Genomic DNA, 72,089 nt, shown 5'->3' on the forward strand with positions numbered 1-72,089 from the left:
ACAACAGCACAATCAATAAAGATCAATGATAACCTGGAGTATTATCATTTCTCATTGATCGTCTCCTGTATTCACATGCTGACCAATTAACCAGTTCTTTCATCTATACAGATCTAATATAAATCAAGATTATTATAGAAATTCAGGCCCACATAAATCAATGGGTATAAACTGCCCATAGCAACCAAATACAGCTCCCATGGCAACCAATCACAACTCAGACCATAGTTGCCAACAGTTGGTGATGTCAAATCATAAACTGCGGATTCCTGCTGCTCCCGTCTGTTCCACCGCTGCCGCAGGTGTCGGCAGTTTATGTGATGTGACATCACCAACTTCACCACCATCACCAAAGAGACCTGAACAAGCCATGCTGTAGTAAGTGCAGAGAAAATGCAATATAGGTGAGTTTCCCTATAATAAGTGTCTATTAGTAGTTTTCCTAACTTTTGTTGGGCAATAACATATATTAAAATTATTTTGCTTGGACTTCCCCTTTAATAGCCACCCATGCTGCTTCACAGAAAGGGCGGGACCAAGAATCCTGTGGAGGAAAACAGGCACAGGCACTGTGAGCCTCATTATTCTGCTCCAGCCTTCTTACCCTTCTCATCCTTTTCCGTTCCTCCTTTTTATCCTCCTCCTCAGCTTCCATGCCCTCCTTCCTCCTCCTCAACTTCCAAATCTTCCTTTCTTATCCTTCTGTGCAGCCTCCATGTCCTCCTTTCAATCTCATCCTTATCCTCTATGTCCTCCTCCATTCTTCTTCTCAGCCTCTCATTTTCTCCCCCCTCATCCTTCTAAGCCTCCATGCCCCCATAACTGAATATCACTCGCAGCAAGCAGACTTCAGCCTTATTTTTGCCTCTCTCCATTCCATATGTCATTGCAAGCAGCTAATACAGGGATCTGTAATATGGTTGGGGCCTGATACTGGGGTCTGTAATATGCTGGGGGCCTGATACTGCGGTCTTTAATATGCTGGGGCCTGATACTGGGGTTGGTATCATGCTGGGGCCTGATACTGGGATATGTAATATGCTAGGGGCCTGATACTGAGGTGTGTAATATGCTAAGATCACAATACTTGGATCTGTAATATGCTGGGGGCTGATACTGGGGTCTATAATATGCTGAGACCTGATACTGGGGTCTGTAATATGCTGGGGGCCTGATACTGCGGTCTTTAATATGCTGGGGCCTGATACTGGGGTCGGTATCATGCTGGGGCCTCATACTGGGATATGTAATATGCTAGGGGCCTGATACTGAGGTGTCTAATATGCTAAGATCCCAGCACTTGGATCTGTAATATGCTGGGGGCTGATACAGGGGTCTATAATATGCTGAGACCTGATACTGAGGTCTGTAATATGCTGGGGGTCTGATACTGGGGTCTGTAATATGCTGGAGGTCTGATACTGAGGTGTGCAATATGCACCTGATATCCCACCTGATAATGGGGTGTAAAATATACTGGGGGCCTGATACTGGGGTCTATAATATGCTGGGGACCTGATACTGGGGTCTGTAATTTGCTAGGTGTCTGATACTGGTGTGTGTAATATGCTGGGGGCCTGATACTGGGGTGTATAATATGCTGGGACCTGATACTGGGGTGTGTAATATGCTAAGGGCCTGATACTGGAATCTATGATATACTAGGGTCCTGATACTGGATGTGTAATATGCTGGGGACTAACACTGGGGTCTGTAATTTGCTTGATGCCTGATACTGGGATGTGTAATATGCTGTGGGTCTGATACTGCGATGTGTAATATGCTGGAGGCCTGATACTCGTGTGCTTCATATGCTAGAGGCCGAATATTGGGCTCTCTAATATATTGGGGGTTGATACTGGGGTCTGTAATATGCTGGGGACCTGATACTGGGGTCTGTAATATGCTGAGGGCCTGATACTGGGGTCTAATATGCTGGGGTCCTGATACTGGGCTGTGTAATAAGCTGGATGCATGATATTGTGGTCTGTAATATACCGGGGGCCTTATACTGGGGTCCTGATACTGGGCTGTGTAATAAGCTGGATGCCTGATACTGGGGTCTGTGATATGCTGGGGCCTGATACTCGAGTGTGTAATGCTCCCTTGGTATTATCCTAACCATAAGCTCCATACAATGTGGACAATATAGGGAAAAATTCTGCAAAATCCCTAGTGCCAAACCACACCCACAATAGACCACACCCACAATAGACCACACCCCTCATGGTCAAAGCCAAAAAATTTACAAATGTTGGCAATTGTGCCAGAGCAATATGAGAAGTGAAAGCTAAGCTGTGATTGGTTGCTATAGGCAATGCAGATAATCTTACTATAAAACAGCACCATAAATCTGCCTCACAGGCTCCATGTTTGGCTTGTAAGTATATCAAGCATCCGGGAAGGTTTTCATAAAGGTCCTGACCTTGCCAAACATATATAGCACTTACCATTGTCCCCTTTTATCATTCAAAAACAGCACCACCCCTGTCCTCAGGTTGCATGTGGAATTACAACTTAGCTTCATTCACCTCAAAATGTGCACCGGTGTAGCGCTGTTTTTGAAATGTGGACTATATAGTGTCTATCGTGCTATTAATTCAGTTTCACAAAAGAGTTGAATGATCTAAAATATTGTAATGATGGTGATCTGTGATGCTATTAGTTTAAAGAGGATGTACCATCAGGCAAACTCTCTTTAAAATTACTCATGAATCAAACACAGAGAAGCCAGTGCCGCGGCCCCATTTTTGAACTGCGGCCCGGTTACCGGGTTGAAGCACTGATGGTGGGCCGTCTTACCCCCAGTGGGAGGAAGCCCCCGCCCCTCCATGATGCAGCTCCCTTAGAATCAATAAATAGAAGGGCACCGTAGGCAGGAACCGGGCCACGGTTCAGAAAAAAGGACCACGGCACTGGCTTCCCCGTACTGGCGCCGTTTGATTTGTGTGTAATTTTAAAGAGAGTGTGCCTTATGGTAGATACTCTTTAAAGAGGATGTACCACCAGGTAGATACTCTTTAACCTAAACCCACTGATTTAAGTGACTCCATCTCCTACCAGTCCTGTGACTCCATCTCCTACCAGTCCCGTGACTCCATCTCCTACCAGTCCTGTGACTCCATCTCCTACCAGCACTGTAAATCTATCTCCTACCAGTCCCGTGACTCCATCTCCTACCAGTCCTATGACTCCATCTCCTACCAGTCCTGTGACTCCATCTCCTACCAGTCCTGTGACTCCATCTCCTACCAGTTCTATGACTCCATCTCCTACCAGTCCTATGACTCTATCTCCTATCAGTCCAGTGTCTCCATCTCCTACCAGTCCTCTGACTCCATCTCCTACCAGTCCTCTGACACCATCTCCTACCAGTCCTACAACTCTATCTCCTACCAGTCCCGTGACTCCATCTCCTACCAGTCCTATGACTCCATCTCCTACCAGTCCTGTGACTCCATCTCCTACCAGTCCTGTGACTCCATCTCCTACCAGTTCTATGACTCCATCTCCTACCAGTCCTATGACTCTATCTCCTATCAGTCCAGTGTCTCCATCTCCTACCAGTCCTCTGACTCCATCTCCTACCAGTCCTCTGACACCATCTCCTACCAGTCCTACAACTCCATCTCCTACCAGTACCGTGACTCCATCTCCCACCAAAAAAAAAGAAGAAATTGTGCTGCCAATCTTTTCTTTTTTTCTGTTGAATGTGGGTGTGTGGCTACCTCCTGTTGGCTTTCACTCCACCCATGTACCAAAGGTGCTATAAAAAGAGATCATTTGGCTTCTATCTGCCCAATTGTAGGCTTATTCAGCCCAGGAGAGGCCATTGCTAGTGTGAAAATGCTAGAGTAGGGACCATGTCCCGAGGACGCCTTAACGCGGCGACATGGTACACTCTGTTTGATCAAATAGTTTGCTAAGAGCCTCACTTTTTAATATCTACAGAGCAGGTGTTTACCATGTGTACGCTGGGAGGAGTATATACGGTGAGCCCCTGCACCTGTCGGTTGCTGTTGCACCTTCTGTTTTTTTGTCCATCTCCTACCAGTCCCAGGACTTCATCTCCTACCAGTCTTATGACACCATCCCTTACCAGTCCTATGACTCTATCCCCTACCTATTCTTTGACTCCATCTCCTACCAGTTCTATGATTTAATCTCATACCAGTCCTATGACTCCATCTCCTACCAGTCCTATGACTTCTCCTACCAATCCTATGACTCCATCTCCTACCAGTCCTATGACTTTATCCCCTACCTGTCCTATGACTCCATCTCCTACCAGTCCTATGACTTCTTCTACCAGTCCTATGACTCCATTTTCTGCCAGTCCTATGACTCCATCTCCTACCAGTCCTATGACTTCTTCTACCAGTCCTATGACTCCATCTCTTACCAGTCCTATGACTTCTTCTACCAGTCCTATGACTTCATCCCCTACCTGTCCTATGACTTCTTCTACCAGTCCTATGACTTCATCCCCTACCTGTCCTATGACTCCATCTCCTACCAGTCCTATGACTTTTTCTACAAGTTCTATGACTCCATCTTCTACTAGTTCTGTGACTCCATCTCCTACTGGTCTAGCTGTTATATATTTATGAGGTTAAAATAAAACAGTGTGTAACCTCAGAACAAAAAGGGGACACACGATGAATGCACAAAAAGAGAACAATTATATATATATATATATATATATATATATATATATATATATATATATATATATATTACCGTTCAAAAGTTTGGGGTCACCCAACAATTTAGTGTTTTCCATGAAAAGTCACACTTATTCACCACCATACATTGTGAAATGAATAGAAAATAGAGTCAAGCCATTGACAAGGTTAGAAATAATGATTTGTATTTGAAATAACATTGTTTTTACATCACACTTTGCTTTCGTCAAAGAATCCTCCTTTTGCAGTAATTACAGCATTGCACACCTTTGGCATTCTAGCTATTAATCTGTTGAGGTAAGCTGGAGAAATTGCACCCCACGCTTCTAGAAGCAGCTCCCACAAGTTGGATTGGTTGGATGGGCACTTCTGGCGTACCATACGGTCAAGCTGCTCCCACAACAGCTCAATGGGGTGGTGATCTGGTGACTGCGCTGGCCACTCCATTACCGATAGAATACCAGCTGCTTGCTTCTGCTGTAAATAGTTCTTGCACAATTTGGAGGTGTGTTTAGGGTCATTGTCCTGCTGTAGGATGAAATTGGCTCCAATCAAGCGCTGTCCACTGGGTATGGCATGGCGTTGCAAAATTGAGTGATAGCCTTCCTTATTCAGAATCCCTTTTACCCTGTACAAATCTCCCACCTTACCAGCACCAAAGCAACCCCAGACCATCACATTACCTCCACCATGGTTAACAGATGGCGTCAGGCATTCTTCCAGCATCTTTTCATTTGTTCTGCGTCTCACAAACGTTCTTCTTTGTGATCCAAACACCTCAAACTTGGATTCATCCGTCCACAATACTTTTTTCCAGTCTTCCTCTGTCCAATGTCTGTGTTCTTTTGCCCATCTTAATCTTTTTTTTTTTTTTTATTGGCCAGTCTCAGATATGGCTTTTTCTTTGCCACTGTGCCCTGAAGCCCAAAATCCCGCAGCCGCCTCTTCACTGTAGTTCACTTCAATGTTGACACTGGTGTTTTGCGAGTACTATTTAATGAAGATGCCAGTTGGGGACCTGTGAGCAGGCCCGCTTCTGCCATGAGGCGGAATGAGAATTCTGCCTCAGGCGGCAGATTCTGCAGTCCTGAAGGGGGCGGCATAATCTTCCCCCTAGTTGTCATTTTAGTTAAGTTTACTCCTAACCATCCCCCGCTCTAGCAGCGATCTATAAAGCCTCCGCTGCCCATGCTTTATCCTCACTCACCAAAAGCAGCAGTAATCAGCAGGGAGGATTGGAGGTCCGGCTGGGGTGAATATCACTTGTGGCCCCACATGACCCCCTCGTCCTCGGACCCCTCAGCAGCACTCTCACCCGTATGTCCTACCCCCTGCTGCGCTCTGTGTATAGCTGTGCTGTGGCAGATGTCTGTATGTAACTGCTGCACTAACCTGCCGATCTCATGTGCAGTGGGGCTGAATTCCACTGCTGAACTGTAATGGTCGTGTGGATGAAGTTTGTCCTCGGGGAGACAGACACTGTGTCCCAGAAGCACAGATATGTTCCCATTAGCTGCCTGACAGGGGCGCCATACCTGCACATTGTCAACCAATTTGGACTTAGACAGCGCCCCTGTGCTTGTGGGACACAGCGTCTGTCTCCCCGAGGACAAACTTCATCCACATGACCATTACAGCTCAGCAATTCAGCCCCACTGCACATGAGATCGGCAGGTGAGTGCAGCAGTTACATACAGACATCTGCCACAGCACAGCTAGTGATACACAGAGCGCAGCAGGGGGTAGGACATATGAGCAGGGCCTGCGTTAAGGAAGGAAGGGGGACAAACAGGGCAATTACTCCGAGCCTCCATCCCCAAGGGCCCCCCTGCAGTTGCTTTAATGCCAGCAAGCAGCAGCAAAGTGTACTGTGAAAATGCTACTTCTGGCCGATGTGTCCCAGTGCCTGGTCCACCTTAAGTAACCTTCCTCCTTAAGAATTACCCCCTCCCCCTCTCTCCTCTCTCCCCTCTGACAGGCCTCCTGGCTCCTGCTTCCGGGTTAGCAGCACATGTCGGGACGGTAAGGGAGAACGGGCTGTCTGCAGATATAGTGCAGCTCCCTGTATAGAATACATCTCCCTCCCCTACAGACCTGACCCCTGACCCCTGCTCTGCATGAAAGGCAAGTGTAAATGTGTATGTGTGTGTCATGTCAACATTGTGCATGTGTGATATGTGTATATTGGGTGCACTGTATGTTATACAGGTGTGTGTGTGTGTTGTAGGTGTGGATAGGTGAGTGTGTTAGTTTTTATTTTTATCATCAAAATGTCACCAGCTGTGTGCCTGTATACTACTATGTATACTGATAACCTGCCATGTGCCCGTGTACTGCTATCATATGACCTGCTAAGTGCCGTATACTGCCTTCATATGAACAACTACAGAGAGGGGAGGTATACAGTACTGAAAACTTGGAAACTTTGAAACCTCTTCTATGTTGTCCTCACCCAGGATGATAGGTAGTGCCTAAAAATGGCAAATTATGGTGGAGCAGGATTGTGTGGGAATTTATTATAAGCGACAGGTTTTAAGTTAACATGCCTTACTTATGGTTTTCAATCAGCTTGGTGGGAGAAGGGGCGCCATTTCAGGTTTCGCCTCAGGCAGCAGAATGCCTAGAATCGGCCCTGCTGTGAGGCGTCTGTTTCTCAAACTAGAGACTCTAATGTGCTTATCTTCTTGCTTATTTGTGCAACACGGCCTCCCACTTCTTTTTCTACTCTGGTTAGAGCCTGTTTGTGCTGTCCTCTGAAGGGAGTAGTACACACCATTGTAGGAAATCTTCAATTTCTTAGCAATTTCTCGCATGGAATAGCCTTCATTTCTAAGAACAAGAATAGACTGTCGAGTTTCAGATGAAAGTTCTCTTTTTCTGGCCATTTTGAGCGTTTAATTGACCCCACAAATGTGATGCTCCAGAAACACAATCTGCTCAAAGGAAGGTCAGTTTTGTAGCTTCTGTAACGAGCTAGACTGTTTTCAGATGTGTGAACATGATTGCACAAGGGTTTTCTCATCATCAATTAGCCTTCTGAGCCAATGAGCAAACACATTGTACCATTAGAACACTGGAGTGATAGTTGCTGGAAATGGGCCTCTATACACCTATGTAGATATTGCACCAAAAACCAGACATTTGCAGCTAGAATAGTCATTTACCACATTAGCAATGTATAGAGTGTATTTGTTTAAAGTTAGGACTAGTTTAAAGTTATCTTCATTGAAAAGTACAGTGCTTTTCCTTCAAAAATAAGGACATTTCAATGTGACCCCAAACTTTTGAACGGTAGTGTATATATATACACTCACCGGCCACTTTATTAGGTACACCTGTCCAACTGCACGTTACCACTTAATCAGCCAATCACATGGCGGCAACTCAGTGCATTTCGGCATGTAGACATGGTCAAGACAATCTCCTGCAGTTCAAACCGAGCATCAGTATGGGGAAGAAAGGTGATTTGAGTGCCTTTGAACGTGGCATGGTTGTTGGTGCCAGAAGGGCTGGTCTGAGTATTTCAGAAACTGCTGATCTACTGGGATTTTCACGCACAACCATCTGTAGGGTTTACAGAGAATGGTCCGAAAAAGAAAAAACATCCAGTGAGCGGCAGTTCTGCGGGCGGGAATGCCTTGTTGATGCCAGAGGTCAGAGGAGAATGGGCAGACTGGTTCGAGCTGATAGAAAGGCAACAGTGACTCAAATAGCCAACCGTTACAACCAAGGTAGGCAGAAGAGCATCTCTGAATGCACAGTACGTCAAACTTTGAGGCAGATGGGCTACAGCAGCAGAAGACCACACCGGGTGCCACTCCTTTCAGCTAAGAACAGGAAACTGAGACTACAATTTGCACAAGCTCATTGAAATTGGACAGTAGAAGATTGGAAAAACGTTGCCTGGTCTGATGAGTCTTGATTTCTGCTGCGACATTCGGATGGTAGGGTCAGAATTTGCCATCAACAACATGAAAGCATGGATCCATCCTGCCTTGTATCAACGGTTCAGGCTGGTGGTGGTGGTGTCATGGTGTGGGGAATATTTTCTTGGCACTCTTTGGGCCCCTTGGTACCAATTGAGCATCGTTGCAACGCCACAGCCTACCTGAGTATTGTTGCTGACCATGTCCATCCCTTTATGACCACAATGTACCCAACATCTGATGACTACTTTCAGCAGGATAATGCGCCATGTCATAAAGCTAGAATCATCTCAGACTGGTTTCTTGAACATGACAATGAGTTCACTGTACTCAAATGGCCTCCACAGTCACCAGATCTCAATCCAATAGAGCATCTGTGGGATGTGGTGGAACGGGAGATTCGCATCATGGATGTGCAGCCGACAAATCTGCGGCAACTGTGTGATGCCATCATGTCAATATGGACCAAAATCTCTGAGGAAGCTTCCAGCACCTTGTTGTATCTATGCCACGAAGAATTGAGGCAGTTCTGAAGGCAAAAGGTTACTAGCATGGTGTACCTAATAAAGTGGCCGGTGAGTATATATATATATATATATATATATATATATATATTCATTTTTATAAAAGTTTAGCAACTGCCATGGGGTCTAGTTCAAGCCCATATCCGATAATTAGACATTATTCGTTCTCCCTTTGTATTAATCAGCATTGCTATATCAGAGATATCATTCTGTAACATGTCTGCTCTTGTTTTGTAGCCTTGGGACATTGTTACTTATTGTTACGGCATGTGGGTGCTCATCTGGGCGTGCAGGTCAGTGCATGTGAGAGGTAGGTTCTCCTGTAATAACACGCTGTATTGTTTTTGTATTGTCACTGACAACATTTTTGTGCAATGACAATGCTGTACAGGAAATAGTTTACCCTCCTGTGATGTAATAAATCCATCAGGTGTATTACCACTATGTTATTTGTATCCAAGTTCCTTTTTATAGCATTTGAAGCTCCATTCCCTGATGAAGAGCTCCAAAGCTACATAAAGTTACAATAAAAAGTATATGAAGAACCATTCTGTCACGATATGCTGGTGAGAACAAGACACTAGACAGTGGGCCCTGAAACTGACCCCTCCCACTGTCACCTGCCTACTTGCCTCGGTCGACCCTAGGCGGTCGCGGACAACCACGAAGACAATCCCTATGCTGAATACGTGCAAACATAAAACGCAGACAGACAGACAAACACAATGCAGAATAGTCAACTAGCCAAGTCAGAAACCGAACGAGCAACGCAGTGCAAAATCAGGAAGAAGCGGGTAGTCAGAGGCAGGCAAAAGATCAGAATCCAGGCAAGACAATATAGGAGATAAGAGCAGAATACAGTGAACTGGGGAGCTGGGATCAGAAACAACTAATAACCAGCAAGGAGAGCTGGTAGTGATTACACTTTATACTGGGTCAGGAGGCCGGACCAGCACACCATTGGTCCGACCCCCTGATCCCAGATACCTAGCAGCTGGCCTGCTACAGACCGAGTGGCGGAGCAATCCGCCCCTCAGCCCGAGCCTGATGCCGTTCAGCTGCACAGGCTGGGCGGCCGGCATGAGTGACATGGAGCCGCGGCGTCCCTGGTTACCAGGGACGCCGTCGGGTCTCCGCGACGTCACCCGGCTCGGCCGGCTGCCTTGGCGCTGGGTCCTATCGCCGCCAGAAGAAGCCGGGAGCGATGAGGACGCCGCAGGAGCCCTGGCAGGTAAGTTCCTAACATTACCCCCCCCCTTTATGAGGGGCCTCAGGACCCTTCTTTAAAGGACCCGGCTTGAGAGGATTGCATGAATGAAATTGTCGAACAAGACACGGCGCATGCATGTCCCTACTTGCGACCCAAGTGCGCTCTTCAGGACCAAATCCCCTCCAATGAACCAGGTATTGCAAAGAATTCTGGACCCAACGGGAATCCAGAATTCTCTCCACTTCGTACTTCAGCTCCCCTTGAATGACCAAGGGAGCAGGGAGGATAGACGGCAACACCGGATTAACATATTTCTTTAACAGTGATTTGTGGAAAACATCATAGATTTTCATACTCTTCGGCAATTGCAGCTTAAAAGAAACAGGATTAATGACCCTAAGAATTACATAGGGACCGATGAATTTTGGCGATAGTTTACCGGATGGCGTTCTCAATTTCAAATTTCTGGTCGAGAGCCATACCTTATCCCCCACCTTGTACTCTGGGCCAGATATACGTCTTTTATCAGATTGTCTCTTAGAGCATTCTTGGGCTTTAACCAGGTTCTGCAGAGCCTGGGCCCAGACTGTGCACAGTCTTTTGTAGGTCTTTTCAGCGGATGGGTTGATCGACTCGGCAGCATGAACCGAAGAGTACCTAGGATTAAACCCAAAATTGCAAAAGAACGGCGACATTTTGAGAGACTGATTTTCACGATTATTTAGTGCGAACTCGGCTAAGGGTAAATATTCCTTCCATTTGTCCTGAGAACCTGCAACAAAACATCTTAAAAACTGTTCTAATGACTGGTTTACTCTCTCAGTTTGCCCATTAGACTGATGATGGAACGCTGAGGAAAAAGACAAGGATATACCCAGACGGCCACAGAATTCTCTCCAGAACTTAGATACAAATTGTACCCCCCTCTCAGAAACAACATTTTCAGGAACCCCATGTAGGCGGAGAATATGATTAATAAATAGGGAAGCCAAACTACGAGCAGTAGGGAGTTTACAAAGAGAAATTAGATGACACATTTTCGAGAATCTATCGATGACCACCCAAATCACTGTTTTACCCTTGGAGACTGGTAGATCAGTTATGAAATCCATAGATATGTGGGTCCAGGGTTTGGTAGGTACAGGTAAAGGTTGAAGAAGTCCCTCCGGCAACCTACGAGACACCTTAGACCTAGCACAGACCTCACATGCATCCACAAACAATTTCGTATCTCTGGCCCAAGATGGCCACCAATAATGACGAGCTAAAAGATATCTAGTTCCAGCGATGCCTGGATGACCTGCTAGTACAGAGCAGTGAGTCTCTTCAAGAACTCTGAGACGAAGATTAGGGGGAACGAAGAGTTTGTTTTCTGGGGTGTTTCTAGGGGCCATGGCTTGTGAGTCTATCACTTGAGCAGCAAGATCGGGCTGTAAAATGGCTACCACTACCCCAGGAGATAAAATTGTTTCAGGGTTCTCTATGGGAGTATTACTGATCTCAAAACTACGTGATAAAGCGTCAGCTTTTACATTTTTGGAGCCAGGTCTGAAAGTTACCTCAAAATCAAATCGGGTGAAAAAAAGTGCCCATCTGGCCTGTCGAGGGGTAAGACGTTTAGCTTTATCTAGATAGACAATATTCTTGTGATCAGTCAATACCTTAATCTTATGCTTGGCCCCTTCTAAAAAATGCCTCCATTCGTCGAAGGCCCATTTTATGGCGAGAAGTTCTCTGTTGCCTATATCATAGTTAATTTCCGCTCTAGAGAACTTTCTAGAGATATAAGCTATGGGTTTGAGATTGGTGAGCGTGTGAGAACCTTGTGAGAGAACAGCTCCCACCCCCGCCTCTGAGGCATCTACTTCAACAATGAAGGGTTGCTCGAAGTCTGGTTGAATCAATACTGGAGCCACCGCGAAATACTCTTTAAGTTTGTCGAATACCAGTACAGCTTCAGGAGTCCAGTTTACCAAATCCGCTCCCTTTCTAGTCATATCAGTTAAAGGTTTGGCAATTACGGAGAAACCCTGAATAAATTTCCTATAATAATTAGCGAATCCCAAAAATCTCTGTAACGCCTTGAGACTGTTGGGACGCTCCCACCTTTTAATTGCAGCTACTTTAAGGGGATCCATTTCAAAAGAATTGGAGGTGATTTTGTATCCCAAAAATGAGATCTCCTGAACACCGAATTGGCACTTCGACAACTTAGCGAACAAATGGTTTAGTCTCAGTAGTTCCATAACTTTACGCACATGATATATGTGGGAAGACCAATCAGGAGAGTAAATCAGTATGTCGTCCAAATACACCACTAAGAACCGACCTAAGTACTCACGAAATACGTCATTCACAAAATGTTGGAACACGGCAGGGGCATTGCATAGCCCAAAGGGCATCACAAGGTATTCGAAGTGTCCCTCAGGGGTATTAAATGCGGTCTTCCACTCATCCCCTTCCTTTATCCTAATCAGATTATAGGCTCCACGCAGATCAATCTTGGAAAACCATTGAGCCCCCACAATCTGATTAAACAAATCCGGAATCAATGGAAGAGGATGTTGGTTTTTAATAGTGATTTTATTTAATTCCCTATAATCAATGCAGGGACGTAGACCGCCATCTTTTTTACCAACAAAGAAAAATCCTGCCCCTAGTGGAGAGCAGGAAGGACGAATGTGACCTTTGCGCAAACTATCCTTGATATATTCACGCATAGCCTCCCTTTCTGTCCTAGATAAATTAAACATCCGACCTTTAGGATATCTAGACTCAGGAATAAGATCAATGGCACAATCGTATGGACGGTGAAGAGGTAATTCGTCCACTGATCTTTCGTCAAACACATCAACAAAATCAGATAAGAATTCGGGGATCTCCCCTTCCAACAAAGAACATTCCGTTTGATGCAAAGAAATACAATGGGAAGCACATCCCGGTCCCCATTGAATGAGTTCCCTGTTTGACCAGTCAAACACCGGGTTATGCTGAGTCAACCAGGGTAACCCTAAAATAATATCCGAGGACAAATTATCCATAACCAAAAAATCAAGGAACTCAGAATGGATACAACCTACTTTTACTTCAAGATGGGGGGTGATATATCTCACCTTACCCTGCGCCAGTGGTGTAAAATCCGCCCCAGTAATACTCAGCGGGCACTTAAGCTGAAGTGGACATACCCCCAGACTGGACCAAAAACCAGAATTAATAAAATTAGTAGATGCCCTGGAATCGATATGGGCCGATCCTGAAATACTTCTTTCCCCTAAAGAAAGAGTAATAGGCACCATCAATTTATTCTTACTATCGAGCGGTACCTGTGCGCCTGAATGACCCCCTCGATAGTCATTCAGGCGCTGGAGTTTTCCGGCGGCGATCCAGGCCTGGAGGTACACTCCCGAACACGGTGTCCAGCTTTGCCACAGTATAGGCACAGATTGTGCTGCAAACGATAGGCTCGCCTTGTCCTTGCATCAGTGGCTCCAATCTGCATGGGTTCTTCTTGGGGCAAAGACAGAGAAGGAGTAGGTTTAGGAGGAGAAAAGACAGAGGATGAGGACTTACAAGGACCAGTGGTCAATTTCTCTCTACGTCTCTCTCGCATGTGCCTATCTACCCTTATAGCTAATGTCATGGTCTCTTCTAAGGACTCAGGAGGCGGATAAGCCACTAATAAATCTTTTAATTGATCAGAGAGACCTACACGGAATTGGTACCGTAGTGTAGAGTCATTCCAACCGGATGGGATACACCACTGGCGAAACTCTGCACAATAGTCTTCCACTGGTCTCTTTCCCTGTTGTAGTGAGGTTAATTGGCGCTCGGCTACTGCAGTCCTGTCTGGGTCGTCATATAGCAGGCCAAGAGCTGAAAAAATAATCAACAGAACTTAGCTCAATGACGTTGGGAGGTAGGGATAATGCCCATTCCTGTGGTGGTCCTTGCAGAAGGGACATGATAATTCCCACCTTTTGATTCTCGTCCCCAGAGGAGCGTGGACGTAACCGAAAAAATAATTTACATCCCTCCCTGAACGTCCGAAAATCCTTTCTATCCCCTTTAAACTTTTCCGGGAGCTGTACAGGTGGTTCGGGCGGGGAAGGGGTCGTCATAGTCACTTGACAGGGAGCAGCCTCCTGTTCCTGGACACGTTCCGCAAGTCCTTGGACTAACGTGTTCAGGTTCTGCATCTGCTCTACCAGTGTCTTAATGGGATCCATGATAACCCTCGGGAGATGTATAAATATATTTTTTGGGCTGGTTATTCTGTCACGATATGCTGGTGAGAACAAGACACTAGACAGTGGGCCCTGAAACTGACCCCTCCCACTGTCACCTGCCTACTTGCCTCGGTCGACCCTAGGCGGTCGCGGCCAACCACGAAGACAATCCCTATGTTGAATACGTGCAAACATAAAACGCAGACAGACAGACAAACACAATGCAGAATAGTCAACTAGCCAAGTCAGAAACCGAACGAGCAACGCAGTGCAAAATCAGGAAGAAGCGGGTAGTCAGAGGCAGGCAAAAGATCAGAATCCAGGCAAGACAATATAGGAGATAAGAGCAGAATACAGGGAACTGGGGAGCTGGGATCAGAAACAACTAATAACCAGCAAGGAGAGCTGGTAGTGATTACACTTTATACTGGGTCAGGAGGCCGGACCAGCACACCATTGGTCCGACCCCCTGATCCCAGATACCTAGCAGCTGGCCTGCTACAGACCGAGTGGCGGAGCAATCCGCCCCTCAGCCCGAGCCTGATGCCGTTCAGCTGCACAGGCTGGGCGGCCGGCATGAGTGACACGGAGCCGCGGCGTCCCTGGTTACCAGGGACGCCGTCGGGTCTCCGTGACGTCACCTGGCTCGGCCGGCTGCCTCGGCGCTGGGTCCTAGTGCCGCCAGAAGAAGCCGGGAGCGATGAGGACGCCGCAGGAGCCCTGGCAGGTAAGTTCCTAACACATTCTGAAAGAAAAACTATTCATGTGTCTGGAAAAAAAGGAACTTTAAAGGGAACCTATAATCAGTTTCATTCTGCATAAGCCAAGAGTAATTAGGGCGGTCCCTGGTGGCTTCTCCGCTCCTCGCTGGCCTTGATTTACAGACCTCTTCTTCTTTCACACAAACAGCGGGAGGTCTATCAATGAAGGCTGTTGTGATGGGTAGGAGACACTGGGAACTTCTTGATGGGTCATAGGTCAGGTAGCATGATAACAGGGATAACAGGTTCCCTCTACAGGACGGCGTGTTGATAGAAACACTCCTTCGTCTGATAATCGGTCAGTGTAAAAGTGGCAGCGGAAAAACGCAAATCCTCGGTTGATTGCATGTTTTGTACTGTGGCAATAAATATTGCTATTGGCAGCACATATTCCTGTGTGAAAAGGGGATGTGTGGCCAATAGCAATACATTTAAATGGCCACACGAACGATACAGTGATATGTTTGCGGCTGCTGGCGGCCAAAGATCTGTAAAAGGATCTTAAGTTTGCATCTTTCACCATCCAAAAAGTTGAAATCCAATGTAAGTGTTGAAAATTGCCCTTTAACCCCTTGAAGACTGACACGTTACTCTAGAGCGATAAGCTTGCACGCCTCAGTGCGCCCCCTATGTTTTCCCCTCTTTAATAGATGGCCCCCTGTGTAGTTCCCCTTTAGTAGATGGTCCCCTGTGTAGTTCATGGTCCCTTGTGTAGTCCCCCTTTAGTAGATGGTCCCCTGTGTAGTCCCCCTTTAGTAGATGGTCCCCTGTGTAGTTCATGGTCCCCTGTGTAGTCCCCCTTTAGTAGATGGTCCCCTGTGTAGTTCATGGTCCCCTGTGTAGTCCCCCTTTAGTTCATGGTTCCCTTTGCAACTCCTCTAAAGTAGAAAAAGTAAAAGGAAAAACAACTAAGCTCACCTCCCACACGCTCCCCTGTTGCTGCAGGTCTCCCGGCACTCTCATCCTGTTCCCTCTTCAGGCACAGGCAGCATGGGTAAAAAGATTGCTGGCAGGTGTACAGAACTTCCGGTGGAGGCAGCGTCTGTAACACACGAAGAGAGAACCTGCAGCCATAGGTAGTGTGTAGGAGGTGAGTTTTGTTTTTAGTGTGCTTACCGGCCCTGCTGCTGCACATCACTCAGGGCCCACCACAGGGAGATCAGATGTGGGTACTTTATGCCTCATGGGCCCCCCAGGAGCCTCATTATATTAATCTGCCACTGTTTAAAGGGGTAGTGCGGCACTAAACATTTACTCAGAAAATAACACACATTGCAAAGTTATACATTGCACAGTTGTGCTCAGCCAAACGCAGCTGAGCAGCTGATGACGCAGCATAGGGGGGCCCGCATGATTGACGGATGGAGTGGTTTGGCCGGCCTCACGAAGACGACGTCATTGTCACAAGATGGCGGACGGAGGTCGACACAAATGCGGTAAGTATAATGCACCAACACTTCCGGGTCTAGCGTGGGTGGATCGAAACACAAGGAAGGGGGCCATTCACATACATAACACACATTACAAAGTTGTATAACTTTTTAATGTGTGTTATTTTTTGAATAAATGATTAGTGCCGCACTACCCCTTTAACTTTAAACATTATGAAACCAAGCCACAAGCCACTTATCTTCCCTATGATTATAATTGTCTTGTACATTATAACAACACTGAAGCCATCTTTTTTTGTTCTAAATCCCTAGGATCATCTGCGTCCGCATCCTCCACCAGCCGAGCAATTGTTTTCTGTGATAACTTCTATTTTTACACGACCGATCACCCATCGATAGCAAACACTTAGGCATGTGTCATCTTCCCTCTATAGACTGCAGAATATCATTTACATTAAGTTCCATTAGCAAAGCAAGTGTGGAGGAACAGTCTGCGGCACCCAAGTCAGGTGAGATTAGCGCTAATTTTAGAAGACGTTACAGCATTACAGCATAGGACAATGGAGATCTCAGGCAGATGTAGCAGAGCTGAGTTTGCCAGTTCAAATATCTTACACTGCTATCTATGTTTTGCATAGGACTGCAGGTTTAGCTGCTACATCAATGTTCTCCATCATCTAAGATTGCAGGATGGGAGCAACTGTACTACAAATCCAGCTCAACTAAATAACAAATTTAGCTCTGCTGCATGTACTATATCATGTGAACAAAATAGTCCAATAAATTACAAATTTAGCTCTGCTACATTCACATTTTTTTATTCAGTTTGAAGGAACTGGTCTTCATGGCATGATTTATGTTCATTGTAATCAATACAGGGGCACATCTGGTCATTTTTGGGGTGATTCCTGGTTAGACAGGGCTTCCATTCTCAACAGAGAGCCCCCCAAGGGGTATTCCCCTAATAATAAGGGATGCTACATGACTGGATAGGTCCTGTTATATGGGTGCCAGGTTACGACTGGTGACAACTCCCATGGCAGTCACCCAGTTTGTCAGCCCCGGCACCATCCCAGCCTCTGGTGTCCCCATCTCACCAGGTCAGACCGGGCTCGGCTCTCTTTCCTGGAATTCTGTAATCCTATAATAGTTATGCTGTATTGTGCTATGTTACCTTCCTCACCTGCTTCAAATTTGTCTCATGTTACTAGACATGCGGGCACAGGAATGGAAATTTAAAGGGGCATTTCATTTAATGTATCCCCTTTTCCTAAAAGCATATTTAACGTAAATTAGCTTATCCCCTAACGACAGGGGACCCCAACAATCTCCAGAACAGGGCCTCACATCCTTTGTTCTGAACAGACTCAGCTACATCCATTGTCTATGAAACTGTGGTGATACAGGTACAATGTTCAGTTCATTTAAGTAACAATACCCCTTTAAGATAAGTTAGACTGTATGGGGGACATTTATTAAGTCCGGCATTTCTGCCCCCACAGCTCCGACAGTACTGAGATTTATGTAGAGGCGGACTGCCTCTACATAAATCCTGTGCGCACCAGTGCGCGTGGCAGGAAACCTACGCCAGCTCAGAGCTGTAGTAGGTTTCCTGCTTATTTCTACACCAAAGATTGATAAATGAAGCGGACCTTGAGTCCGCGATCCCCTCCCCGCCCATTCCACACCCCCTCCCCTCCCTCCTGGCGTACCGGTCGGAAATGGGCCCAATGCAAATAATTTATTCGCAAAACGGCCATTTGCGAATAAATATATTTGCATCAGGCCCATTTCAGACACAAAATACGCATTTTCCCGTTGATACATCTTCCCCTATGTGTTCAATCAGTGGGGGTCCCAATGGCCTGATCAGAGTATGACAATGCGCCGAGACCACATTAATGAATAGAACTTACGACCCCAATGACCCTGTATTAGACCATAACTCTGAATGCCCCAATGGAGGATTTGTAAAATGATTCTGCCAACCTGACCTATCCCTTTATTTCACCTGTTCCCACACAGTCACACTACTCAGTATTTTGCAACCAAAACCAGGGGTGGGTTCAAAACACAGAAAGGCTATGTTTACCCACTGCTGAAATTCAACCACTGGCAAATAATTACAGTTATTTTAAGACAACGGCCGTTGTTTTATAATAATGGTGGCCATCCTCTTAATTTCATGTGTGAACATAGCCTTTCTGGGTTTTCAATCCACTGTTGGTTTTGATGCAAAATACTAACCAACATACTAAGTGTGAACCTAGCCTAAAGCTGTAATTACATTGTTGCAGTTTTTTTAAACTGTATCTATCTAATAAAGGAGTGCTAGTGACACCTAGTGGGGATTTCATACACTGCCAAATTTCCCAACAAAGGGCTTACAGTACGTTGAATTATAGACATTGATAGATCTTGTAAACATTATAGGTAATGAAGAAGATCTTCTGTTACTGCTAATAACCATCAGGCGGAGGTGACAACATGACCAAAATGCTGAAACATTGGAGGACGGAGAATGTATCAGCTCCCAACCACTTCTTCCTATTGCCAGTCCCAGGAACTTAGTGTCCATAAATGCTGTATGCATTGCTGTCTAATCATAGAAAGTGCTGTAGGCCAGGAGCTCTACACAATACAGATTACAGAATTGTGATAAAACATGGGAGATGTATTATCAGGCCTGGAACTGAGACCATTGTATTGTGACTGTGTGTGCATTTAACCCTTTATTAACCCACGACAAACCGTTACAGCATGGGTCGAATGAGGAAGTAAGGTGTGAGCTCAGAAGCCAAGCCCAGCGGTTACCATGACTTATCTCCTGATAAAGCACTACCTATGCAACAATCACACTACTCAATGCTATTGCTTCATTTATGGAGGCAAACAAACCATTGCTTATTCAAGTCCTTTAAGGAAACTAAAAAAAATGTGTAAACAAAAAAAAAACAAAAACAAAATAAGGTTTTTAAATAGTGAAATTATAATTAAGAAATTATTTAATTTTGAAATCATACTAAACATTACAATTAACTTAGCATAGAGATAAAAAAAAATAACCAATTACGTGGCATGCAAAAAGGGGGTGTGGCTTTAATAATTATTCATGAATCATAATTGGGGTCACATGTTCAGTAATTGTGATTTTTATTTCATAAAAGTAATCTCCCGCTTTAGCCTGAGTCAATTTTCTCTGCAAACTGCAACTTTGCTTAGCCTTATGTGTACAGAGCTCTGGATTTCCTGCATCGACATACACATATAATAGCTGTGGGCCCTTTCCATTTGATGTGTATAGCCAACTTTACTGTCTATATACCGCTACCACTAGAGGGAGCTCAGTGCGTATAGATATACACAGCTTGCATTGCTGTTAATAATAAACCTGTCTTCAGTAAGTTCCAGATCCAGATCGCTAATAAATAAATCAGCGTAAACCTTCTGTTAATAAAATAATCTGTTTATTTGTTTTAGCTTAAATAGCATTATAATAAATAAGGTATACATATTAAGTGTTACACATTATAAATATGGCTTTATAGTATCATAGACATACAGTACATACACCACATATGGGGTTGTTCCAAAAATCATTTACAGGTGTGTCCACCTTTACCCTTCCATTGAGGATTCACATTCAATACATCATCACAAGGTTCTACATGCTGCAATTGTCTTGTGGAAAGGTAAGGAAGGACACATCTGTATATGTGATGACCCCCAATCAACCCTTGAATTTTTCCTAGTCAACCATGGAGAATTAACTGGACATGGAGGCGATTGGGAGCTATGACACCACCCCATGAGGAACAACAGACCAGTTCCCCAGTGTTCAGCAACCTGCCAAAAATTACAACTCCCATCATGCCCTGCTTTGCCATAAGCACGGGTTGCATAACACTGTCCAGGAACAATGACTGTATCCCCACCTCTTAATAGATACATGCAATTATTGCACATTTAATATAATCTATAAAAATATTTCTTACACTGTCATCATGTAAACCTATAAAAGAGACATTTGTTCATGTATAAGGCTCTTTGGCAACAGTTATGAGGATTTTTTATTTATCACTTTATTGATTAATAGGTAAACTTATTTGGCACCGATCGTGTGATTATTGGCTGATCACAGCCTGATACTCACAACTTAGCAGCGATCATGTGATTATTGGCTATTTATGGCCAGATAGTGACGTCTTGGCACCAATCATGTGATCACTGTCTGTACACAGTCCGATAGTCATGTCAAGCAATAAGGTGATTATTGGCTGAGCATGGTCTGATAGTCTGATCATATGATTACTGACTGATCATGTCTTAGCAGCGATCATGTGATTTTTGGTTAATCAGGGCGCGATAGACACATGTGGTGGCATTGATCATGTGATTGTTGGCTGTTCGCCGGCTCGACGGTCATATCTTGACATCAATCATGTAATCAGACAATAGTAGACCCTGTGTTCATTACCATAAGTGCAGCTCCCCCTTCCTGTGCTCTCCAGGGGGTGTTGGCTCACTTCCTGTCTGGGTGACTACTATTGGTTTACATACATATATAGAAGTAGTCACAGAAGTATGAAACATTTCTCAGATTTACACATAAATACAAGACAAGAAAATGGGGATGCAGTAGTCATAAGCTTACAGAAGACATTCTGTAGGAAACTCCGACAGGCCTTAAAGGGATGCTTAAAGTGACAAATAGAAAAATCTTCAGTGCAAAAAATACGTAAAAAGAAATCTCTCTATTAATTTTTTTTCCATCTATTGCTTGGTTTTCTGTTCATATATATAATAAAAATGATAGATATACCTTGTATATCATACATTATATAGAGATTTACACTGGTTCATATAAAAATATATCAAGGTTTTAACAGATTCAATATATTCAGTAAATTCCATTGATCCAGCATCTGTTAGTCCAGGAATTCTGATTTTTTTTTATTGTTTTGCTTATTAAATTCAGATAAATTCAGTTTTGTTTAGCCTATAGGTTCTTGTAGGCAGAGGCCATTACGTTCCCGCCGTAAGTAGAGAATGTCATGTATGTTCCAGTTCTGTTCTTGGTGTATACCCACACAGCGGACAAGATTACAACTATTAATAACAGGGCCCCCAGCAGGACAGCCACCACTATGGTCGATGTTCTCCAGCCGTTGTCTTGACTCGTTGATGAGCTTGTGGTCGAGTTTGTGGTTATTTCTGCAATGCAAAATAAGAATGTGTTAGTATTCTTATATAGATTATATATATATATATATATATATATATTTTTTTTTTTTTTTTTTTTTTGTTTGTTTGTTTTTATCAGTATTATTAATAAACACCAGATGGCGCTGTTGTCCAGGTTATTATTGCAATAATACTAATAATACCAAAGGCTGAAAAGGCTGAATTTTGATTAATCCAATTTTTTTTTTTTGTCTTTTATACTACCAAAGTCATACAGAATACATGCAGCCACCACTATGGTAAGCTCACTGCATACCAATATATAGTTATCACTAGAAAATGTACCCGGCGCTGCCCGGGTATAAAGTGTCAGTGTGTTAATTAGATTTGTTCTAAGTGCCCAGGAGGCCAAGCTAAAGGTATTGTTTCATCTGAGTTAATCAGTGTAATTAGTGTATACCTTAGTGCATAGTTGGAGGGGTTCTGTATACCCACAATGTATAGTTTTTAGGGGTCTCGCATATCTGTAGTGCATAGTTGGGGGGTCTGTATACCTATAGTGTATAGTTGGGGGGGTCCTGTATACCTGTAGTGTGTAGTTGGGGGGGCTGTATACCTGTAGTGTGTAGTTGAGGGAGGTCCTGTATGCCTGCAGTGTACAGTTGGTGAAGGTCCTGTATACCTGTACTGTATAGTTCGGGGGTCCTGTATACTTGTAGTATATAGTTGGTGCTGTATACCTGTAATGTATAGTTGGTGGAGGTCTTGTATACCTGTAGTTTATAGTTTGAGTGTCCTGGATACCTGTAGTGTATAATTGGTGGAGGTCTTGCATACCTGTAGTATATAGTTCGGGGGTCCTGTATACCTGTAGTGCATAGTTTGAGGGTCCTGTATAATTGTAGTATAGAGTTGGTGGAGGTCCTGTATACCTGTAGTGTATAGTTTGGGGTCCTATATACCTGTAGTATATAGTTGGGGGAGTTCCTGTATACCTGTAGAATATAGCTTTGGGGTCCTGTATACCTGTAGTATAGAGTTGGTGAAGGTGCTGTATACCTGTATTATAGAGTTAGTGTATGTCCTGTATACCTGTAGTGTATAGTTTTGAGGTCCTGTATACCTGAAGTGTATAGTTTTGAGGTCCTGTATACCTGTAGTGTATAGTCTGGGGTCCTATATACCTGTAGTATATAGTTGGTGGAGTTCCTGTATACCTGTAGTGTATAGTTTTGGGGTCCTGTATACCTATAGTGTATAGTTTGGGGTCCTGTATACCTGTAGTATATAGTTGGTGGAGGTCCTGTATACCTGAAGTATATAGTTGGTGGAGGTCCTGTATACCTGTAGTGTATAGTTTTGGGGTCCTGTATACCTGTAGTGTAAAGTTTGGGGTCCTGTATACCTGTAGTATATAGTTTGTGGAGGTCCCGTGCACCTGTAGTGTATAGTTTTGGGGTCCTGTATACCTGTAGTGTCAGGTCTGGTATAGTGGTGTTATCCAGTCACAGTATGGCGGTATTGGTCAGGTGTGGTATGGCAGTGATATCCAGTCACAGTATGGCGGTATTGGTCAGGTCTGGTATGACAGTGTTATCCAGCACAGTATGGCGGTATTGGTCAGGTCTGGTATGACAGTGTTATCCAGCACAGTATGGCGGTATTGGTCAGGTCTGGTATGGCAGTGTTATTCAGTCACAGTGTGTCGGTATTGGTCATGTCTGGTATGGCGGTGTTATCCAGTCACAGTATGGCGGTATTTGTCAGGTCTGGTGTGGCGGTGTTTTCCAGTCACAGTGTGGCGGTATTGGTCAGGTCTGGTATAGTGGTGTTATCCAGTCACAGTATGGCGGTATTGGTCAGGTGTGGTATGGCAGTGATATCCAGTCACAGTATGGCGGTATTGGTCAGGTCTGGTATGACAGTGTTATCCAGCACAGTATGGCGGTATTGGTCAGGTCTGGTATGACAGTGTTATCCAGCACAGTATGGCGGTATTGGTCAGGTCTGGTATGGCAGTGTTATCCAGTCACAGTATGGCGGTATTGGTCAGGTCTGGTATGACAGTGTTATTCAGCACAGTATGGCGGTATTGGTCAGGTCTGGTGTGGCAGTGTTACCCAGTCACAGTTTGGTATACCTGTAGTGCCCTGTATATACATGTACTGTATAGATGAGTAGGGGGTCCTGTATACCTGTAGTGCCCTGTATATACATGTACTGTATAGATGGAGTAGGGGGTCTACCAGTTATTTCTGTGGATGTTGTGAGGCAGCTTCCCTAGCAACCATTGCTCCCTGTGAAAATGAAAGCAGTAATCCTATTGGTTGCTAAGGCTCCAACTGCCATGTCTGCTGCAGCTAATTATATCACCTGTGTTTGCAGTGAGGAGATTTTCCCATTCATCTCTATGGGGCGCCGCTCTTTCCCCTCCCCCTCCCCTCCTGTACATCTGGCGGGGACGGGACCTTCGCAATAACCTTCCCGGACGCCCTATGTATCTGTGTGCCAAATTTGGGAGTCAAACGGTTCAGGCGTTTGGAAGTCTATTTGGGACAGACAGACAGACAGACAGACTTTCATTTTTATGATATAGATTAAATGGGCACTCTCACTTTAATAAAATGTTGACATGTCACGGAGACTTGTAAAATGTTTTTATTGGTTGTCAGTCCCTGACGATCACTAAATTTGTTATGCGATCAGCGACGTGTCAAAAGTTCTTTAAAGTTACAAGTGCACTTTACATACTTTATTACCTGTATAAATCCATATGCAGTGAGCTCCCCCTAATGGTGGTTGTGTACAGACAGAATTCTATCATTCTATATCTATCATCAATCCAGAAAACCAGCACTCTCCACTGTGCTGAAATAAAATATAATCATCACTTACCTGACATCAAAGGGTCTGAGATGTCCGCATCAGACAGAATGCTTTGGGCACCGCTTCTTAGAGCGGCTTCCACTGTTGATGGACTGATTGGTGAGGATGCGTTTAGGGAGGACACAAAGTAGGCGATGACACTGCCATTTCTGAAGCCCACAATGACAATGTTGAAGCTGCTTACGTTCAGCGCTGTCTTCATGTAATTGGAAAGCTGCAAAGGCAATGGAAGACTTCAGTCTACACCGGGGGAAACGTTGGGCTTTTTGAAGATGAAAGAACCTGGATGAAGACTTTGGTGTATCACTCATGAGGGGTGAATGCTGACCAACAGCTAGATTGTACCCTCTCCTAAATCATCCATACTACATTTGCCAAATGACATCTCGCCCATGTAGACACCTTCGTTGATAAACCCATTTTACAAAAGATTCTAGACTTGAAGACCCTTACAAAGAAAGCTAGGGACCATGTACAATTGGCATATTAAGGTCTAAGAGGTTAAAATGGGACCAAGAAGACCACTGTCACACCATGATCTTCTTCTGTTCTCCCAACTCAGTCCTTTCACCTTCTATATAAAGGAAGCTAGGGGAAGTGTACAATTGGCTAATCCAGGACCAATGGGTTGAATGGGACCAGGAAGACCACTGTCACATTAGAAGCCTCTCTATGACATATTTATATTTCTATCTTGGTCCTTTCATATAAAGGTAGCTAGAAAGAGTTTACGATCTGAAAATCCAGGACCAAGGGGTTAAATAGGACCAGGAAGACCACTGCCCCATTGGATGTCCCTGTAACATAGATCAATGGTGATCTTTAGAAGAGCTTCCTCTCTAGTGCCATCTTGGTTTTTCAACCTTCCAAATAAAGGTAACTAGGGAAATCAAGGGCCCATGGGTTAAATGGGACCAGGAAGACCGCTGTCTCTGTAGTGAGGATCAACTAAGATCTTTAGAGCTTCTTCTTTTTTCTCATTGTGGTCGTTTCACCAATTGGATGATCACTGGGCTAAGCAGGGGCATTCATGTGGACCCTAAAGCAGACCTTTCTAGCTAGTTTTAGCAAGCATCAAGGACTTTTGATTGACTTTATGTAACCTTATGTGGCCCATAGATTGGGCACATTCACTTTTTGTCTAATCAGAAAATGACAAGGTATATAGTCATTGTTGAGGCCTCAGACTATGTACTTACACTGACTGTGAATTTTGCAGCAAGATTTTTATAGGCGACACTGGAGGGGTTATATAAGTCATTGGTGAAGGTGTAGTTCTTCATTACAATGCTGGTTGGAAATGCCTGTGTACCTGTGGGGAGAAGTGGAAGATTATAGGAAATGTTTATCCAGAAGGTTTTCTAATAAATGTGATGATGACATGAGACAATTAAAGGGATTGTCTAGTTTATTAAACTTTATTCTGAGTTAATAGAGGGGATTCTCTATTCAGGATCCTCCTCTTTTGGCCATTATACAGTTTTGGTCTGAGAAGAAATAGGTGAACTGTATGCTAAAACAGATGTAGCAGAGCCGATTCTGTTATTAAACAGTTTCATTTGTGTTTAGTTATAACCAGCAGAGTAGAGTAGGTTTGCCTGGGGTCCAACTATAGCAAACTCTTGTATATAATTTGAATGGCCCAAGTGCGCACCGCCAGCTCTGCTGCATCTATACACTTCAGTAAAGGGATATCTCTAAATACACAATACAGGTAGAGTTGGATACTCACTACCACATATGGTGGCTTTAGAATCAACATCACAGGTCGTTGAAGCAGAGCAGAAAGTCGCCTTGTTGTAACAGGTCACAGGATCTGGAAAATAAATGACATCGCTGACATTTGCATCAATCAAATAAAATCAGACCTTTCAGAATTTTTTCCACTGACATTTATAAAGGTGGAATAACAAGTCTGTCTGGTCCATGGATTATCATACATCACATATAATGTCTGGGGTGAAAGGGTCATTAGGATCATTGGCTGACATCTGAGTGGCTGACAATATGGACTTGTTATAGTGTGATGGGCATTGTACACACAACCATAATGGGAGCTCGTCCGGCACGGACTGTGTATAACCGTAATGGGGGCTTGTCCGGGATTGTCTGTGTTTAACCCTAATGGGGGCTCGTCCGGGATGGACTGTGGGAATGTCTGTCACAATTTCAATATAACACAAAATATTGCTTGAGCTTTTCGGGATGAAAACCTTCCATTATAAGGATAACAAAGAGTTCAGATTAGGCTCAGTATAACTCACCCAATATAACAATCTGGCACTTAGTCGTTAACTGAAAAGCCTTCATTGAGGACAGCGTGGGCAGGGGATGTGGGCAGATTTATCAAAACTATCTAAAAGAACCCAACCACTCAAAGGGTCCTATTCCACGGGCCGAGGAGGGCCCAATCAACGATGTAAACGAGCGGCGATCTGATAGATCGCCGCTCGTTTACTGGGCCTATTCCACGGCCCGGTGATCATTGAGCGACGGCTGCAGGGACATCGTTACCGATGTCCTTGCAGCCCTTGCAGCATCATACATTACCTGTCAGGTCTTCTCGGCGCTGTCTTCATCCCCGGGTCCCGTGCGCTCTATCTTCAGAATGGCCGGTCAGCTGCGGTCCCGGCCTGTGATTGGCTGAGCGCTCCATCAGCTGACTGGCCATTCTGAAGATAGAGCGTGCAGGACCCGGGGATGAAGACAGCGCGGAGAAGACCTGACAGGTAATGTATGATGCTGCAGCCTGTCAAATCGTCGGTCGCCCGCCGCGCACCGCTATTCAACCGTAGTGATGAGTGGTGGGGGAATGATGATTTTAGGTCTGGCCCTAAATGAACGATCTGCCGATGACATGATCATCGGCTGATCGTTCTCTCTATTTCACTAAACGATAATCGGCCGAATCGGCCCAAATGGGGCACATCCGACCCATTATCGTTACTGTGGAATAGGGCCCAAAGCCTAGATTTCAAATTATCAGAACAGTTTAAAGGGGTTATTCACAGCTACTTTCTTGCAAAAACAGCACCACCCCCTGTCCTTAAGTTGAGTGTGGTATTACAATTAAGTTCTATTCTATAACTTCAATGGAACAGAGTTGCAAAACCCAAACTGAGGACAGGAGTGGATCTGGAGGAAAGTGACCATGTTTTTCTAAGTCATCAGGTACTTTGCTTTTTCCCCCCCTGGAGCGGGGATCCCGGTGGTGCGGCCCTTTTTTTGAAACGTCATCTCGAGGCACTTCTTTTGCCATGCACTGGCTCTATGCACTCAGGGTGAGCCCGCCGCCCCCTAGTTTGACCATATCCCCTCCACTATCTGACACTGCTCCATTAGAATCAATGGAGCCGAGTCAGAGAGGAGAGGAGAGGGGATATGGTCACACTGGGGGACAGTGGGCTCACCTTCAGTGCAGAGCCAGGCTGGTGCACAGCAAAAGAACAGCGCCAAGCATGTGAATTGGGCAGCCTTTCAAAAAAAAAAAGGACCGCGCCGCTGCTGATCGGCTTAAAAAAAGTGATGTACCTAATGGTACAATAGGTTAGAAAAGCAAAGCAGTGATCTGGTGGGTTTCTGCTGGGAGACACCTCCACTTTGTGAAGTCTATGCTTTTTGCCTGCAGAAGCCTCTGTTTTAATAACCCAGGATAAAATGTTGGAGCCCAGTAATGTAAAAGCTTGTTCTACAGGTGAAATTTTCCTGTTTTTATCTCAATGGCCACTGTCTGCTCAGTTTCGACAGCAAATCCGATAAAATGATCATAATTGTACAGTTAAAAATAGTCCTGAGGTTAGAGGTCAAAGACGACCTATAATTACCTCTAATTACTAGCTACATCCTGGGCACTTTCTATGTGTGCTAAAAGCTTTTTCTTTTGTCTTTTAGTATTGTTGTGTTTGTCACTATGTCACTATATCACCTGTGATAAAAGCTACCGATTTCACACAGTTGTGTCTCTTACGTACTCCACTTATTTTAGAAATCACAGATTTTGTGCAGTCTTTTCCCCACAGCATATGGGTGGCATTTCTATCATTCTCATCTACAATACCAGGGGTCCGAACCCGGACCGCAGAGGCCAGCTGTCCGGACCCCAGACCTCCCAACCAACCGGATCCGCCGGGACAATAATGTCCCTCTTTTTCCGGGACGGCCCCCATGTGTCCCACTCCCCACTGGACTGCCTCCCGCCCCATCTGCGTACTGTCCTTAGATTTCAGTACACCTGTGGGCCTGGGGGCAGTGTCGGCCCGGCCCCCGGCTGATACGCGCTCTGCTGGGGAATCCCCGGGACGTCCCCAGAGAGCGCGTATCAGCTGGGGGCCAGCCCGACAGGGTGAGAGAAGAAGACAGCCGCAGCGGGGGAGCGAGGTGCTAGGTGAGTTGTGGTTATTTTTTTTTTTTTTGTCCAGGTGACAAGTAAAAGGGGCCATCTATAGGGGGAGAGCACACAGGGGGGCTATATACAACAGGGGGAGAGCACACAGGGGGGCTATATAATACAGGGGGGCTATATGGGAGGGGGAGAGCACAGGGGGGCTATATACTACAGGGGGAGAGCACACAGGGGGGCTATATACTACAGGGGGGCTCTATGGGAGGGGTAGAGCACACAGGGGGGCTATATACTACAGGGGGCAATATGTGAGGGGGAGAGCGCACAGGGGGGCTATATACTACAGGGGGAGCGCACAGGGGGGCTATATACTTCAGGAGGGGGCAACAGGGGGGCTATATACTACTAGGGCAGTCACCCTCTTTGTACCTAATTTAAAAGGGCTGGTGAGAGAGAGAAAATGCCAGTTTTCCCACTAATTAGCATCAATTCTGTATGTAAATAGTTGAACAACGTTTCCTACTGATGTTCAGCTCGGACCTTCACCTGACAATAGACCCCAGTAAGTGGCCCTTCACTAAAAGTTGTTGAGTACCCCTGTATTATACTATCACCGTAATAGGCTACAGATTTCCCGCAGTTGTTTCCTCTGCATAAAATATGCAATGTTCCCTCAAACACCATACAGGGGCATATTTTTGCCCCCACCCCCTCCCATTATGGGTTCAGATCCCAGCCTGACAACAGGTCTATAATAGTGTCAGTTTAAGTCATTAGACCTGCGGTTAGACCGGCACGTCAGCCCATAGAGGTAGAGAAGCCTGTATTGTGCTATTGTGAGAATCCGGGCCTAAGGCCATCCTTGTCTGGAAAAATACCAAAAACAGTGCAATATGTAAAAGCCCTCTAAAAGCTAAAGCTAAAATGATACATTCTCAGATTTGTTTTTGTTTTTTTATCATTTTCATTCTTTAATTATATTATTATTATTATTATTATTATTATTATTATTATTATTATTATTATTATTATATTACATTTTATCATTTTTATTTTATCCAGCCCAGGCTACATAACACTTGTTTCAGGGAAAGTTGGGTCACAACCAAAATATCTACCATGATGAACAAGGCAACAGAAGTAGCTACACAACTTTCCCAATGGCCTCAAATGAGCTTCTCTAAGTACAGTATGTTATTATATAAAAAGGTGACTTGTCATTCGGGGTCATGAAAAGTTGGGGGAGGGGGGGGGGAGTTAAAGGGGTTTCCAGAAAAGAAAAAAAAAAATCTGCCAGAAACAACGGCACAACTGTCCTTAGGTTAAGTGTGTACAACTGTGTAGTACAACTTTAGCCATATTACAACTTAGCACCGTTCATGTTTCTTTTACGTGACAATGACAAGACAGAGAAGTGCACTCACCTAAACAGTCCCGTCCAGCGGTGGAGGGGTTAAGGTCCAGTATTCCTGAGTAACACTGACATAGGTAACTCCCATTAGTGTTGGTGCAGGCCGCCAGCATGGAACATGTGTTATTGTCTGTGGAGGCACACTCGTCTATATCTGCACGAAAAAGGGACATCAAATATAAAACATGAGATAAGGAAATATAGGTTGTCACAGGCCCGCCCCTACCGCACTTTGTAATACCAGTTACATATAACCTCAAGGGCAGCTCCACTTTTGGATAACTTTTGCACAAGCGCAACATTTTTATGGTGTGATCCTATTGTCAAAATGTCTTCACATTGTCAGACCCCAAAGTGTCTATCTGGTGGTCACATGCTATTATTCTGAGTTACATCAATTATACTCCAGCTATGAGGAGTCATGTCTCATGGCTGATGATGATACAGTCATTAACCCTTTGCAGTGATTTACATTTACTTTAAAAGTGAAACATCCCTTTACTGGGATGATTTAAAGGGGAACCCAACCTGTCTTTGTCATCAAAACAGAAGATTTTAAAGCAAAGAATAATATTGTGAAGTACAGTGGTACCTCAACTCACAATGGCCTCAAGACACAATATTTTTAATATACTGTACAGTGTTACTTTCTGGACCGTCGTAACTTGAGACCAGACTCAACACAAAATGCTACAGACAGTCCAGATCTGCGGAACATGTAAAAAAAAACTAGCTGATGGATCAATGAAAGTGGCCATTTTACTGGTAAATTCCTAGTATTAGTGAAGTGCAAGCACTGGTTGGCTGACTGGTATCTCCTCTCTACAGTACAGTGTAAGGCTATGTTCACATTTTATAAGACACTGGCCATTCCGTGACCCAGCCCGGTCATGGAACAGCCAGTGTCAGAAAAGATCATCTCAGCCAGTACTGCAGTACCGGCCGGATGATCTTTAGGGCCGCTGAGTTCTGATGCGGGTGCAGAATTCCCCACTGCTCACAATGGAGCGTGCGGCCAGAGCCGCACAATCCAAAGTGTTCACTGACCGGGGTTTTTGAGGTTGCTAACCACTGAATAGTGGCCACAGAAAACTGACATATCAGTCTCTCGCGATGCCACTATAGATCCCAGCCGGGATTCCATTGAAGGCAGCACTATGTAAACTACGTAGTAATCACGGCCGCTGTTGCAAATTGGCAACAACAACCGTGATTATTACGTAGCCTAACACTACTGCTGTGTGTGTCTAGTATCTCCTTGCTACAATACAGTGTGATACTACATGTCCTGTACTGCTGTGTGTCTAGTATCTCCTCTCTACAGTACATTGTGAAACTACATGTCCTGTACTGCTGTGTGTGTCTAGTATCTCCTCTACAGTACAGTGTGATACTACATGTCCTGTACTGCTGTGTGTGTCTAGTATCTCCTCTACAGTACAGTGTGATACAACATGTCCTGTACTGCTTTGTGTGTATAATATCTCCTCTCTACAGTACAGTGGGATACTACATGTCCTGTTCTGCTGTGTGTGTATAGTATCTCCTTTCTACAGTACAGTGTGATACTACATGTCCTGTGCTGCTGTGTGTGTCTAGTATCTCCTTTCTACAGTACAGTGTGATACTACATGTCCTGTGCTGCTGTGTGTGTCTAGTATCTCCTCTACAGTACAGTGTGATACTACATGTCCTGTGCTGCTGTGTGTCTAGTATCTCCTCTACAGTATAGTGTGATACTACATGTCCTGTACTGCTGTGTGTGTCTAGTATCTCCTCTCTACAGTATAGTGTGATACTACATGTCCTGTACTGCTGTGTGTGTCTAGTATCTCCTCTCTACAGTACAGTGATACTACATGTCCTGTACTGCTGTGTGTGTCTAGTATTTCCTCTACAGTACAATGTGATACTACATGTCCTGTGCTGCTGTGTGTCTCTAGTATCTCCTCTACAGTATAGTGTGATACTACATGTCCTGTACTGCTGTGTGTGTGTCTAGTATCTCCTCTGTACAGTGTAGTGTGATAATACATGTCCTGTACTGCTGTGTGTGTATAGTATCTCCTTTCTAAAGTACAGTGTGATACTACATGTCCTGTGCTGCTGTGTGTGTCTAGTATCTCCTCTACAGTACAGTGTGATACTACATGTCCTGTACTGCTGTGTGTCTAGTATCTCCTCTCTACAGTACAGTGTGATACTACATGTCCTGTGCTGCTCTGTGTCTAGTATCTTCTCTACAGTATAGTGTGATACTACATAACCTGTACTGCTGTGTGTGTCTAGTATCTCCTCTCTACAGTATAGTGTGATACTACATGTCCTGTACTGCTGTGTGTGTCTAGTATCTCCTCTCTACAGTACAGTGATACTACATGTCCTGTACTGCTGTGTGTGTCTAGTATTTCCTCTACAGTACAATGTGATACTACATGTCATGTGCTGCTGTGTGTCTCTAGTATCTCCTCTACAGTATAGTGTGATACTACATGTCCTGTACTGCTGTGTGTGTGTCTAGTATTTCCTCTGTACAGTGTAGTGTGATAATACATGTCCTGTACTGCTGTGTGTGTCTAGTATCTCCTCTCTACAGTACAGTGTGATACTACATGTCCTGTGCTGCTGTGTGTCTAGTATCTCCTCTACAGTATAGTGTGATACTACATGTCCTGTACTGCTGTGTGTGTCTAGTATCTCCTCTCTACAGTACAGTGATACTACATGTCCTGTACTGCTGTGTGTGTCTAGTATTTCCTCTACAGTACAATGTGATACTACATGTCATGTGCTGCTGTGTGTCTCTAGTATCTCCTCTACAGTATAGTGTGATACTACATGTCCTGTACTGCTGTGTGTGTGTCTAGTATTTCCTCTGTACAGTGTAGTGTGATAATACATGTCCTGTACTGCTGTGTGTGTCTAGTATCTCCTCTCTACAGTACAGTGTGATACTACATGTCCTGTGCTGCTGTGTGTCTAGTATCTCCTCTACAGTATAGTGTGATACTACATGTCCTGTACTGCTGTGTGTGTCTAGTATCTCCTCTCTACAGTATAGTGTGATACTACATGTCCTGTACTGCTGTGTGTGTCTAGTATCTCCTCTCTACAGTACAGTGATACTACATGTCCTGTACTGCTGTGTGTGTCTAGTATTTCCTCTACAGTACAATGTGATACTACATGTCATGTGCTGCTGTGTGTCTCTAGTATCTCCTCTACAGTATAGTTTGATACTACATGTCCTGTACTGCTGTGTGTGTGTCTAGTATCTCCTCTGTACAGTGAAGTGTGATAATACATGTCCTGTACTGCTGTGTGTGTCTAGTATCTCCTCTCTACAGTACAGTGTGATACTACATGTCCTGTACTGCTGTGTGTGTCTAGTATCTCCTCTACAGTATAGTTTGATACTACATGTCCTGTACTGCTGTGTGTGTGTCTAGTATCTCCTCTGTACAGTGAAGTGTGATAATACATGTCCTGTACTGCTGTGTGTGTCTAGTATCTCCTCTCTACAGTACAGTGTGATACTACATGTCCTGTACTGCTGTGTGTGTCTAGTATCTCCTCTACAGTATAGTGTGATACTACATGTCCTGTACTGCTGTGTGTGTCTAGTATCTCCTCCCTACAGTATAGTGTGATACTACATGTCCTGTACTGCTGTGTGCCTAGTATCTCCTCTCTACAGTATAGTGGGATAATACATGTCCTGTACTGCTGTGTGTGTCTAGTATCTCCTCTCTACAGTACAGTGTGATACTACATGTCCTGTACTGCTGTGTGTGTCTAGTATCTCCTCTCTACAGTACAGTGTGATACTACATGTCCTGTACTGCTGTGTGCCTAGTATCTCCTCTCTACAGTATAGTGTGATAATACATGTCCTGTACTGCTGTGTGTGTCTAGTATCTCCTCTCTACAGTATAGTGTGATAATACATGTCCTGTACTGCTGTGTGTGTCTAGTATCTCCTCTCTACAGTACAGTGTGAAACTACATGTCCTGTACTGCTGTGTGTGTCTAGTATCTCCTCTCTACAGTACAGTGTGATACTACATGTCCTGTACTGCTGTGTGTCTAGTATCTCCTCTCTACAGTACAGTGTGATACTACATGTCCTGTACTGATTTTTACTTGTGCCAGGATGAGTTTCTCCTTTGGGCATCAGCTGAGGGCGGCTTCATTTTATTTTTCTGTGATCCTGTGTGATCTGTACAGGAACCTGAAAACACTCCCGTCTTCTACATAGAAAGAGATTTAGAGTCTCTTGTAGCTCTTTCTGACTGTTATATGTAAGGACTTGCTGTAGCCATATAAGTTAGCTGCTTATTTTCCATTACATTTTACTTTTTTCTCATTTTGGGGGATTTAGAACCAATTACCAGTTTCCATAGAGTTTTGGTCTCAGCATACAATGGTTTTAACATACAATGTGCGTCTTGGAACCAATTAATATTGTATGTTAAGGGACCACTGTAATTTTTTTATTTTTTAATTCACGTGTCATAGAGGCCACACTTACCAGCACAGTTGCGCCCTGGATTGGAAGGGTTTTGATCTACAGTCCCTTTCATGCACTGACATTGGTAACTCTCAGCAGTGTCATTACAGGTCGCCAGCGGTGAGCACGTGTTTCCGCCTGGTGTAGTGCATTCATTTATATCTGTTCAAAGAGATCATAAAATATAAACCGGATGTGATATTGATCCCTCAGAAATGATACATTAGGAGGAGGCTTCTTATTACTCTAATCATTACAAATTAGCATATGGGGGCCATACCTGGTACACATGTGATCCCTGGGACACTTGGGCTGGTGTCAATATATCCAGATAAGCACTGACAAGTGTACGATCCAGCAAAGGGTATACAGGTCGCATTGAGGGAACAGCCATTCTGACCAGACGCACAGCTGTTTTGGGCTAAAAAAAAAAGACAAAAACCAATATAAATAAAAAAAATAATCAGACGCATAAATGTATAACATCAATACACTAAGGAAAAGAGAGAAATCCGAGTCAGAGGTGGATACTGTATTCTTGTATATAGGAGCAGTACTATAGTAGTTATATTCTTGTATATAGGAGGCAGTATTATAGTAGTTATATTCTTGTATATAGGAGCAGTATTATAGTAGTTATATTCTTGTATATAGGAGGCAGTATTATAGTAGTTATATTCTTGTATATAGGAGCAGTATTATAGTAGCTATATTCTTGTACATGCGGAGCAGTATTATAGTAGTTATATTCTTGTACATAGGAGCAGTATTATAGTAGTTATATTCTTGTATATAGGAGCAGTATTATAGTAGTTATATTCTTGTATATAGGAGCAGTATTATAGTAGTTATATTCTTGTATATAGGGAGCAGTATTATAGTAGTTATATTCTTGTATATAGGGAGCAGTATTATAGTAGTTATATTCTTGTATATAGGGAGCAGTATTATAGTAGTTATATTCTTGTATATAGGGAGCAGTATTATAGTAGTTATATTCTTGTACATAGGAGCAGTATTATAGTAGTTATATTCTTGTATATAGGAGCAGTATTATAGTAGTTATATTCTTGTATATAGGAGCAGTATTATAGTAGTTATATTCTTGTACATAGGGAGCAGTATTATAGTAGTTATATTCTTGTATATAGGGAGCAGTATTATAGTAGTTGCTCACAGCCAGACGAAGCGCCGAGTAGGCGAGAAACAATTGTAGCTGTAAGGAGCACACCTGCGTAACACCTTCCCCCTCCCAGCTCTAGCCTCTGGTGTATGGATCAATAAACCCTTTTTTCTGCTGACCGGTGAGTGCGGATTTCTTTCTCTCCATTGCACATTTTGTATTGTCTCGGCTGTCTCCTGCACCCCGACCATACGAGGTTTACCTGCACTGAACTTTGCTGTGTATATCCCAGCCCTCGGTCCCACGCAAGTGTTGCCATCAGCTGGTGCCGGCTGAACTCCTCTCACCCGCATTATAGTAGTTATATTCTTGTATATAGGGAGCAGTATTATAGTAGTTATATTCTTGTATATAGGAGCAGTATTATAGTAGTTATATTCTTGTACATAGGGAGCAGTATTATAGTAGTTATATTCTTGTATATAGGGAGCAGTATTATAGTAGTTATATTCTTGTACATAGGGAGCAGTATGATAGTAGTTATATTCTTGTACATGCGGAGCAGTATTATAGTAGTTATATTCTTGTATATAGGGAGCAGTATTATAGTAGTTATATTCTTGTATATAGGAGCAGTATTATAGTAGTTATATTCTTGTACATAGGGAGCAGTATTATAGTAGTTATATTCTTGTATATAGGGAGCAGTATTATAGTAGTTATATTCTTGTACATAGGGAGCAGTATGATAGTAGTTATATTCTTGTACATGCGGAGCAGTATTATAGTAGTTATATTCTTGTACATAGGAGCAGTATTATAGTAGTTATATTCTTGTATATAGGAGCAGTATTATAGTAGTTATATTCTTGTATATAGGAGCAGTATTATAGTAGTTATATTCTTGTACATAGGAGCAGTATTATAGTAGTTTTATTCTTGTACATGCGGAGCAGTATTATAGTAGTTATATTCTTGTACATAGGAGCAGTATTATAGTAGTTATATTCTTGTACATGTGGAGCAGTATTACAGTAGCTATATTCTTATACATAGGGAGCAGTATGATAGTGGTTATATTTTTCCAAACAGGAAGTTGTTTTACATGGCGCTGCAGTGATGGTGGAATACCTCAACATACCGTTAAACTGATAAGAGGTTGGATCTATCTTCAGAAAAGTGCTCTGGTTTAGGGCAGTAGTGAAATCTGACGTCACATTCTGCACTGTGATGTTGTCGGCAACATTGGTGATGACGTCGTAAGTCACGATGACACTGCCTTGTTTCAGGCTGGTCAACACAATTCTCATTCGACCAGTATTAATTAGTTCTTGCACAATGGCGCTCAGGTATTTCATTAACTGCAGGTTACAAGGTATATGGAGACAAATGTTAGGATAAATAATAATAAATATCCCAATTCTCCCACTAGTTAAGGTCCAAATGCCCTTACAATTACTATATATACTTCTACATATACTTCTCCTATACCATGGCAGTATACCCCCCCCCTCGCATATTAGAATGGTATAGCCTAAGTATAGGTTCACTGCAATGTATCCATCTGTAAAGGGCTTAACTTGGTGCCAGTCATGTGACCATAACGTGTCATGTGACTTGCCATTTATTTAGCAGGGTTAAAGTCATATTGTCACCCCCCCCCCCCCCCCCCCTTACTCTATGGGTGGTTCTGCACACCATCCGTAAGCTTAGAACCTGCACATTCAATATATGCCTGTATATACGTTGTTCATTTCTTTCTGCTGTAAAACCGCTTCATTTCATTGGTTGACAGTGTCACCTAGGCGGGTGTTCATGGTAGTTGGAGCCCCTCTCCCCAACCAGGAGATTAGGCCCAACTCGAATGTCATGTGCTGTATCCATGTTATATATCACATGGAGACAGGCAGCCATGTCATAGTCCGGAACACGCATGAAAAGCTGGGGGCATTTTAGCTTTGGAGAATAGTGAGAGCAGCTCTGGAGTATAACACAGGATGTAAGTCAGGATCAGTACAGGATAAGTAATGTAATGTATATACACAGTGACCTCACCAGCAGAAAAGTGAGTGCAGCTCTGGAGTATAATACAGTATAAACCCTGCCAAGTTCTTAGACACTACGGAGTAGTCACTTTCACCTGAGAGAAAATCTTCAAATGCACTGTTACAAACTCTCAGTATCTATCTATCTATCTATCTATCTATCTATCTATCTATCTATCTATCTATCTATCTATCTATCTATCGTCTCTAGTACATTTCTCACCTCTGTAATAAAATTCGCCTTGAAGTCCTGGAATTCCGCACTGCTTGTGTTCGCGTACTGTGGTTTGTACTCTTCACTTGTCACCCTGAATTGTGCAGTAAATATTCGTGCAGCTGATGAAGCAAAAGGCACAAAGAGCATTAGACGCGGTCATGGTTATAATCCGCAGGTCATCTCCTGATATACACTGTACAATTATCCATATTGTATTTTCAGCCATACATCCATTTATCACACCCAGCTAGACTTTCCCTGCTATGTCTACACACTTGGGGACAGGTATAGTTGACATAGGACACACATGGTAGTGGGAAATCCAAACAAGCAGGTGTATCTGTGTATAGAGGAGGGGGAGGAGGAGGAGGAGGAGGAGGAGGAGGAAAATGAGGGATGCTCATCAATCATCTTCCTATTTGCATGAAAGACACCACTGGATCGGTCAGGTTTTTCTCCTCAATCACTTCTTCCTAGTAATATAGGGTCAGCAGAATTAAACATCCTTCAGGGCGTTCTGCAGGACTGCTTCAAATGAGACCATGATGAAGTCACCATTTATTAAATAAAAAATGTTAGTACAACAATTTGCTGATAGGTGGCGCTGTAGCAGAAACTGTATTATTTCTTTGATTGTCCTCTCATTCAGAGCAGCAGAATGAGCCCTCTGAGTTGGGGAAGTAGAATTTTGCTAATTCTGTACATTATATATACCTCATCTAAAGTGTAGGCTCCCGGTGGTCATAAGTAAGTAACGTCTAAACAATGCAAGGAAAGTTTTCATCTGATGGGGATTAGAAACAGAGTAAATAAGTAAGGACTGTAAGAACAATATTCTCTTACCTGGTAACTCCTTGAGCAAATGTTTTACGTTTAAAAGGGTTGTACAAGATTAGGCTATGTTCACACAATGTATGTTTTGCATAAAGTGCAGCCGTTATGGCGATTTGCTATACTCACAGGCCGAGATTCTATACGGCCACACAACAAAATGACATGTCAGTTTTCTGCGGCCACTATTCATTGAATAGTGGCAGCACCGACATGTCAGTTCACACAATGGAGAGTGCGGCTCTGGCTGCACACTCCATTGTGTGCAGCTCCTGCACCCGAATTCAACAGAAATTAAGATCATCTGGCCGATACTGCAGTACCGTCTGGCATGATCTTCAGTAACACCAGCTGTTCTGTGTTTTATGTACAGTAGTGTGAACCCGGCCTTAAAAAGCATGACTGAAAAAGGAAAAAAGACAATGTCACACTTGTTGTCAGGTTGTGTTTGGTATTGCAGCTTAGCCCCATTCACTTCAAAGCAACTGATCTGAAATACGAGACACAACACGTGGCTGTGTTTTTGGATGACAGCTGCCAATTTTTTTTTGTCCAATCCTGTATAACCCCTTTTTTTTCCGTTTTTTTTTTTTTAATTATATTAATGCAATAATTTTGTAATTAGGAAAATTATAAAATACACGGCCATAAAATGAGTTTTTATAGATATTTATAATAGTCTAGGAAGAAACGGCAACTTACTTGTCCAAACCGACAAAGTGTAATTTTTATTATTAGGGCAGAACGTCTGCTGCACGGTTATTTGATACTGATACGAAGGCAAGAGATTGGAGAAGGTCACGGTTAGGGAGGTCACGACACTCTGTGTAATGACAGTGCCACTTATAGAGGACAGTGTCAGCCTATAGGCGGCATTGGCCGGGGCTCTTTGTGTGTTCAGCTTGATGGCGATCAATTCACTGTTGACATTGAGGAGTTGCATCGAAACAGAGGCAACAGCTGCAAAAAAAAACAAAAAACAAATTTGCTAGTCCACAATGGAGAAATTTCAGTGAATGTCTTCCCCGCAACAGCATAGTTTTCTTTTTGGCCTTACTCCCACGGTCCATGCACGTTCCGTAAATATGGACAATGTGCTACAGAACGGAATAAGGAGCTTCTGGCATCATAATTCATTAAATTTCATAATAAAAATTAAATCTTCACGCTACTGTACTGACACAGCCGTGTGACACAGTAGTGTCAGTACTGTAGCACAAAGATTTAGGGTGCATTTACACATACCACAACCGCAGCAGATTTCACAATGTAAGTTCTATAGAGAAATCCTCTGCGGTATGAGGTACAGTTGTTTCCTTACAATGTGTGAGTGCACCCTTTGACCATATTCACACAATGTAAGTTTTGAATTAATCACGGCCGTTGTTGCAACAACGACCGTGATTAATTCAAAACTTACGTGCAGTGCAGTTAGAGGGAATGCCGGACAGAGTGTATACACATAGTATACACTCCGGCCGGGATCCCCTGTGGTCATACGAAAAACTGAGTTTTGTGAGGCCACTATTCATTAAATAGCAGCCACACAAGCCTGGCAAGTCACAAAATGGGACGTGTGGGTCCGGCTATGGTGAATTGGGATGCAGACGCACACTGATGTGCCCGCATCCCAATTCATTAGAAATGAAGACTGCAGTAGCGGCCGGAGTATTCTCTGACACCAGCGTTCTGTGACCCGGCCTGGCCTTAAACTGATTCGGAGCATTATAAGTCATGATGCTGGCAGTTCTGATCCGTAGCACATCATCCACGCACAGACTGTAATCACAGAAGATGAAGGTAAATAGTTCCTACATTCTTTGCCAATCTCTACACAATAGAATTACGGGAAACAAACTATAAAAATATCTCTGGAGAGAAACAAAACAATTCAAACCAGTTAAAATTGATAAAATTACCCCCCAATTTTTTGTTTGGATTCAAAAATTTTAGGATTTGTTTTAGGCAAATTGCGCAGAGGTGTCCACCACCAATCGCATGCAGCCATCACCAACATCTGGCATCTCTTATGTGAGCGACAATGGTTGCTTACCACTGTGCAGTTCTCTTGCCCTGTATTGATACCATACTATACCATAAAAAATATGTACAGGAGCAGGGACTCCTGTCAAAGATAGGAGATCCTGCTCCTGTACATTGTGTGGACCTTAGGTACACTGATTTAATTTGCTGGGGCCATTGAATGTAGAGAGTACCTTCAGTCCTCTATGTTTACAGGAGCAGGAACTCCTATCTTTGACAGGTAAATCAGTTTACTGTACAGGAGGAAGAACTCCTGCTCTGACAGGAGTCTCTGTTCCTGTACATACTTTGCATGGTGTGCTACACCAGTAGCATAGCATCTCTTGCAGAGCAATTGGAGCATTTTAGAGCATAATTCAAATCACATCGGACAGCCAATTTAACCAAATCTGATGTGAAACTAATTTTATGAAATTTACTCATCTCCAGGTATAGTATTGGGTCTAAAAACAGCACCCTGTAACTTACTTTAACTAACAGACAATTATTATGCATATACTTTACTTCTACAACTGGTTCACAGGTAAGGACTGTTTTAGTAACTCACCACAAATTGAAGCAGCTGCAGTTGTGGTTGTTGTTGATGCCGTTGTTGTAGTAGTTGGTGTTGTGGTCATTGTTGTTGTTGTCGTTGTTGTCGTTGTAGTAGTAGTAGGTGTTATCGTTGTAGTAGTAGTAGTAGGTGTTGTAATCTTTGTTGTAGTAGGTGTTGTGGCTGTAGTAGTAGGTGTTGTCACAGTCATACTAGTATTAGATGTTGTAACTGTTGTGATAGTCGTTGGCGTTACAGTTGTAAGAGTAGTTGTAGCATCAGGTGTTATAGTTGTAGGTGTTGTAATAGCAGTAGTAGATGCTGCTGTTGTTATTGTTGTTATAGTAGTAGGCGGTACAGTTGTAAAAGTAGCTGTAGCATTAGGTGTTGTAGTGCTAGGTGTTGTAGTAGAAGTAGTAGGTGTTGTTGTTATTGTTGCTATAGTAGTAGGTGTTTCAGTTGTAAAAATAGCTGTAGCATTAGGTGTTTTAGTGGTAGGTGTTGTGATAGTAGTGGTAAGTGTTGTAGGTGTTTCAGTTGTAAAAGTAAGTGTAGCATTAGGTATTGAAGTTGGTATTGTTTTTGTCATAGTAGTAGGTGATACAGTTGTTGTTGTTGTTGTAGAAGAATTTGTAGCATTAGGTGTTGTAGCTGTAATGGATGTTGTTATCATTATTGTAGAAGTATCTGTTGTTCCTGTTCTCAATATAGATGTAGGAGTTGAAAGGCCACTTGTCGGTGTGGAGTTCACAGATGTACCAGTTGTTGGTACAGAAGTGGATGTAGTAGTAGAAGTGACAGTCATTTCATTTATCGTGGCACTTGCTGTAGGCAGCCCTGTAGAAATGTCCCTGGCTGTGCTTAGACCGGTGCTGGTATTAATGGCTGTTGTTGTAGTCAAACTTGAAGAGGGTGCTGTGGTGGTGGTTGTTGTTGATGCAGATGAAGGACTTGAAAGGTTGCTTGTCATTGTTGAGAAGACAGAGTTGCTAGTTCCCTGGACAGTAGTGGCAGTGGTAGCAGTAGTTCTTGTTGTATCTGATGCTATACTTGCTGTAGAAGATTCGGTAAAATTAATACCAGACGTGCTTAGGGTAGAAGTAGTAGTAGCAGTATTTCCTGGTATAGATGTGGTTGAGCTCAAAGATGGTGTTGTTGTTGTTAGTGCTGCTGTTGATGTTGTTAACGTGGATGTAGGACTTGTCAGTGTTGAGTTGACAGATGTTGGTACAGTCATGGTGGTGAAAGTGGTTTTAGTTGTATCTAGTTTGGTACTTGATGTAGACGATTCTGTGGCATTGACGCCAGCTGTGATTAGAGTAGAAGTGGTATTATTTGTTGTTATGGATGTAGTTGAGCTCACAGAAGATGGTGTTGTTATTGTTGTTGTTATTGTAGATAATGTAGATGTAAGACTTGCTGGTAAGGTAGTAGTGGCAGTGCTAGTAGTAGTTCTGGTTGTATCTATTGTGGTACTTGACATAGAAGTTTCTGTAGAATTTTTAACAGTGGCGCTAAGGCTAGAAGCGGTACTAATTGCTTGAATAGTTGTAGTCAAGCTCAGAGAAGGTGTTGTTGTTGTTAATGTATCACTCGAAACAACACTTGTCGTTTTTGAGTTGAGAGATGTGCCAGTTGTTGGTAAGGTGGAAGTGGTGGTGGTAGATGTAGTTCCGGTTGTATCTAATGCTGTACTTGCTATAGACGATTCTGTAGAATTTGTCACAAAGGTTTTTAGGGTAGTAGTAGAAGTAGCAGCACTTGCTGGTATGGATGTAGTTAAGCTCACAGAAGGTGTTTTTGTAGTTAATGTAGAAGTAGGACTTGTTGGTAGGTTAGTAGCAGCGGTGGTAGACGTAGTTCTGCTTGTATCTAATGTGGTACTTGATGCAGAAGTTTCTGTAGAATTTGTAACAGTCGTGCTTAGGCTAGAAGTGATACTAACTGTCTGAATAGGTGTGGTCGAGTTCAGAGAAGGTGTTGTTGTTAACGTTTCACTCGAATTAGTGCTTGTCATTGTTGAATTGACAGATGTGCCAGTTGTTGGTATGGTGGTAGTGGCAGTAGATGTAGTTCCGGTTGTATCTAATGTGGTACTTGCTGTAGATGATTCTGTAGAATTTAAAACAGTTGTGGCTAGGCGAGTACTGATATAATTTGTTGTCACTGACGTAGTTGAGCTCAAAGATGGTGTTGTTGTTACAGCTGTAGTAAATGTTGATGAAGGACTGGAAAGGAGGCTCATTGTTGCCGTTTGGACAGATGTACCAGTTGTTGGTACAGTAGTGGTGATGGCAGAAGTGGTTCTGCTTGTATCCAATGTGCTACTTGACATAGAAGGTTCTGTAGAATTGATACCAGATGCGATTTGGCTTGTACTATTATCACTCGATGTTGTAGTTAATGAGGGTGTTGTTGTTGTTACTGTAGATGTAGACGTGAAAGGGATACTTACTGTTGACCTTACAGATGCACCAGCTGTTGGTACGCTAGTAGTATCAATGGTATTAGATTCCGTTATGGATATAGTTAAAGGTTTTGTGCTGGAAATTTGACCTGTTATAACAGTTTGTGATGTTGTTATTGGAGTTCTAAGAGAAGTACTGGTTTCTGTTGGTATTGCAGTGGTATTTTGGCTTTTCTCTTGCATTGTTGTGCTTGGTACTGTTGATGGTACGCCTTTGCTTACATCAATTTGTGAAGTGTTTACTGTAGTTGACGATGCAGTATTGCTGAGGATAGAAAGTAAAGTGGTAGCTAAACTCTCATTTGAGGATGCTGTAAATCTTGTACTAGCAATTGGAGATTCTGTAGTAGAAACCTGTGTGTAGCCACTGGTACTCTGCGCCATGGTAGATGTTGCAGTAGAGCTTGCAGTGGTTGAGAATGGATTTGTGGACGCACCACCTTGTGAAGTATTTATTGTAGATGTCCCTTTAGTACTGATGACTGTAGTTGTGAAAGGTGTAAATAGAGAGGTACTTGGAGCACTGCTTAAAGTGGATGTGGAACTTGAGTATGAGTTCTCTACTGTTCCACTAGTCATAGAAGTTAGAGTGGATGACACCAAAGTAGACTGATTTCCTTCAGATGTTTTCACTGGCAAGGTGCTTGATGTCACTGATGATGTTTCAGAGGTTGAGAAGGCTACAGATACACTTTCTCTTATAGTTGAAGCCTCAAAAGCTATAGAAGTTGTTTTCATGGCAGGGGAAGTTGAGGTTGGAGTAGCAGATGTCACACTGGTAGGGATTTCTGCGGATATGACAGCAGTGCGACCAGAAGATGATATAGATGGTGACTGAATGTTACTTGATGTGACTGGAGATGTTCCAGCAGTTGAAGAGACTGTGGGTAAACTTTCTGTGATAGTGGAAGTCACAAGAGTTGTAGATTGTACATGTGTGGAAGTTGGAGAAGCCGATATCACACTGGTGGGGATCTCTGTGGATGTGCCTGCAGTACTAACAGAAGATAATACTGTTGATGACTTAATGTTAGTTGATGTCACCGGTGAAGTTTCAGCTGTTGAAGAAACTGTGGATGAACTTTCAGCAGTAGTTGAGGTTACAAAAATTGTAGATTGTACATGTGTGGAAGTTGGAGAAGCCGATGTCACACTGGTAGGGATCTCAATGGATGTGCCTGCAGTACTAACAGAAGATGGGGCAGTTGATGACTGAATGTTACTTGATGTGATTGGAGATGTTTGAGCAGATAAAGAGACTGTGGATGGAATTTTTGTGGTGCCTGATGACACAAAAGGTGTAGATTGTACATTGGTGGAAGCTGGAGAAGCTGATGTCACACTGGTAGGGATCTCAGTGGATGTACCTGCAGTACTAACAGAAGATGGTACTGTTGATGACTGAATGTTATTTGATGTCACTGGAGATGTTTTAGCAGTTGAAGAGACTGTCTGTAAACTTTCTGTGATGGAGGAAGTCACAAGAGTTGTAGATTGTAGATTTGTGGAAATTGGAGAAGGCGATGTCACACTGGTAGGGATCTCAGTGGATGTGCCTGCAGTACTAACAGAAGATGATACTGTTGATGTCTTAATGTTAGTTGATGTCAACGGTGAAGTTTCAGCTGTTGAAGAGACTGTGGATGAACTTTCAGCAGTAGTTGAGGTTATAAAAATTGTAGATTGTACATGTGTGAAAGTTGGAGAAGCAGATGTTAGACTGGTAGGGATCTCAGTGGATGTGCCTGCAGTACTAACAGAAGATGGTACCGTTGATGACTGAATGTTATTTGATGTCACTGGAGATGTTTTAGCCGTTGAAGAGACTGTGGGTAAGCTTTCTGTGACAGTGGAAGTCACAAGAGTTGTAGATTGTGGATTTGTGGAAGTTGGAGAAGCTGATGTCACACTGGTAGGGATCTCAGTGGATGTGCCTGCAGTACTAACAGAAGATGGTAAAGTTGATGACTGAATGTTATTTGATGTGACTTGAGATGTTTGAGCAGTTAATGAGACTGTGGATGGAATTTTTGTGGTGCCTGACGACACAAAAGGTGTAGATTGTAGATTTGTGGAAGTTGGAGAAGCCGATGTCACACTGGTAGGGATCTCAGTGGATGTGCCTGCAGTACTAACAGAAGATGATACTGTTGATGACTTATTGATAGTTGATGTCACCGGAGAGGTTTCAGCTGTTGAAGAGACTGTGGATGAACTTTCAGCAGTAGTTGAGGTTACAAAAATTGTAGATTGTACATGTGTGGAAGTTGGAGAAGCAGATGTCACACTGGTAGGGATCTCAGTGGATGTACCTGCAGTACTAACAGAAGATGGTACCGTTGATGACTGAATGCTATTTGATGTCACTGGAGATGTTTTAGTAGTTGAAGAGACTGTGGGTAAACTTTCTGTGATAGTGGAAGTCACAATAGTTGTAGATTGTACATTTGTGGAAGTTGGTGAAGCCGATGTCACACTGTTAGGGATCTCAGTGGATGTACCTGCAGTACTAACAGAAGATGGTCCAGTTGATGACTGAATGTTATTTGATGTCACTGGAGATTCTTTAGCAGTTGAAGATACTGTGGGTAAACTTTCTGTGACAGTGGAAGTGACAAGAGTTGTAGATTGTAGATTTGTGGAAGTTGGAGAAGCAGATGTCACACTGGTAGGGATCTCAGTGGATGTGCCTGCAGTACTAACAGAAGATAGTAAAGTTGTTGACTGAATGTTATTTGATGTCACTGGAGATGTTTTAGCAGTTGAAGAGACTGTGGGTAAACTTTCAGCAGTAGTTGAGGTTACAAAAATTGTAGATTGTACATGTGTGGAAGTTGGAGAAGCAGATGTTAGACTGGTAGGGATCTCAGTGGATGTGCCTGCAGTACTAACAGAAGATGGTACTGTTGATGACTGAATGTTATTTGATGTCACTGGAGATGTTTTAGCAGTTGAAGAGACTGTGGGTAAACTTTCTGTAATAGAGGAAGTCACAAGTGTTGTAGATTGTAGATTTGTGGAAATTGGAGAAGGCGATGTCACATTGGTAGGGATCTCAGTGGATGAGCCTGCAATGCTAACAGATGGTGGTACAGTTGATGACTGAATGTTAGTTGATGTGACTTGAGATGTTTGAGCAGTTAAAGAGATTGTGGATGGAATTTTTGTGGTGCCTGACGACACAAAAGGTGTAGATTGTACATCTGTGGAAGTTGGAGAAGCCGATGTCACACTGGTAGGGATCTCAGTGGATGTGCCTGCAGTACTAACAGAAGATGATACTGTTGATGACTGAATGTTATTTGATGTCACTGGAGATGCTATAGCAGTTGAAGAGACTGTGGATGAACTTTCAGCAGTAGTTGAGGTTACAAAAATTGTAGATTGTACATGTGTGGAAGTTGGAGAAGCCGATGTCACACTGGTAGGGATCTCAGTGGATGTGCCTGCAGTACTAACAGAAGATGGTACCGTTGATGACTGAATGTTATTTGATGTCACTGGAGATGTTTTAGTAGTTGAAGAGACTGTTGGTAAGCTTTCTGTGATAGTGGAAGTCACAATAGTTGTAGACTGTACATGTGTGGAAGTTGGAGAAGCAGATGTCACACTGGTAGGGATTTCAGTGGATGTGCCTGCAGTACTAACAGAAGATAGTAAAGTTGATGACTGAATGTTACTTGATGTCACTGGAGATGTTTTAGCAGTTGAAGAGACTGTGGGTAAACTTTTTGTGATAGTCGAAGTCACAAGAGTTGTAGATTGTAGATTTGTGGAAGTTGGAGAAGCCGATGTCACACTGGTAGGGATCTCAGTGGATGTGCCTGCAGTACTAACAGAAGATAATAATGTTGATGACTTATTGATAGTTGATGTCACCGGAGAAGTTTCAGCTGTTGAAGAGACTGTGGATGAACTTTCAGCAGTAGTTGAGGTTACAAAAATTGTAGATTGTACATGTGTGGAAGTTGGAGAAGCCGATGTCACACTGGTAGGGATCTCAGTGGATGTGCCTGCAGTACTAACAGAAGATGGTACCGTTGATGACTGAATGTTATTTGATGCCACTGGAGATGTTTTAGTAGTTGAAGAGACTGTGGGTAAACTTTCTGTGATAGAGGAAGTCACAAGAGTTGTAGATTGTAGGTTTGTGGAAGTTGGAGAAGCAGATGTCACACTGGTTGGGATCTCAGTGGATGTGCCTGCAGTACTAACAGAAGATGATACTGTTGATGACTGAATGTTAGTTGATGTCACCGGTAAAGTTTCAGCTGTTGAAGAGACTTTGGATGAACTTTCAGCAGTAGTTGAGGTTACAAAAACTGTAGATTGTACATGTGTGGAAGTTGGAGAAGCCGATGTCACACTGGTAGGGATCCCAGTGGATGTGCCTGCAATGCTAACAGATGGTGGTACAGTTGATGACTGAATGTTAGTTGATGTGACTTGAGATGTTTGAGCAGTTGAAGAGACTGTGGGTAAACTTTCTGTGATAGAAGAAGTCACAAGAGTTGTAGATTGTAGATTTGTGGAAGTTGGAGAAGCCGAAATCACACCGGTAGGGATCTCAGTGGATGTGCCTGCAATGCTAACAGATGGTGGTACAGTTGATGACTGAATGTTAGTTGATAAGACTTGAGATGTTTGAGCAGTTAAAGAGATTGTGGATGGAATTTTTGTGGTGCCTGACGACACAAAAGATGTAGATTGTACATCTGTGGAAGTAGGAGAGGCCGATGTCACACTGGTAGGGATCTCAGTGGATGTGCCTGCAGTACTAACAGAAGATGGTACCGTTGATGACTTAATGTTGGTTGATGTCACCGGAGAAGTTTCAGCATTTGAAGAGACTGTGGATGAACTTTCAGCAGTAGTTGAGGTTACAAAAATTGTAGATTGTACATGCGTGGAAGTTGGAGAAGCCGATGTCACACTGGTAGGGATCTCAGTGGATGTGCCTGCAGTACTAACAGAAGATGGTAGAGTTGATGACTGAATGTTATTTGATGTCACTGGAGATGCTATAGCAGTTGAAGAGACTGTGGGTAAACTTTCTGTGATAGTGGAAGTCTCAATAGTTGTAGATTGTACATGTGTGGAAGTTGGAGAAGCCGACGTCACACTGGTAGGGATCTCAGTGGATGTGCCTGCAGTACTAACAGATGGTGTTACAATTGACTGAATGTTAGTTGATATGACTTGAGATGTTTGAGCAGTTAAAGAGACTGTGGATGGAATTTGTGTAGTGCTTGAAGACACAAAAGGTGTAGATTGTACATCTGTGGAAGTTGGAGAAGCCGATGTCACACTATTAGGGATCTCAGTGGATGTGCCTGCAGTACTAACAGAAGATAGTAAAGTTGATGACTGAATGTTACTTGATGTCACTGGAGATGTTCCAGCAGTTGAAGAGACTGTGAATAAACTTTCTGTGGTAGTGAAAGACACAAGAGTTGTAGATTGTACATTTGTGGAAGTTGGAGAAGCCGATGTCACACTGGTAGGGATCTCAGTGGATGTGCCTGCAATACTAACAGAAGATGGTAAGGTTGATGACTGAATGTTATTTGATGTCATTGGAGATGCTATAGCAGTTGAAGAGACTGTGGGTAAACTTTCTGTAATAGTGGAAGTCTCAATAGTTGTAGATTGTACATTTGTGGAAGTTGGAGAAGCCGACGTCACACTGGTAGGGATCTCAGTGGATGTGCCTGCAGTACTAACAGATGGTTGTACAGTTGATGACTGAATGTTAGCTGATAAGACTTGAGATGTTTGAGCAGATAAAGAGACTGTGGATGGAATTTGTGTAGTGCTTGAAGACACAAAAGGTGTAGATTGTAGATTTGTGGAAGTTGGAGAAGCCGATGTCACACTGGTAGGGATCTCGAAGGATGTGCCTGCAGTACTATCAGAAGATAGTAAAGTTGATGACTGAATGTTATTTGATGTCATTGGAGATGTTTTAGCAGTTGAAGAGACTGTGGGTAAACTTTCTGTGGTAGTGAAAGACACAAGAGTTGTAGATTGTACATTTGTGGAAGTTGGAGAAGCCGATGTCACACTGGTAGGGATCTCAGTGGATGTGCCTGCAGTACTAACAGAAGATAGTACTGTTGATGACTGAGTGTTACTTGATGTCACTGGAGATGTTCCAGCAGTTGAAGAGACTGTGGATAAACTTTCTGTGGTAGTGAAAGACACAAGAGTTGTAGATTGTAGATTTGTGGAAGTTGGAGAAGCCGATGTCACACTGGTAGGGATCTCAGTGGATGTGCCTGCAGTACTAACAGAAGATGGTAAAGTTGATGACTGAATGTTATTTGATGTCACTGGAGATGCTATAGCAGTTGAAGAGACTGTGGGTAAACTTTCTGTAATAGTGGAAGTCTCAATAGTTGTAGATTGTACATTTGTGGAAGTTGGAGAAGCCGACGTCACACTGGTAGGGATCTCAGTGGATGTGCCTGCAATACTAACAGATGGTTGTACAGTTGATGACTGAATGTTAGCTGATAAGACTTCAGATGTTTGAGCAGTTAAAGAGACTGTGGATGGAATTTGTGTAGTGCTTGAAGACACAAAAGGTGTAGATTGTAGATTTGTGGAAGTTGGAGAAGCCGACGTCACACTGGTAGGGATCTCAGTGGATGTGCCTGCAGTACTAACAGAAGATGGTAAAGTTGATGACTGAATGTTATTTGATGTCACTGGAGATGCTATAGCAGTTGAAGAGACTGTGGGTAAACTTTCTGTAATAGTGGAAGTCTCAATAGTTGTAGATTGTACATTTGTGGAAGTTGGAGAAGCCGACGTCACACTGGTAGGGATCTCAGTGGATGTGCCTGCAGTACTAACAGAAGATAGTACTGTTGATGACTGAGTGTTACTTGATGTCACTGGAGATGTTCCAGCAGTTGAAGAGACTGTGGATAAACTTTCTGTGGTAGTGAAAGACACAAGAGTTGTAGATTGTAGATTTGTGGAAGTTGGAGAAGCCGATGTCACACTGGTAGGGATCTCAGTGGATGTGCCTGCAGTACTAACAGAAGATTGTAAAGTTGATGACTGAATGTTATTTGATGTAACTGGAGATGCTATAGCAGTTGAAGAGACTGTGGGTAAACTTTCTGTAATAGTGGAAGTCTCAATAGTTGTAGATTGTACATTTGTGGAAGTTGGAGAAGCCGACGTCACACTGGTAGGGATCTCAGTGGATGTGCCTGCAGTACTATCAGAAGATAGTAAAGTTGATGACTGAATGTTATTTGATGTCACTGGAGATGTTTTAGCAGTTGAAGAGACTGTGGGTAAACTTTCTGTGGTAGTGAAAGACACAAGAGTTGTAGATTGTACATTTGTGGAAGTTGGAGAAGCCGATGTCACACTGGTAGGGATCTCAGTGGATGTGCCTGCAGTACTAACAGAAGATAGTACTGTTGATGACTGAGTGTTACTTGATGTCACTGGAGATGTTCCAGCAGTTGAAGAGACTGTGGATAAACTTTCTGTGGTAGTGAAAGACACAAGAGTTGTAGATTGTAGATTTGTGGAAGTTGGAGAAGCCGATGTCACACTGGTAGGGATCTCAGTGGATGTGCCTGCAGTACTAAAAGAAGATGGTAAAGTTGATGACTGAATGTTATTTGATGTCACTGGAGATGCTATAGCAGTTGAAGAGACTGTGGGTAAACTTTCTGTAATAGTGGAAGTCTCAATAGTTGTAGATTGTACATTTGTGGAAGTTGGAGAAGCCGACGTCACACTGGTAGGGATCTCAGTGGATGTGCCTGCAATACTAACAGATGGTTGTACAGTTGATGACTGAATGTTAGCTGATAAGACTTGAGATGTTTGAGCAGTTAAAGAGACTGTGGATGGAATTTGTGTAGTGCTTGAAGACACAAAAGGTGTAGATTGTAGATTTGTGGAAGTTGGTGAAGCCGATGTCACACTGGTAGGGATCTCAGTGGATGTGCCTGCAGTACTAACAGAAGATTGTAAAGTTGATGACTGAATGTTATTTGATGTAACTGGAGATGCTATAGCAGTTGAAGAGACTGTGGGTAAACTTTCTGTAATAGTGGAAGTCTCAATAGTTGTAGATTGTACATTTGTGGAAGTTGGAGAAGCCGACGTCACACTGGTAGGGATCTCAGTGGATGTGCCTGCAGTACTAACAGAAGATAGTACTGTTGATGACTGAGTGTTACTTGATGTCACTGGAGATGTTCCAGCAGTTGAAGAGACTGTGGATAAACTTTCTGTGGTAGTGAAAGACACAAGAGTTGTAGATTGTAGATTTGTGGAAGTTGGAGAAGCCGATGTCACACTGGTAGGGATCTCAGTGGATGTGCCTGCAGTACTAACAGAAGATTGTAAAGTTGATGACTGAATGTTATTTGATGTAACTGGAGATGCTATAGCAGTTGAAGAGACTGTGGGTAAACTTTCTGTAATAGTGGAAGTCTCAATAGTTGTAGATTGTACATTTGTGGAAGTTGGAGAAGCCGACGTCACACTGGTAGGGATCTCAGTGGATGTGCCTGCAGTACTATCAGAAGATAGTAAAGTTGATGACTGAATGTTATTTGATGTCACTGGAGATGTTTTAGCAGTTGAAGAGACTGTGGGTAAACTTTCTGTGGTAGTGAAAGACACAAGAGTTGTAGATTGTACATTTGTGGAAGTTGGAGAAGCCGATGTCACACTGGTAGGGATCTCAGTGGATGTGCCTGCAGTACTAACAGAAGATAGTACTGTTGATGACTGAGTGTTACTTGATGTCACTGAAGATGTATCAGCAGTTGAAGAGACTGTGGATAAACTTTCTGTGGTAGTGAAAGACACAAGAGTTGTAGATTGTAGATTTGTGGAAGTTGGAGTAGCCGATGTCACACTGGTAGGGATCTCAGTGGATGTGCCTGCAGTACTAACAGAAGATGGTAAAGTTGATGACTGAATGTTATTTGATGTCACTGGAGATGCTATAGCAGTTGAAGAGACTGTGGGTAAACTTTCTGTAATAGTGGAAGTCTCAATAGTTGTAGATTGTACATTTGTGGAAGTTGGAGAAGCCGACGTCACACTGGTAGGGATCTCAGTGGATGTGCCTGCAATACTAACAGATGGTTGTACAGTTGATGACTGAATGTTAGCTGATAAGACTTGAGATGTTTGAGCAGTTAAAGAGACTGTGGATGGAATTTGTGTAGTGCTTGAAGACACAAAAGGTGTAGATTGTAGATTTGTGGAAGTTGGTGAAGCCGATGTCACACTGGTAGGGATCTCAGTGGATGTGCCTGCAGTACTAACAGAAGATTGTAAAGTTGATGACTGAATGTTATTTGATGTAACTGGAGATGCTATAGCAGTTGAAGAGACTGTGGGTAAACTTTCTGTAATAGTGGAAGTCTCAATAGTTGTAGATTGTACATTTGTGGAAGTTGGAGAAGCCGACGTCACACTGGTAGGGATCTCAGTGGATGTGCCTGCAGTACTAACAGAAGATAGTACTGTTGATGACTGAGTGTTACTTGATGTCACTGGAGATGTTCCAGCAGTTGAAGAGACTGTGGATAAACTTTCTGTGGTAGTGAAAGACACAAGAGTTGTAGATTGTAGATTTGTGGAAGTTGGAGAAGCCGATGTCACACTGGTAGGGATCTCAGTGGATGTGCCTGCAGTACTAACAGAAGATTGTAAAGTTGATGACTGAATGTTATTTGATGTAACTGGAGATGCTATAGCAGTTGAAGAGACTGTGGGTAAACTTTCTGTAATAGTGGAAGTCTCAATAGTTGTAGATTGTACATTTGTGGAAGTTGGAGAAGCCGACGTCACACTGGTAGGGATCTCAGTGGATGTGCCTGCAATACTAACAGATGGTTGTACAGTTGATGACTGAATGTTAGCTGATAAGACTTGAGATGTTTGAGCAGTTAAAGAGACTGTGGATGGAATTTGTGTAGTGCTTGAAGACACAAAAGGTGTAGATTGTAGATTTGTGGAAGTTGGTGAAGCCGATGTCACACTGGTAGGGATCTCAGTGGATGTGCCTGCAGTACTAACAGAAGATAGTAAAGTTGATGACTGAATGTTATTTGATGTCACTGGAGATGCTATAGCAGTTGAAGAGACTGTGGGTAAACTTTCTGTAATAGTGGAAGTCTCAATAGTTGTAGATTGTACATTTGTGGAAGTTGGAGAAGCCGACGTCACACTGGTAGGGATCTCAGTGGATGTGCCTGCAGTACTAACAGAAGATAGTACTGTTGATGACTGAGTGTTACTTGATGTCACTGGAGATGTTCCAGCAGTTGAAGAGACTGTGGATAAACTTTCTGTGGTAGTGAAAGACACAAGAGTTGTAGATTGTAGATTTGTGGAAGTTGGAGAAGCCGATGTCACACTGGTAGGGATCTCAGTGGATGTGCCTGCAGTACTAACAGAAGATGGTAAAGTTGATGACTGAATGTTATTTGATGTCACTGGAGATGCTATAGCAGTTGAAGAGACTGTGGGTAAACTTTCTGTAATAGTGGAAGTCTCAATAGTTGTAGATTGTACATTTGTGGAAGTTGGAGAAGCCGACGTCACACTGGTAGGGATCTCAGTGGATGTGCCTGCAGTACTAACAGATGGTTGTACAGTTGATGACTGAATGTTAGCTGATAAGACTTGAGATGTTTGAGCAGTTAAAGAGACTGTGGATGGAATTTGTGTAGTGCTTGAAGACACAAAAGGTGTAGATTGTAGATTTGTGGAAGTTGGAGAAGCCGATGTCACACTGGTAGGGATCTCAGTGGATGTGCCTGCAGTACTATCAGAAGATGGTAAAGTTGATGACTGAATGTTATTTGATGTCACTTGAGATGTTCTAGCAGTTGAAGAGACTGTGGGTAAACTTTCTGTGGTAGTGAAAGACACAAGAGTTGTAGATTGTACATCTGTGGAAGTTGGAGAAGCCGATGTCACACTATTAGGGATCTCAGTGGATGTGCCTGCAGTACTAACAGAAGATGGTAAAGTTGATGACTGAGTGTTACTTGATGTCACTGGAGATGTTCCAGCAGTTGAAAAGACTGTGGATAAACTTTCTGTGGTAGTGAAAGACACAAGAGTTGTAGATTGTAGATTTGTGGAAGTTGGAGAAGCCGATGTCACACTGGTAGGGATCTCAGTGAATGTGCCTGCAGTACTAACAGATGGTGGTACAGTTGATGACTGAATGTTAGTTGATGTCACTGGAGATGTTTTAGCAGTTGAATAGACTGTGGATGGACTTTCTGTGATAACTGAAGTCACAAGAGTTGTAGATTGTACATCTGTGGAAGTTGGAAAAGCAGATGTCACAGTGGTGAGGATCTCAGTGGATGTATCTGAGGTAGGTGCTGACGAAATTGCATTAGTTGTTCGAGTATCTTGTGTGGAGTTCTCGCTGGCAGCTGATACTTTGGCCGATGCAGATGAACCATCTCCATTTGTTTGTGATATTACTCCTCTGGTGCTCACCGTAGTGGTCTGCAGCCCTGTACTTGTATGTTCTGATGGTACAGAAGATATACTAGTTTGAGAGTCAGCTGTTTTTTCTGTAGCATTTACTGAAGTGCTTGGTGCTGGGCTAACAGTTGTTATACTGTTTGGGTAGGTGTCTGAAACATTCCCCGTGCTGCCTTCATTCGTAACAGTAGGAGAGTTTGTATTGTTACTACTGCTTGTGCTAAGTTCAGTCACTTTTGTTGACTCAGAGTGGCTTGATACCGACTGCGTTGTATCACTACTCAGTGATGAGGATGGTATTATGGTTGTTGTGGAACTAGTGTCATCTGTAGGAAATTGAGAAGTCACATCTAGAAAAAAAAACATTAGAAAACCCTTTAGAAGATTCAAAATCTGACTTTCGTAGGAATAACATTACATATTTTGGCAATGATTGCAACGACTACTATATAAACCGCTAGTAAGCCAGTTGTATTCGTAGTTGGTTTGGCACACACACTCAATTCTATAGTCTTTTAATCAAAAATCATTGCTCTGTGGAATATCTACCACTAATTTTACACAAAGATGACTTCATTGAATAAACAGACTTTTAAAATTTACTGCTTTAAAACACAAGTCTAGTTATAGCTCATCACCTATAATTTGTCAATAATTCAGGGCTAGTTAAAGCTGTGAACCTAAAACCTGAGGAAGGTTAGGGATAATTCCATTGATCACGCTGACTGATGGACCTATTGAAAAGATGGTGGTTGGGAGGCCTATCTTGACATTTCAGGTTGTAGCACTAAGAATTTTTCAAAGATGAAATGTAGACGTAAAGTGGTCTCACACCTTCTGGCGACTGGACCCCAAATGTGCTCTATGAGTCATTCTGCTAGAAAACCCCTCTAAAACTACGATGGCCCATTGACTATGGTACGTTAAAGTTATTTCAAAGCACACAAAAAGAGATTGACATTTTACTCCCACTGCACCATCCCATCCTGTACTTGTAGACACAAAGGAGAGAGAAACATTCGTCCTGACCCTGCCCTTCTAACCTCATGTTCTATTTAATCTTCTTCAGTAAAATGGAGCTGTATTGTGTCGTGTTTGTTCTGGGCTCTTAGCGGGAGGAAAAAACAAAACCAAGAGGTTATAAACTGACTAAACCTGGTAAAACTGCAAAATACAGCCAGCAAAAATCTCTATACATAATTTTTGTGGCTTATTGAAGAACCAATGCAGCATTAGAAGAGATCTCTAGGGAAAGACAGGGCTCAGTGCACTTGTGGGGTATGCAAAACGTTCAGATTTTCCTCTCCTAATTCTAATTCAAAATCCAGTTCCTCCTTAAGGGGTGTTCACACCTACAGGATCCGCGGCAGATCCGCAGCAGATTTGATGGTGCAGATTTGATGCTGTGTTCAGTTATTTAAATGAAATCTGCTGCGGATCCGGTAAGTGTGAACGTGCCCTAAAGGAGTTATCAAAAAAAAAATTTTTTTAAAGTTATGTTCTTGCAAAAACAGCACCACCCCATGTCCCCAGGTTGTGTTTGGTATTACATTGTAGCTCCATTCTTTTCAATAGAATGGAGCCGAAAAATTACTTACAAACTGAGGACAAGGGTGCCGCTGTTTCTGAAAACGGACATATTTTTGTAAGCCTAGATAGCCCCTTTAAAGCTGTACATATGTATTTGATGCAGTGTATACTAATATGTGTGTGGTCTGCATTTAGATCATCTGTACTAGTTTCTGTATATGTTTTTCCTGTCTCTCCATCACTGCTTTTATTGGTGTTATAGAAAGGCAGCCATCTGTGCTCCAAGTAAGATGTCCTCCCCGCTGCTATTATTTATCCAGGATATGGCTCTTCCATAACCAGTCTCCTTTAAGCTCTACTACGGCTCTTACGCTCTGCGCTGCAGGGTTGCTAGGGCAGCAAATGCCTGGAAGTGATGTCATGGATTACAGGCCTGGTTAGAAGTATTGTATGGCTAATATTGGGGGAGATTTATCAAACATGGTGTAAGGTGAAACTGGCTCAGTTGCCCCTAGCAACCAATCAGATTCCACCTTTCGTTTTCCAAAGAGTCTGTGAGGAATGTAAGGTGGAATCTGATTGGTTGCTAGGGGCAACTGAGCCAGTTTCACTTTACACCATATTTGATAAATCTCCCCCTATGACTTTTATTCTCCTTACCTCCGGCTTGCGGTAACTTCTGACCCTAAGGATTTTACCCCCTGCTTGTTTACTGGATTACCTCAAGTATCTTCTCTGTCCTTAAGTTGCCCTGCTGGTTCAACCATGATATTGTCCCCACTCCCATACTCCAACAATCCAGGCTGTACCGGATGCCTGGGTATCCCCTATGGTTAGGTGCACACTTCTAAGGAAGGGGGGGGAGGGGTCAGAGATGAAGGTCACATATTTTGCTAGACCTTAGATGTGCGGCCTATGGAGTGTCATGAATTGTGGTATACAGGGGATCCACCAATACTACAAGTGCCTAACATTCAGGGGGATAACTACTATTCATGACACCCCATAGTATACCAAGAAATAGTCTCCCAACTTCTGTAAACTGAAATAATACAATTCTCCACTGTCCTCTTAGTGCCACTGCTGTTTCGGTTGCTATATATGAAGTTATACTGCTACCTTGCCTCCATTGCTCATTTAAGTTTCCATCAAGAACCTGTTTCTTTGTTGCTACAGTGCCGTTCACATTCGTCACCCTGTTTTCCCATATGCAACTGCTAAATGGAACTTTTGCGGTTTGACAGAAAGGACGACTCAAGGACCCATAGCAGGTTTTTTTTCCGACAAAAATAAATAATAAGCAAAAAGTGTATGACCATTATAGAAGTAGCCTATAATTATGGTGTCAAAGGTCAGGACTGTCAACTATTCCACCAGACGTCTCTATCCAATTACATGAAAAACAGGTTGGTTGTCGCTATTAAATATGGAACAGCTACTGCTGCGGTATAAGGGAAATTCCTGATCAGACAGATGAACAAAGGTCTAATTACTTTAATCTGCTGCCAATGGGATGTGTTAAAGTGTCACTGTCGTGAATTTTTTTTTTTTGCAGAAATCAATAGTCCAGGCGATTTTAAGAAACTTTGTAATTGGGTTTATTATCCGAAAAAAGCATTTTTATCATGAAAAAGCAGTTTGAAGCTCTCCCCCCTGTCTTCATTGTTCTCCTATGGAGAGAGCTAAAGAAAAGACCAAAACAGGACAACAAAGAGTTAATCTACAAATCCCTCACCGTTATCTGTTCTGACCATCACCAGTGACCTGTCTGAGCTCGGATTACAGCTGTCACCCAGCTCCGTGCCTGTAATCCTCTGTTATCTGCTTTCTGCTGCCGGCTAACTCCCTCCTTCCTCCTCCCCCCTCCCCTCTCCCTAGAACAGACAGGGTACGTCTCCTGCAACAAGTCACAATTTTCAGATTTTTCAGAGTGGATGAAAAAGAGGAAGGAGGGGGGGACCTGGGAAAAGGCTTTTTACATGCAGATAATGGCAGATTTGGCTAATAAACCCAATTACAAAGTTTCTTAAAATCGCCTGGACTATTGATTTCTGCAAAAAAAAAAAATACGACAGTGACTCTTTAACTGCCAGATTACCAGACATTGGGGATTATCAGACCAGACCAATTGATATCAGACACGCTGATTTAGCCCAGTTTTGTGTATGATTGATAAATCTCCCTATTGTTCAGGGATTGACCTCATCAATATCTGAATTGCGTATGGCTATGCTCTCCTTACAGATATTTCTACTGAATGATGCATCAGATTCTTGTTCGGGATTAATATTTAACTCGGGTTACCTTATTCTAATATTTAATATCTGCTTAACAAGTTCACTATCCAGATTATGTTTATCTTCAGTATTGACCATAAATACCATGTGATAGAGATTTTACTTACATAACAAGTATCAATGACTTATTCAAGACTTAAAGGGGTATTACCATCAACAGGAAGTCTGACCACTGGGATGCTAGCAATTCCAGGCACTAGGGTTAGGGACCCCAGTTTCTCATTACAATAAAGTTTCGGGATGTGTATGGTTGCCACCACTCTATTCATTAACAAAAACAGCCAAGCACTGTACTTGTCTGTATTTGCCGCTCCCATAGAGAATAAATAGAACAGCGGCACCCATGCTCAACCAAATGCCTCAATCTATTGGACGACTGGGGACCCCAGTTCTTTAGACCGTGGTGGGCCCCAGTGGTCAGGTCTCCCCCAATCAGTTAGTTATCCCCTATCCCTATAAGATTATAATACCTCTTTAAAGGAATTAGCTCGTAAAGACAGCTCATATACATACACCTATTAGGGTGTCATAATGGGGTTCTAGTAATGCAGTGCAGCCTCTTTCATGGAAATCCTTAGAATACCAGACATGACAGTAGACAAGAAGGGGGCTGTTTGTAGAGAAAAAAAAGCTGGCATTTTAATACATTGCAAGAGGTCATAACTCATAAGAGTCCAGTGATCACTGCTAAGGTTAGACCAATCCCAACTCTTCATCAGTGATCAACCTATACAGATAATGTAACAATAACAAATTTAGGAGGGATTCCAAAGATCAGGGTCCTAACAATGGGGTTGATGCACCTGGGTCCGCATAGAAGACACCAGTACTGGAAATAGCACATGGAGAGTAGGTGGGTGAGGGACCATACGATAGATTAGGATCCAGGAGCTGTGCCACACCTTATGTCGCCCTTATCTCACATTAGGGATGAGGAGAAGATTTAGGATAGACAACTAGTCATTGCCCACCCGTCTGTCTACGAATAGGATTAGAGAGATTCAATCAAACACAAAATGTCTATGAGCTCGGACATTACCAAACTAATTCTTACATCAAAGCCAATAATAATCTTCCTTGTTGCAAGATCAATAATCAAAATTTCTCTTCAATATATTATATCTCATTGGATTATTGGTAACACATGATACAGTTCTGCAGATCAGCCAATAAGCTCATATATTGTCCATACACCAAGAAACCAACAAATGATCAAACCTATAGACTTCTGTACCAGCCAGGATACATATTTAACTTTTATGAAAACACTACAACACTTTACAATACATCTGTATGCAATCGCTCCCAAGAATCAATGGAAATTCTAAAGTATAGATCAGACAAGACGTCATTCAACATCATTCAATCGCAATGGGTTAGATCAGCAGTGAAACATCTAAAGATATTCTGCAAAATATTCATCTTCCATAGATTTGATGGTCTGCACAATGCTCAGGTTTTCACACTTGTTTTTGTGGCTTTTAGAACCCATCCAGATGAATTGCTGCAATACTTATCTGTCTGAACATGGTCCAATAACCTTCTCCATTTCTAATCAATAATCTATACATGACACATGTACTTAGTGCTTCAATGCCAATAATAATTTTACAAATATACAATACAACCAACTCATAGGGGGGCATTTATTAAGTCTGGCAATTTTTACGCCGGACTTAAAAATGCCCCCGCAGCTCCGGCGCTACGGAGATTTATGTAGAGGCGTACTGCCTCTACATAAATCCCGTGCGCGCCGTTGCGCACCGCCGAAAACCTATGCCAGCTGAGGACTGGAGTAGGTTTTCAGCGTATATTTGGGCGAAACGGATGGTAAATCGCGCGGACTCTGAGTCCGCGCCCTCCATTCCGCCCACTACACGCAAATCGGCACTTTCCGCCGAAAATCATCCGTTCGCCGGATGATACATGTGGCCCATAGTGCGCTGACCTCATATGACAGGTATCAGTAAAGCTTATTTTATACATATTTAAATATATTTAAATGAGCTAATAATAATGATTTATTGTTATAATTGCACTCTCAGGCTATGTTCACACTAAGTTAAAAAAAAACGAAAAGTGGAAAGCCGTTCTCTTTTTCTTTAAAAAAAGAAAAACATCTGTTATTGCTGTATTTTCATTGACCTCAATAAAATGCATTGAAGTCTATGGATTGACGGACGTCCAATGCACAATGACGGACATTTTCTGTGCGGACATCAAAATAATAATCATGACAATTATTTTCGTCCGTCTTTTGCAAACAACAGACGTTATTTCTAGTTGTTCACACGCAGTTTTTTTCACCATCCAATCACCATCTTTACTGATAAATTCATTGTACTTTTCAATTAAAGAGTAGTACTAGAACAAACTTGAAAGGGCCAAAAGCCCAAATCTCATCCAGTAGAACCTTCCAAGGTTCTACTGGATGAGATTTGGGCTTTTGGCCCTATCAAGTTTGTTCTAGTGTTAATACCATCCAGATTACCTTCTTTTTGGGCACTTTAGTTGTTTGTTTAATTTCAATTAAAGACACACCCAAAGGGCAACCAGTCCACCTGACCTAGAATAATGTTTCAACAGGCGTCATTGCACTGATGGACGGTCAAACAGTGAAATGACCGACGTTTATTTTGTGGTTGACCACATTTTGGCGTATGTTAAAAGTAATTATTTAAAAATGGATATGTAAAACAAACTGCAAAAACGCAGTGTGAACCCAGCCTAATTATAATATTCAATAATATTAATTTAATAAAACTATAATATAATTTTATTATATATAATTTTTATGCATACATTTTTTTACTGATCGTTAAAAAAGATTACATTAATAGCAAATATTTTAATTATTTACAAGCACATGTACTTTACAGGTATGTTCCCATGTGGTGTTTATCATATTTCCAACAAGAATTTTTACTAGGTATTTTTTTTTATTTTTTACAGCCATTAAAAAATAATCATGTGAACATTACTGTATAGTAAAGCTTTTCTTTTTTTTAAAATGAATTAACATAATTCAAAAATCAAGTAATGAGCATGCATTTAAGTTCTTTATGTGTTCCAATCCAAAAAATAATATACAAAATATGAAAAAACTCTATGGGTAAATTCACATACAACAGATTCACCAACAGCCATGGTGACTGGAAAGTGTTTGGAGAACTCAAATTAGGTTAAATTGGAGTTCACAATGTGACTTTTGGCGCTATATATGTTGGCACTATATAAAGCATTACTACCACTATTATTATTATTGCTATTATTAGTAGTAGTATTACTATTATTATTAGAAATCTGTTGCTATGGCTACACATCACGCTTGTCATATACAGTACTTTTTTTTTCTAATTGCAAATTTCAAAAGATTTTGAACATCTAAACAAAATTCGTAGTAAATTTTTTTTTAAATTAATAGAGTCAATTGTAAGAATAATAAATAAATAAAATATATATATAAATAAGACAGCGAATTTCAAATCATTTCAAACAACGAATCGAAATGTGTAAAAAAATTAAAATGGAATAAAAAGAAATAAAAAAAATCTAAAAAATAAAATTATTAATTTTTTTAAATAAAAATTGTTAAAAACTCACACTCTGAATATTTTAACGTAAAATCTCCTATGAATATAAAATCTTTGGTATAACTTACATGGGATGAGTGTAATAATAAGCAATGAATATATATTCCGAGCTCCCATGGCTGGCAGTGTGTGGAGGAGGCTCAGGTGGTGATCTGTCAGGCCAGCAGCTATGTGTCAGGTTATGAAGCCTCTGTTACAGGTGGGTGAGGCTACTATTGAACACACAGAACAGGAACTCTCTGAAGAGGAACCTGTCTCTGTCTCCTAGCAGTACCTGTGTTTAGCCACTGTTTAAAAATATCCTACAGCGACGCATTTCTATCAGATGCTTTTTTGTCTCTTTGTCTTCCTCTTACGAAATCGCCTTTTGCTTTGTATAGCAGGGCAGGGGGTGTCAGTGGTTTGGCATCCAGGTGTAGAGAAATCTATTGTAACTATTAACTCAAAACTGTACCTAGAAATGTTCTCTACACCAACTACACCCTAACAAGAGCAAACTGGCATGGCCAGTCACTTCTGCATAGCGGGAAATGAAACTTTCTATCCTGAGTCATGTCTCTGATACCTAATATGAAAGTCAATAGTTTTATGGCGTATTCAGTATTATGTGCTGATTTCTATGATTAGGTCACGTTCACACAACGTATATTTTGAATTAATCACGGCTGTTGTTGTGGTTTGCAACAATGGGCGTAATTCAAAATATGCATTGCGCTGAAATCAATGGAATCCAGTCTGGAGTGTATACACATATTATACACTCCGGCTGGGATCCCTAGTGGTCGCAAGAAAACTGTTAGTTCACACAATGGAAAGTGCAGCTCCGGCCGCACTCTCTATTGTGTGCAATGGGGTATTGGGATGCGGGCACACACGGATGCACCCGCATTCCAGTTTAAGAGAAATACTGCAGTACTGGCCAGGATGAACTTCCTTGACACTGGCCGTTCTGTGATATGGCCGGGTCACAGAACGGCCGGACTCATACTATGTGTGAACCCGGCCTTATACAGCATAATAGGGTTCAGAGCTCTGATTGTCTGATACAAATGGTAAAATTCTGCCTGCCAGCAGTTAGCACTAGGGGAGCACAGGAACCCATTGTATACTGATTTATTATTCCATATATATTCAATATATTCCATGTATGCATATATGATTGTTTATATACAGCTGGTATAAGTTATATATCTTCTCTATATAGTGATATGGAGCAGGCTAATATAACCTGGGTATATCCTGTATGTAATTATATATGTATAGCTTGTATAACCCTAGTATCTTCTGTATTTAATTATATATGTACAGCTTATATAGCCTGGGTATCTCCTGTATATAATTATATATGTATTGCTGGTATAACCTGGGTATCTCCTGTATTTAATTATATATGTACAGCTTATATAGCCTGGGTATCTCCTGTATATAATTATATATGTACGGCTGGTATAACCTAAGTATCTCCTGTATATAATTATATAAGTACAGCTGGTATAACCCAAATATCTCCTGTATATAATTATATATGTACAGCTTGTATAACCTGGGTATCTCCTGTATCCAATTATATACAGTATGTACAGCTGGTATAACCTGGGTATCTCCTGTATATAATTATATATGGACAGATGGTATAACCTGGGGACCCCCTGTATATAATTATATTTGTACAGCTGGTATAACCTAGGTATCTCCTGTATATAACCATATATGTACAGACGGTATAACCTGGGTATCTCCTGTATATAATTATATATGTACAGCTGGTATAACCTGGGGACCCCTTGTATATAATTATATATGTACAGCTGGTATAACCTGGGTATCTCCTGTATATAATTATATATGTACGGATGGTATAACCTGGGGACCCCTTGTATATAATTATATATGTACAGCTGGTATAACCTGGGTATCTCCTGTATATAATTATATATGTACGGATGGTATAACCTGGGCATCTCCTGTATATATATATATATATACAGCTGGTATAACCTGGGCATCTCCTGTAAACGATTATATATGTATAGTTGTTATAAGTTATATATCATATATACAGTGGGTACGGAAAATATTCAGACCCCTTTAAATTTTTCACTCTTTGTTTCATTGCAGCCATTTGGTAAGTTCAAAAAGGTAAAAAAAAAATTGCCCATTGTGGCTATGTTCACACAACGTCAAAAATGGAGAAAAACATCTGATTTTGCTATTTAAAAAAACGTCTTCAATGCAATTGCATAAAAGTCAATGGGAAGACGGACGTCCTATGCGCACAATGCATTGAAAAACTGACGTTTTTGCCGCAGATGTCAAAATAATGAACATGAACATTATTTTCTGTGACGTTTTGTATTAGTTGTTCACACATAGTTCTTCTATTGTCACCGTTCTTTCTCCGTTTTTACTATTAAATTCAATGGATTTTTCAATTAAGCCACAACCAAAGGGCAATTAGTAACCCCAAACTAAGATAATGTGCAAACACCCGTCATTGCATGAAGGGGATGCCAGGCTTCGAAAAACGTCCGTTATTTTAGACTCAAAATAACGGACGTCATTTTAAACAGAGCTGAAAAAAAAGTTGTGTGAACATAGCCTAATGTGCACTCTGCACTTCATCTTGACAGATTGAATTGTCAAGAATGGTCACAGATGTTCTGAAGCCACTGCTTTGTTATTTTAGCTGTGTGCTTAGGGTCATTGTCTTGTTGGAAGATGAATTTTCGGCCCAGTCTGAGGTCCAGAGCGCTCTGGAAGAGGTTTTCATCCAGGGTTGACCTCTCAAACTATTAGTTTTCTATCATACTTTATGAAATGTGTAAAAACAAAGACATCTCTTTTGAGAACTTTGTATTAGAAAGGGAGTCACATTTGAATTATTAGAATCTGGTAAGGCACAGGGAGAGTATTTTAGGATCACTAGTAAAAATGAAATTATGGGCTAAAGTATGAATAAGGCTATGTTCACACAATGTTTTTTCAGCTCCATATAAAGTTATGTCCGTTATTTTGAGTCAAAAATAATGGATGCCATTTAGCTATCTGGCCTCCCCTTTGTGCAATGACGGCTCCTGGTACATTATTCTAGTTTGGCTATATGTAGAAGCAGCAACCGGCACTACCACCTCTATGCAGCTAGACACATACTCAGGAGGATAGGAGTTATACTTGTGTTAATCTTAACAGCTTTAGTGGTGCTCTCTGTGCGAATTGCATAAAGTGTATACATAGTCCAATGAACAAGAAGTATGCCAGGACACTCACCAATCGATGCGCTGTAATCTTTATTGTATAAATTTCATAGCAAGTTAAAAAGCAGGCGGCGGGGAGGACGCCAAGCCCCCTCAGCAGGACAGCTGTTTCACGTTTCCACGCTTCATCAGTCAGGACTGATGAAGCGTGGAAACGTGAAACAGCTGTCCTGCTGAGGGGGCTTGGCGTCCTCCCCGCCGCCTGCTTTTTAACTTGCTATGAAATTTATACAATAAAGATTACAGCGCATCGATTGGTGAGTGTCCTGGCATACTTCTTGTTCAATGGATTATTCTAGTTGGGTTACTAATTGGCCTTTGGATGCGGCTTAATCGAAAAGTCCATTGAAATTAATAGTATAAACGGAGAAAGAACAGGGACAAAAGAAAAACAGTGTGTAAAGAACTAATAAAGAACGTCCGCTGATAATTGTCATGATCATTATTTTATTAAAGAATTTAATAAAAGAGGAAGCAACACATTGTGGATTAGAATAGGTCTAGAAACATTATCATATTTTTTTATATACATATTTATATATTTTCTTACACCCTAGTTAAACCTATCTTGTTATCGGACCTTAGGGAGAAGGGTACAATTTTATTTTATTTTTTTATTTCCTCTCTCTCTCACTCTCACCAGGTAAAGTTATTGTTTTTGTGTTAAAAAAAACACAAAATAATAAAATTACTAATAATACCTGCTTTGTCGCAATGTAATAACCCCATGTAGTAATAATAACTCCCGTGCCCCATGTCGTAATATTAAAGGACAACTCCCGTGCCCCCCCCCCACCCCTTAACCAACACACATTACAAAGTTATATAACTTTGTAATGTGTGGTAGTCACCAGTCTGGAGCCTTTCCGCCTCTCCCCCCCCCCCTCTAACGCCCTTTTCCCGCCGCGGGGGGCGGGCCTGATCATCCTCTTCTTCTGCGTCTTCCTTTATAATGAATGGAAGCAAAAAGGCTGCCAGCAGCCTCTTTATTAGCTGGAATGCATCACATGGCTTCCAACTTGCTCAGCTCTGATTGACTGAGCAAGCTGGAAGCCATATGATGCGATCCAGCCAATGAAAAGGCTGCCGGTGCGCGCACGCGCATCGGCAGCCTTTTCGCTCTCATTCATGCCGTGAGACCCCGGAAGTGAGGAAGAAGATGAAGACATGGACGGAGTTGACCGGGACCGCGGCTGGCGGGATTTTCGACTAGCAATCGATTTAGGAGGGATGGTGAGTATAAGGTCTGTGTCTGTGTCTTTTTTTGCTGACGCCGGAGTTGTCCTTTAACTGCTGTGCCCCCATTTATTAATAATGCCCCTTGTTTCCACATGTAGTATTAATGCCCCTTGTGCCACCATATAGTAATAACCCCATACAGTAATAATGTCCCCACATAGTTATAATTCCCCCTTGCCCCGGTACAGTAATATTGTGCCCCATGCCCTCATATAGTTATAATGCCCCCTCAAAAGAAGATGATGTGCCACCTACTAACAATAATTTTTCCTGTGCCCCCCTATATAGGAATGATGTCCTGCAATGCCCCCATATTGTACCATCCCACCTGTATCCCCATAGGTATAATGCCTACAGTCCACCACATAGTAATAATGTGCCACTGTGTCTCCAAATAGAGTTAATGCCGGGATCCCCAGAAAAGCACAATGATGCCATGACTATAGCTGGTGAGGCCTCGGCGGCTCATTGGCTGCAGCCCGTGAGAAAATGACAGAGCAGAGAACTAACAGTTCCCCGCTCTGCCATTCTAGTTTACTGTATCTGTATCTGGAAGCCGCAGGTACAGTACCTTATACCAGAACCAGGTGCCAAACCCTGCAATAGTTAATATCTGCCCCATTGCGTTTCAGTGGTGTGGTACATTAGAACAGGTGACTAGTTGGGGGCGGGGGGGGGGTTACTACTTGCATGGACTTAAGCTGTTACTGTGTGCAAATTGCTGTGTAAGTGGAGGAATCAGCTGCATTATCTACGGTAGATTTATGGAGGAAAGCAGCAAACTGGAAAAGTGAGTGTAGGAGCCGTGAGTGTGTCCTGACCTGAAGTGCTTCTTGTCTTCAGTGTATGACTTTGGATTAAGGGGCTTTAGATTCAGAGCATTAAGAAGGGAGTTTCTTCTGTTTATTCACATATCATGGAGCAAGTTGATAGATCTCTTGGAGGGGGCTGAGAGGAGGCTGCGTCATGCTGCACAATGGCACCAACAACAAAGCTAGGGGCAGGTGGGAGGGGGCACATAAGAAATAATATCAGGGACTCAGCCATGAATTTTCTAAAATACTTCATTTATCATGTGCCCCACCAAAGAGGCCGCAGGAGATTAGGAGGTAAATAAGTGTCCGTTGTAGGAAGGAGGTGGTTGGGTTTAAGGGAGACCTGGCAAAACTTACTTAGAGATGCCACAGGAGGACCAATTTTTTTTAACTATTTTTTTCTTTAGTTTTCATCATTTGCTGTTAAAAATAAGGCTTAAAGAGTCACTGTCGTTAATTTTTTTTTTGCAGAAATCAATAGTCCAGGCGATTTTAAGAAACTTTGTAATTGGGTTTATTAGACAAATATGCCATTATCTGCATGTAAAAAGCCTTTTCCCCGGTCCCCCCCCCCCTCCTCTCCTTTCTGTCATCCACTCCTCAGAATCAGGAAATCTCGAATGTTTTTTCATCAGTCGGATCTGTCTGTTCTATGAAGAGGGGAGGGGGAGGGGGAAGGAGCGAGATTAGCGGGCAGCAGAGAGCCGAGAACAAAGGATAACACAGCGGGGGAGCTATTCAGAGGTCAGAGAGGTCAGTGGTGACTGCAGAGGAGAGAGCCCGTGATGTGAATCTAAATTAACTCTTTGTTGTCCTGTTTTGCTGCCTCTACTTTCTCTCTCCATAGGAAAACCATAAAGACAGGGGGAGAGCTTCAAACTGCTTTTTCATCATAAAAATTTATTTTTGGCTAATAAAACCTATTACAAAGTTTCTTAAAATTGCCTGTACTAGTCTGACACTAGTCAGACACAGGAACTCTGTCTCGGTTTTCTATGAATCCCCATAGAAAACCTTTCCTGCTCTGGACAGTTCCTATCTCGGCCAGAGATGTCAGCAGAGAGCACAGTAGCTAATAAGTATGGGAAGACTTGAAAATTTTTATTAGAATCTATATAACTTTCTGATACCAATTGATTTAAAAGAAAAAGTTTTTCGCTGGACAACCTCTTTAATAAACAGTGTGTGAACATGGCCTCCACCTAGCCTTAGGACTAATAGGCTGGATCACAATCCATTGGAATACATTATGGTATTATCCAACAGATTAGGTAATTGCTTGCACATTGAGGAACTAATAGTATGTATAAAAATTGTAAAAACAAACATACAAATTAAAAAACATACAAATTAAAAAAAATCAAACTAGCTCCATTTTCCCATTTATTGCATGAAATTAAGAAACCCCATAAAAAGTAAATCTTTTCAGTATTGTCTCAGGCGTGTACCAGGGTCCCTAGGCCTAGGTTGCAGTGCGGGACTGCTTTTTTAAGTGCGACCACCCGCCTAGGTTTAGGGGATTAGAAAAGGGGATATTAGGGGAAGTTATGCTTAGCACTATATTTTACCCTATTCCACCAATATCCAAGTAGTGGTGTACAATTCCCCAGACACTGAGAGTGACATTATAGGTTTTTGGTTAAGTGACATTATATATTTTGTTGCACAGTTTTGAAATTTTTTCAGGAAGATTTTAATTGATGATTATTAAAAGTGCCAATCACTGGTGCTGTTACATCTCGGTCAGTGATTGGCTGAGAGACTGTGGCCTGCCAGTGCAGAGACCGGAACAGAAGGCAGAGCTGCAGACATGGGGGAAGGCCTCCGAGGACACCAGGGAACGTGGTAAGGTTAGTTAATACTTTATTATTTTACACTAAAGGCAAGGGCTGCACGGACATTGCTAACGATGTCCGTGCAGCGCTTGCTGCCTGATAGTTGGCCCATGTAATTGCTCAGTAAATAAGCGCCAATCTAGCAGATAAGCTTTCGTTTACAGTTTGGCTATGTTCACACTACGTATATTTCAGTCAGTATATTTCAGTCAGTATTGCAACCAAAACCAGGAGTGGATTAAAAACACAGAAAGGCTCTGTTCACACAATGTTGAAATTGAGTGGATGGCCGCCATTTAATGGCAAATATTTGCTGTTATTTTAAAACAACAGCTGTTATATTAAAATAATGGCCGTTATTTACTGTTATATAGCGGCCATCCACTCAATTTCAACATTGTGTGGACAGATCCTTTCTGTGTTTTTAATCCACTCCTGGTTTTGGTTGCAATATGAGGACCACAATACTGACTGAAATATACGTAGTGTGAACCCAGTCAGTATTGCAACCAAAACCAGGAGTGGATTAAAAACACAGAAAGGATCTGTTCATACAATGTTGAAATTGAGTGGATGGCCGCCATATAACAGTAAATAACGGCCATTATTTCAATATAACAGCCGTTGTTCTAAAATAACAGCAAATATTTGCCATTAAATGGCAGCCATCCACTCAATTTCAACATTGTGTGAACAGAGCCTTTCTGTGTTTTTAATCCACTCCTGGTTTTGGTTGCAAAACTGACTGAAATATACTGACTGAAATATACATATACTGACTTAAATATACATAGTGTGAACGCAGCCTAAGATTGGGTCTTGTATTAGGACCCTAAGGGATGTGCTGCGAAAGAATGATAGAAGCAAAATAATACAGCCATGTAATAGGCTCCCTAAACCAGCACCGCTTCTCCCCCCCCCCCCGAGACTTTTCTCCCTTTTCTGAGTAGTTAGCACTCCTCCTTGTGAGACCCATGTGACCCCAATTAGCAGGAAGCACTTGTGCCCACATGGTAAGTACCTCTTCTTTCTCCCATTCTACCTGCTGATGCAGTGGTGAGTAGTAACACTTTGTTCACACTTGTGTTGCTTGGCGTCCGCCTTCTCCGCCGGCAGTGCCTGCGGGGTGTGGGGGGGCCCAGCGGATTTGGTCCTGTGACATTGGGGTTGCAGGGCTATTCTCGCCCCCCCCCCCCCCCCCCCCCCGCTGTTGCTTGCCTTGCGGGGTTGGCGGTCGCTGCCTGACACAGTGTTGATTTGGTGAAGGGACTCCTAAAAAGCTCAGCGCGAAACGTGCGTTGGAGAGGGACGTGCACACATCCATACCACAGGTAATATGAATAGTACTACTTTCTTTACCTCCAGTCTTGCTACAGCAAAGGACCAAGGCAAGGTGCAATTACTACTTGCACTTTAAAGGCTGGGGATTTATGCAATGTGTCTCTTGGAGTATAGTCCACTGAGCAATATTTAACATAGATCCATTGCTTACTGTTTGCACATACTGTTTTTTTAGTGATTGATTTATTTGTCCTGTGGGTGGTTGTTTTTTGTGTGTACGGCCATTGGCTCTTTTTAACCAACTCATTTGCATCATATATTTTAAAATAGTTGATTAATAAAGATGTTTTTGTGATTCAACATTATAGTTTGGTCCGTTTCTGTAGGAATTAATAGTTTTTCAGCCAGGGACAGGCTGGTATTGGTCAA

At 42.4% G+C, this 72,089-nt stretch overlaps 2 protein-coding genes and 1 long non-coding RNA gene across 4 annotated transcripts; 1 reads left to right on the plus strand and 2 right to left on the minus strand.

Moving 5' to 3' along the window:
- Positions 1-251: 251 nt before the first annotated feature.
- Positions 252-19,403, plus strand: LOC138767904 (uncharacterized). The gene is made up of 4 exons (XR_011358876.1): positions 252-404; positions 9,373-9,445; positions 17,036-17,232; positions 19,157-19,403. It is a non-coding gene; the product is annotated as an uncharacterized lncRNA (long non-coding RNA).
- An 829-nt stretch (positions 19,404-20,232) lies between these two features.
- On the minus strand, positions 20,233-43,519 carry LOC138767457 (uncharacterized). Of its 2 annotated transcripts, XM_069944959.1 has the most exons (11): positions 41,863-43,519; positions 39,975-40,232; positions 38,448-38,560; positions 37,321-37,540; positions 35,337-35,477; positions 35,078-35,218; positions 30,560-30,700; positions 26,526-26,609; positions 25,993-26,105; positions 24,803-25,007; positions 20,233-21,937 (listed from the first exon to the last, which is right to left on the minus strand). In XM_069944959.1, exons 1-11 carry the CDS (start codon positions 43,328-43,330, stop codon positions 21,723-21,725), a joined length of 3,099 nt encoding a protein of 1,032 aa, XP_069801060.1. In that variant the 5' UTR covers positions 43,331-43,519; the 3' UTR covers positions 20,233-21,722. The 2 variants fall into 2 exon arrangements, with proteins under 2 accessions (XP_069801060.1, XP_069801061.1); XM_069944960.1 differs by lacking the exon at positions 35,078-35,218.
- A 5,980-nt stretch (positions 43,520-49,499) lies between these two features.
- Positions 49,500-56,864, minus strand: LOC138767411 (mucin-2-like). The gene is made up of 3 exons (XM_069944913.1): positions 56,783-56,864; positions 49,661-56,142; positions 49,500-49,562 (listed from the first exon to the last, which is right to left on the minus strand). Exons 1-3 carry the CDS (start codon positions 56,862-56,864, stop codon positions 49,500-49,502), a joined length of 6,627 nt encoding a protein of 2,208 aa, XP_069801014.1.
- Between the last annotated feature and the right edge of the window lie 15,225 nt (positions 56,865-72,089).

The sequence above is a fragment of the Dendropsophus ebraccatus genome, chromosome 11 (assembly GCF_027789765.1).
Source record: "Dendropsophus ebraccatus isolate aDenEbr1 chromosome 11, aDenEbr1.pat, whole genome shotgun sequence".
In the NCBI taxonomy this organism is placed as follows: domain Eukaryota; kingdom Metazoa; phylum Chordata; class Amphibia; order Anura; family Hylidae; genus Dendropsophus; species Dendropsophus ebraccatus.

Bases quoted from the DNA above. Each gene is read 5' to 3' on its own strand.
- LOC138767457 (XM_069944959.1), bottom strand. From the start codon at position 43,330: ATGTCAAGTACCACAATAGATACAACCAGAACTACTACTAGCACTGCC. The intron at 35,219-35,336 runs GTATGGCCCCCA...CTCTTTGAACAG, and splicing joins AGGGATCACATGTGTACCAG to ATATAAATGAATGCACTACA. The intron at 25,008-25,992 runs GTAAGTACATAG...TTGCCTTTGCAG, and splicing joins CTGCAAAATTCACAGTCAGT to CTTTCCAATTACATGAAGAC.
- LOC138767411 (XM_069944913.1), bottom strand. From the start codon at position 56,864: ATGAGGTTAGAAGGGCAGGGTCAGGACGAATGTTTCTCTCTCCTTTGT. The intron at 56,143-56,782 runs GTAAAATGTCAA...AATTTCCTACAG, and splicing joins GATGGGATGGTGCAGTGGGA to ATGACACTAGTTCCACAACA. The intron at 49,563-49,660 runs GTTAGTACTGCA...TGTGTCTTCAAG, and splicing joins CATCAACTTTACTATCTTCT to CACTACACAAATTCCATCCA.